Source organism: Gobio gobio (assembly GCF_949357685.1).
Source record: "Gobio gobio genome assembly, chromosome: 20".
In the NCBI taxonomy this organism is placed as follows: domain Eukaryota; kingdom Metazoa; phylum Chordata; class Actinopteri; order Cypriniformes; family Gobionidae; genus Gobio; species Gobio gobio.
The window spans coordinates 16,341,245-16,402,192 of record NC_137113.1 but is presented as its reverse complement, the minus strand read 5'-3'; the positions used below and the strand labels follow the sequence as shown (position 1 = coordinate 16,402,192).

At 39.3% G+C, this 60,948-nt stretch overlaps 3 protein-coding genes across 3 annotated transcripts; 1 reads left to right on the top strand and 2 right to left on the bottom strand.

Moving 5' to 3' along the window:
* The first annotated feature begins 4,501 nt into the window (after window positions 1-4,501).
* nog3 (noggin 3) lies at window positions 4,502-6,226 on the top strand. Its single transcript, XM_079801543.1, has one exon. It carries the CDS (start codon window positions 4,980-4,982, stop codon window positions 5,634-5,636), a length of 657 nt encoding a protein of 218 aa, XP_079657669.1. The 5' UTR covers window positions 4,502-4,979; the 3' UTR covers window positions 5,637-6,226.
* Window positions 6,227-16,975: 10,749 nt separating this feature from the next.
* LOC307143978 (ectonucleotide pyrophosphatase/phosphodiesterase family member 7-like) lies at window positions 16,976-20,470 on the bottom strand (the record flags this gene model as incomplete). The annotated part of the gene is made up of 6 exons (XM_079845887.1): window positions 16,976-17,036; window positions 17,126-17,249; window positions 17,684-17,927; window positions 18,024-18,656; window positions 18,864-19,009; window positions 20,224-20,470. 6 exons carry the CDS (start codon window positions 20,468-20,470, stop codon window positions 16,976-16,978), a joined length of 1,455 nt encoding a protein of 484 aa, XP_079702013.1.
* Window positions 20,471-23,513: 3,043 nt separating this feature from the next.
* Window positions 23,514-32,454, bottom strand: enpp7.2 (ectonucleotide pyrophosphatase/phosphodiesterase 7, tandem duplicate 2; the record flags this gene model as incomplete). Its single annotated transcript, XM_079845561.1, has 6 exons — window positions 23,514-23,574; window positions 23,671-23,794; window positions 24,105-24,348; window positions 28,758-29,390; window positions 31,574-31,719; window positions 32,208-32,454. The coding sequence occupies 6 exons, from the start codon at window positions 32,452-32,454 to the stop codon at window positions 23,514-23,516; spliced, it is 1,455 nt and encodes a 484-aa protein (XP_079701687.1).
* Window positions 32,455-60,948: the final 28,494 nt, after the last annotated feature.

Genomic DNA, 60,948 nt, shown 5'->3' with positions numbered 1-60,948 from the left:
TGCTTTTTTAAAGAATTGGTAACACTTTTCAATAAGGCGTTATAAGGCGAGCAATTCACTTGTTAGAGTATTGATTCATCTTAGAATTGTAAAAATACAACTGCTAATTATTTAGGTAAGTAATTATATTTAAGTACTGAGTAATATAAATTATCTTACTATACTTATGATCTTATGATGTGTTACCCTTTAATTTTAGGCTAATTTAAGTAACTTTTGTTATTTTTGTTTATGGTTTTTTTAAATGGAATTGTGGTTTATTTCAGAATTGCAGACCATTTGATTTTGTTTTTATTCTGAATTATTCAGTCAATATATAATCAGCAAATGACTTAGAGGTTGAATGAATAATATATATATATATATAGATATATATATATAGATATATATATATTTTTTTTTTTTTTTTTTTACAAATATAAATGTTTATAACATTCATATTTTCATGATTTTTTTTTGCTATAGATGTGTTTTATTTATTTTTTTATAAATTGATATGAAGCTTGGTTTGCAATGTTTACAATTTCAACAACCAGGCCATATGTGAATATGTAATTAATGTTATCTTACATAGGTTGAATACTTTTTTAAAAATACAAAAAAAAATATTTTTATAATAATAAAAACATGTATTATTTTATAACATTTATATTTTCAGGATTTTTAGTTATAGATGTGTAATTTTTTTAATAAATTGATATGAAGCTTGGTTTACAATGTTAACAATTAAAACAAATATGTAATTAAAAAAAGTTTTCTTAGGTTGAATACAGATTTAAAAATACAAAATATATATAATATATATATATATATATATATATATATATATATATATATATATATATATAATATATACTTTTTAAAAAGTGTGTAATTTTATTCTATTATTTTTTGTTATAGATGTCTTTAATTTTTTTATAAATTGATATGAAGCTTGGTTTACAATGTTAAGATTTTAAACAAATATGTAATTAAGAAATGTTATCTTACATAGGTTGTCTAAAGATAAAAAAAATATATATATATATATAATTTTTTTTAATTATTTAAAATTAAAAAAAATTATAATTTTATAACATTTATATTTTCATATTTTTTGTTAAATATGTGTTTATTTGTTTATAAATTGATATGAAGCTTGGCTTACAATGTTAGACCCTTTTCACATTTCCGGGTTTCTCAGAGCGGAAGTCGTCATAACTGGGTTACATTTTATAGCGGTGAATGAAAGGTATACATTAAATATATTTTTAAATATATTTTTGTGTCCCTGTCCCCATTTGCTCAAATAGCAAAAAAAACCTCCACAATAGTGATTTCACAACTTTCAAAAAGAGGGAAAAAATAGAGTGAGATTGATAACGGCAGTGAAAAGAGAGAAAGATGTAAATTTTTACCATCACTCCCATAGACGCTCACAGCAGCGGTAACTTGTTTTTTGTAATTTGATGCAAAAGTAATACAATACAAAGTATTAGTGTTATAAATGAACATACATTTAAAACAAATGAAAATACAAAAAAACTTTGCAGGATTTACAAAAATGATGAGCGTTAAAACCATAGACTGTAAAAAAAATATGGACGTAGTGTTCGTGACGTCACCCATAGGATTCTGATGAGCCGTTCTGAAGCGTAAAGTATGGACCAGATGGCCGTTGCCATCTTGGCAGCGCGTCACTCCCGGATAACAGAAAATGGGCAAAAAGGCGGGACGTGGGCGGAGCTGAAATGACACGATGACTAACAGACAGCAGGTAAATGGCTATCCACCTGTCACTTGAAGTGGCCACGCCCTTAATTATGCAGAACTTTAAGGCTTTATATAATGTAAACAAATGAGTTATAAAAAAATTCACCCCCCTCACAGTTATGAAGGGCAAAATTAGCCGTATAGACCAAAACCACAATTTGTACCAGGCTGTAAACATGTTTTTATCTGCTGTAAAGTTGGGCATTTTAATATGGGGCTCAATGAGATTCTGCTCCCTTCTGGAGCCTGTCTCTAGCGGCCAGTCGATGAATTGCAGTATATGTCACTTCCGTATTGGCTTCAAGAGAAACTGCGGGAGTTTGCTGCTTGGTTAAAACGCGTCATCACAGTCTGTGAGAGACAGACAGAGTGTGTATGTTTGTATTTAAAACTGAACTGAGCGCATGTTAGCTACAGTGAAACCGTAACTTTCAAATCGACCGTTCAAATTGCTCTCTTGTTAGATCATCAAAGGTCTTCACTGGGAACTAAACAAAAACAAATGACATTTTTATCTAGCTGGGTCATGAAAGAATCAGGAATATTTTGACCTCGACCTGGGAGGCCTTCTGATCAGTCATTAAGATTAAGTGAACTTCAGAGTCGGACTAGACATTGATGGTCATGGAGGCGCGACTGGCCTTTGCCCAGAGAAGTTATTTCACGAAAATCAAAGGACCGATATGCCTCCAGATGATTTGAAACACGTGGATCTCGTGGATGTGTGTGTATGTTGGAAACAAGCTCGAATCGGCGCGAAAAGTGCTATCAAGGAGATGATCTGATGATTAAGTCCCGGATGACGCAATGTTCTCAATTCACAGTTCAAATTGACAGCCTGTTTGAATATGGCCTCTAATCCACTGTGCTATTTGTCCCAACACACACTTCCATGGTAACCGCTGGAACACAGTTAAACAGTCATTGGTACAAGTTACAAGACAGAATGAAGGAATACACGAAAGTATAACAGCATACATCAACTGAGCTGCAGTTCACAGGTTAAGACACTTATTATGAGTGACATTTAATACTAAACAGTATGGCGTCTGTTCATCACAAATGCATTCATCAGTTTTATGTTCATATAGAGGACTCTGGAAAACAGCATAGCTCTTTATTTGGCTCTGAGAAATGTCTTTGTTCAGCGAGAGACCGCGTGCTGGTCCTGCGTTCTGTAATTCTAGCCGAAGGATAGGCCATTTTCAAGGGCCACGGATTCCTTCGTCACTACAGTTGGTTGGCAAGCTTATCTCAAAAACATCATTTCAGCCCACTTCCTTTCTTTTAAATAAGAACTCGCATTCTACTGGCGCCGGACACTTTCTGACACAGGAGCAATTCAGAAAATTGCTCCAAGGTCAATTTAAACGTTAAAGAGGAGCACAGGAATATCACAGGAGATGTGGAACTCTTCTAGGATATCTGAATGCAACCTTGTCATTCGAAGAGAAGCCAAAAAAGTCGGCAGACAGTGGCACCCATTGATTTGATTTTAGAAAGCAAGTAGCTGATAGAGGCTAGAAGCTATCAACTGATAGTGAATTAAACAGAGGAGAAATGTATATGTGTTAACGTCGTTTTATAAAACAAGATGAATAAGTATAAAATTCTTCTTTTAATACACTTTTTTTTGTCTGCATCTATTACAAAAATTACTTGAATGCATATAATGTGTCCTGAAGTCGTTTTTCAATTCTAAATTAAAAGAGATTTGACATTTGTTTGGTCGGCCTGTTGTAACTGTGGAAGTTGTTAAAAAGTCTAATTAAAAGGTGGAAATTCTTGAAAAAGAAAAAACCCTGAAGAGAAATACAAAGTTCTGTCATGAAACTCTATGGCGCAGGCTTAACTCAATCTGCTTGCAATCACATCATCTCTACAGGGCTACAGCTGATTGGTTCCTACTGTCTCAGTAGCCAATGAGCTCGCTGCTCAACCTTTAAATACTGGTCAGCATTTTCTGTAGCAGTTGCAACACGCTTTCAGAAGCCCTCCGCCTTCCCCAGCTCCACCTGTATATTTTTCATCATTTCTTATTGTTTATTTTTAAAATAAAACACAGAAGACGTTTAAATTAAATTATTATTCATTTTTTTATATTGTGATGGCTTGTGACAAGACCACAAAATACTGTCAAATGGAAGTATCATAATATTTGTGACAAAAATATTTGTATGTTGGTTATTTAACTTGAAAAAGAGGTTTAAAACTTGACTTTTTAATTGTGTGCACTCCAAGGTGCAAGGGAATTATTTTAATGCATTTACTTTATTGTAATTTTTTTTTTAAGTTTTTCAAAAATGTATAAAAGCAACAATGCCTACAAAGATAATATTTAGAAGGACGTGTTTGTTTGGAACTAGATTTAAAGCAAAAAGATCTCCTTTTTACTTTGTTAGTCATTCATTGACTGGCCTACTAATACAGATAAACAAGCATGTCTATGTAAGATATAGTTATACTTACAAAAAACTTAATACAAGTTTTATATAAGAACAATTATATAGGCCTAACTAAAAGAAATGATAATGAATGAATTTCCCACAGATCCTAAAGTCCTCGCTGCTGCCATTCATCTTTTGACATGTCACGCATGTTCGCGCGCACCGGCAGAGGGCGACCAACGATAGACAGCCCTCCGGACCCCCTTATACCCCACCCACCCCCATACCCCACTCCCGGTCCATCCCACCCTCCTCCCCTCCCTTAATAGAAGGAGGTGTCGTGGAGCTCTGGCAACAGACCCACAATTGAGAATGGGTCTTTGGGTTCTATCGCGACCCGCGAGAATAAATCAGACGAGCCAGGTGATTCTCAGTTCGGCGCACATCACCAGAAACCATGCGGATGCTCCTCAGACACCAGGACTCCGGATTCAGACGCGCGGAGCCCGCGAGCTCAAAGAGGAGACCGGCTCCGGCTGAAAACGCCTGATGCTGTCATGAGCCCTTCTGCTGATGGGAACCTGTGCGTAAAAGCGAAACGAGACGCGCGGCATGACCACAAAGTAGATACTGACACAGCGTCCTTGGACCTCCGATCACATTTACGCACGAAGTGGCATCGAGGGCAGTGCCGTTTGAACTGAGTGAACACTTTCTAGGGATATCACTCGTGGACAGGCACCGCGCGCGCTGGAGACTGCGCGCTCACGGCTCGCCAAAAACTCAAGCGAACAATCAAGCGCGCGGATTAAGCGAGCATCCGACACCCACAGCTGAAAGATGGATAGCGCGTCGTATTTTCTGGCTACATACGTGCTCATTTTCTCCCTCGGATTCAGGATAGAAGAAGGGATGTGCCAACATTACTACCTCCTCCGTCCCATTCCCAGTGACAGTCTGCCTATAGTGGAACTCAAGGAGGACCCGGATCCCATACTGGACCCTAAAGAGCAGGATCTGAACGAGACTGAACTCAAAGCCTTACTAGGCAGTAAATTCGATCAGAACTTCATGTCCATCAGCCCGCCAGAGGACGACCTGAACGAGTCGGAGCTCATGAGACAGCGTCCCACCGGCACCATGCCCAAAGAAATCAAAGCTATGGAGTTTGAGATCCAGCATGGGAAGAAACACAAGCCCAGTAAGAAACTCAGAAGAAGGCTTCAGCTGTGGCTGTGGACCTATGCCTTCTGTCCGGTGGTGCACACATGGCAGGACCTGGGGAGCCGTTTCTGGCCCCGCTATGTGAAGGTGGGCAGCTGCTACAATAAAAGGTCTTGTTCGGTTCCAGAAGGGATGGTTTGCAAACCTGCCAAATCCAGCCATTTTACGGTTTTGCGATGGAGGTGCCTGCAGAGGAAGGGTGGGCTCAAATGTGCCTGGATACCAGTTCAGTACCCCATTATATCAGAGTGCAAATGCTCCTGCCCGAACTGAAATAAGCTCCGTGCTCCTTCTCACATGCACTGTCCAGTGTAGGAATGTATATTTGATGTATATGTGGTGCCATTTTAGGTTACACTTTACATTGGTGTTCATGTTACTGTGTAATTTCATACAGAAGTACTGAGTGATGCTGATGAAACTTTAACATGTGATTATTTTGTGGAGCTGCTTGGCATTATAGTCAACATAGTAAATAATTATAGTAATATGTCTAACATGGACACTGTAATGTAAAGTGGTGCCTGATTCATTTGTAAAAAACAAAAAACAACAAAAAAAGGGTCAGTATTTGCCTATAATATCCAGTGTCTACTGTAACTTTGGTTGTAATGTAACTTTATACATATTTATGTCAAAGAACATTTCGCATTCAAAGTGCGTTTATTGAAGGAATTCCAAGCTTTTTCCATTATTCGGAAAAACAAAATACTTTATACTCCTCAGACAGGAGAATATAGATTACAGTCTCGGTGTGCTGTAAATATAAGGGGAATGGAAAATAACTGCTCATGTAAATTAAAATAAACTATTTATTCTTTATGTCCATGTAGTCAAAATGCATTTAAAATAAAACCACTAAAAATGTTCATGAACTGTTTTTTGCTTATTTCACTTACTGTACACTTAACATGCACTGCATGCAGTAATACTCACCAGTTGCTATTTATAAAGCTGATGTGACGCTAATTGAAGTGATATTATTTTAATTTGACTTATGAAGTCAGGTCTGGATCGTAATGGACAATTGGTGATTCGTATTCCTCGGAGGGAGTGGATCAGTTACTTTGTTTTTTTTCCTCCGAGACGCCATTCCGTCCTCAGACAGTCTGAAGGGTCTTTGTAAAAGGATTAAAAGTTAAAGACCTTCATTTTCAGATTCTTTCATTTAATCTGTGTGGCGCCTGAAACACATGCTGGATGGATGATCACATGTAAAAACATTATCTGCTCTGTCTGCTGCCTAAAGTCTATTGGCATGAAAAGAACAACTTGACCTCGCAAAGGAATGAAGATACTGAAGTTCCACTCTGTATCGATTCATTTTGCCACATGGCTTTGACTTTTTTGCCACTGTATTCAATAGCATTTACACTGCAGCATTTCATAAAAGAGAGACATTTTGCGTAGAGTAAAACTTGCATCATTTCAGATGAGCCAATGGCAGACACAACAGGGATCAAATGCATGCATAAACTACCGCATAACAGTTAATACACAGCTTTAAATCCATGAGAGTCCTGCTTTTGTTACATAGATTTTGACTTAATCCACCAGCATCACTTGGTTTTGCACAGTAAGGAGTTTTTTTTTTTTTTACGTGAAGGAACATGACGTCTTTCTCAGCTCAATACACAATAATAAAAACAGTGTCTGGTCTTCCAGCTTTCCAATAAACTCAGTAAGATTATGGACCCACCACTCCACTCCACTTAACAAGAAATGCTGCGTGCCAATGTTTTTCTTTCTTTCTTTCTACATGATGCATATTTTCACACAGTGATAACTGGGCAGCGTTATGTGCCATTTTCAACACCGGCTTAATGCACCTCAATCTGCAACCTTCAAACCTAAACACTCATAGATGCTCTGAATTATCCAATTTCATCGCTCTCGGGGCATCACATCCCTGGAGATATGACTGGAAACTTCATCTCGCATAGTAACATGCCACCCAAGTTCTGGAGTCCATCCAGTATCACTAACAATCAGGTGTGAGGAACAGTTGCCCCCTTACACGCTGCACCCTTCCCGTGATGAAAGCCAGTCTGGCCACCCAGGCGCTCTCTCTAACCATGACAGAGCGGAAAAAACCACCAGTCATTAAATGTTCAGATAGTTTTTTTGCACAGACACTCCCTTGAAGAGAAAAGCCTCTCATTGGCCGAAACCTCGTGCGTGTTTCCTGGCGACTGGACCAAATAGTTGGCGAGCAGAGGATGGAGGGAACCCAAACCAAAGGAACATGGAGACGTGAGTAGGTTTGTGGGCAATACCAATGGGCTGGAAACTCCTTACTGGAAGAGCTCCAATAGCACTCACAAATATATGACTGACAGATATTTACATAATGATTCAAAGTTTAAAGTTCATACAATCATCATCCTTTAACTGAGAAAAAAAGAAAAAGATTATTGATATGCAGTGTTTTGGCTAAATGTGAAAATGTATATGTAATGTATAAAGTATCACTTTAAAGCACATATTAATGCCTTATTCTGTATGACCATATTCTACATTCCTAATCCTACTCTATACCTATATTATCAATGAATTATACATTAATATTATTCATGATGAAAAGACCCGAATTACAGAAAATATGTTGAATATACAATATAGCAGGCATACGATCAGGCGTAACATTATGAACTTCCTAATATTGTGTTGGTCCCCCTTTTGCTGCCAAAACAGCCCTGACCCGTCGAGGCATGGACTCCACCAGACCCCTAAAGGTGTTCTGTCGTATCTGGCACTTAGATGTTTGCAGCAGATCCTTTAAGTCCTGTAAGTTGCGAGGTGGGGCCTCCATGGATCGGACTTGTTTGTTCAGCACAACCCACAGATGCTCAATTGGATTGAGAGCTGGGAAATTTGGAGGCCAAGTCAACACCTCAAACTCGTGCTCCTCAAACCATTCCTGAACCATTTTTGCTTTGTGGCAGGGTGCATTATCCTGCTGAAAGAGGCCACAGCCAGCAGGGAATACCGTTTCCATGAAAGGGTGTACATGGTCTGCAACAATGCTTAGGTAGGTGGAACGTGTCAAAGTAACATCCACATGGATGGCAGGACCCAAGGTTTCCCAGCAGAACATTGCCCAAAGCATCACACTGCCTCCGGTGGCTTGCCTTCTTCTAATAGTGCATCCTGGTGCCATGTGTTCCCTAGGTAAGCGATGCACACGCACCCGGCCATCCACGTGATGTAAAAGAAAACGTGATTCATCAGATCAGGCCACCTTCTTCCATTTCTGGTGGTCCAGTTCTGATGCTCACGTGCCCACTGTTGGCGCTTTCTGTGGTGGACAGGGGTCATCATGGGCACCCTGACTGGTCTGCCGCTATGCAGCCCCATACGCAACAAACTGTGATGCACTGTGTATTCTGACACATTTATATCAGAGCCAGCATTAACTTCTTGAGCAATTTGAACTACAGTAGCACGTCTGTTTGATCGGACCACACAGTCCAGCCTTCGCTCCCCATGTGCATCAATGAGCCTTGGCCCATGACCCTGTCACCGGTTCACCACTTTTCCTTCCTTGGACCACTTTTGATAGATACTGACCACTGCAGACCGGGAACACCCCACAAGAGCTGCAGTTTTTGAGATGCTCTGACCCAGTCGTCTAGCCATCACAATTTGTCCCTTGTCAAACTTGCTCAAATCTTTACGCTTGCCCGTTTTTCCTGCTTCTAACACATCAACTTTGAGAATTAAATGTTTACTTGCTGCCTAATAAATCCCACCCACTTACAGATGCCGTGATGAAGAGATAATCAGTGTTATTCACTTCACTGTCAGTCATAATGTTATGCCTGATCGGTGTATATATATATATATATTCCATCAAAGCACATCTGATGCTCTTTAGAACATTCCCAAATCATGTGTATAAAATATGCAATATGAAGCATTTTGGGTATTCGTCTCAGACATATGGACCCCCATCATTTCTACACATATATGTTTTTATTTTTGTCGCCTATGGTGCGGAGTTCCATTAGCTTTTTGTTTGTTTTCACGACATTTCCTTCTCTACTGTCAAAGCTGAACTAAACGAGCCTCCAAAAAACCCTGAATCAGCCTCCAACTGTGAAAGCACATCTAACTGAAGAATTGCGAAATGATGTTGTTTTCAACATTGCCATTGAAATGTGTCACTCAACTTGTCAACATTTCTCATATTTTACGAGAGGATGACATTCAAAAACAACATGCGGTAAAGCTCTCGTTTACAGTTATGCAAATGATGTCAGGAAGAGACATGACATGAATCAACATAACCCAGAGGCTGGTGTCTGTCACTTCTCTGCTACAAGAAAATTCACTTCATTTCACATTTGTATCTCTCTTAAAACCTATATATAGGTAAGGTTATGTAATAAAACACTGTTGTTAGACACCTTTGAAAACGGATAGATACCATCGAGGTATCTGAGTGTGCGAAAAAGGTCAGTGTGATCTCAAGTTCATAGCAGAGATCATAGCGATGGGGTCAGGGGGATGATTGCATGTCAGATGTTGGAAGATCAGAGCTATATTTGCAGACGTGCAGATTCAAGCTGACTTTGAAGTATAAGAGAGTCGGTACCAGATATGATTAAAGAATGTCTGCTCATTAATGAGAGGGGAACTTCAATGCACAATCACTTGGACCACAAATTGACCAAATCCAAAAAGATTAAAAAGCATGCAGTTGGAAGTTCACAATCGTCTTTGATTTGGATTGTTTTTCTGTTTCAATGTCTGGCAACCGGTTTGAATATTCCGGTTTCCTACGCTGCAAAAAGACAAAAATATCACTTCTTTAAATCTGACAGCTGCATTTTAATTCAGGGTTGACAGACAGAAATGCATTAAACCTATTCAGCCTTCAGTTGGAGCTCAAGATCTCTTCTCCCCCTCCAAAAACACTACACAAATAAGAGGGATGGCAAATACTTGACTCATCTGAGGTTTAATCAAACCGCAAGCTTCATCTCCCTTTTGTTCCTCCTTGCTTTTTTCCTTAAGAAATTGGCAGCATAGCCCTATAATTTCCCCCCAATCGCCAGGCCAATGTGGGCCCGGTGCCATCGTTCCACCCATTGCTGTCTATATTGTAAAGAACGGGCTCGTTTCCGTAGCACAGGCAGGATCTTTTCTTCTGTATTCATAACGCTTAGAACAAACATTTTTAATCCTGTACTGAAAGACAAATCTCTGTGTACGCATGCAGTTGCCACCCGTATGCTTCATTCTCAATATTTTCAGGTCCAGATCAGGTTCCTCCGTTCGAAATTTCACAGTGCCGTTGTCATGCAACAGATATTTAGAGGAGATTAGATGAATGTATGGAGGTTTATTTTGTAATGAGGTGGAACAGATCACCTTCAGTCCGTGTGGAAACAGTATTTTGTTTGTGTTCGAGCTCATTAACATCATGGAAGCTCATCAAGAGCTCAGCAACTAAGCCACCAGGGAAATCTGTGGCAAACAGAGCGACCAAGGCCCAAAATCTCAGCCTTCCCTGTCCAGAGCAATTACTCCGATAATTTAGGAGTTGGATTGAGAGGTGTTTTGGATGGCGGCACTGACAGGGGCCGAAGTCGGAACTATTTGTCCTGCATTGATCCTCTACGTAAAAGCGGAATCCATCACATATCGGCCTGTGGCTGTTTGAAGGAGGCTGGACTGGTGTTGAAAGTATTGGCAAAGCTGATCCATAATAAATGCACCCAGCAGACTGTGGCGCCACTCTTGCGTGTGCCTCTGCATACGAGCGTTGCTTTGTGTGTGTGTGTGTTGGGTGAGTTTGTGAGACAGCATGTGAGTGCATGTATTTGTGTCTGTATATGTAATGGAAACAACGTTTATAATTCCTCTTGAATGATAGCCCCACTATTTATTTCCAAATGCAGGCTCAGGACTGAAAAGTTATGGATCACAGCCTTTCTTAACATGAGGAGCGGTGTAACAGAAGACGTGAATAGTTGTAAAGAATACTGGCATTAAATGTCTGTGCTGCATTTTCCAAAGTAAACGAGTGGTGTTTTTGATGGATCGAGGCGGCAGGAGATTTGCTAATCCAGTTTTCGAAATTAATTCATCTTTTATTCTTTTTCTTGTGTTTTACCGCCAAACTAAACAAATATGTAGCAATGGTTTATCTAATTGTTTTAGAATCTGTCAGTCTGAACTATTACGAAGGCTTGACTCTTATTCAGTGAGTGTACTGACTTCATCCACTATGTATAGGCTATATAAAAGGCATGTAGAAAAACTGCACTTGCTTGTGACTTTCATGTCCGATTTTAAACAAAACTATCAAACATGTTTTTGTTTTTTTAGCAATATTCCTTTTCTTCTAAATCTAGCCTCTATCTAATCCAAAAGGGGACATCAGAATCTCTTGGGTCATTTGATCAGTGCCTTGAACCATAAGGCATGAAGACATTTCCAGCATCCTCTGTATGTATGCCAAGCACGATGCGCCCCCTAGTGGTCTATTTAAGAACACAAATTAATTAAATAAATCAATGGACAGGTCGGACACCGTACAACTATCTATCTAGCCTAGCTAGTCTAAAATTGCTTTATAAAACTTAGAACAAGTAGGCCTATTTGACTGAGAGGATTCAGCACCTTTCACATCCACAAACAGGTGATTATTATATTTATGGCGCTATCAAAGTATTTATTTATTTATTTTTAGCAAAAAATGGACAATACCACCGTGTTAACAAAAACATGTAACGTTAAGTTACTTCATTGACACACTTTCCCTTTTTTATTTAACCTGGAACACTGAATCGGGCAGAGATTAATCGTAGTATTTACTTCATTGCTGTAATTTATTTGACAAGATTCAAACTGCTGTCGCCGAAAGAGAAAACGGACAATAATAAGATATATAATGCCGCCAAAACCGCCACTTGTATCAACGCTAAAAATGCAGCGGTCTGCATAGCTAGAAGCGTGGAAAAAAATAAAATAAACAAAATTGTGAGATGTGATTCAATGACTCGAGACGTTCATTTGAGTCTCGTCACGTGTACATGAACAGTAAAAAGAACAGGACTGATAGGTGTCCTGTGAATTTAATGTAAACTGCAATTGCTTAGTGACGTCTGTGACTGTATCACTGAAGTCTGCCACTGTATCAGACTGTTCCCCTTCCTGGTAACTTCATATTCCAACTTGTTAAAGGGAAAGTTCACTCACAAGTGTTACCCGATGATTTACTCGGGTGTACATGACATTCTTCTTTCAGACGAATACAATCAGAGTTATATTAAAATATGTCCTGCTTTTCCAAGCTTTATAATGGCAGTGAATGGCAGCCCGAAATTTGAAGCCCATAAAAGAGTATCCATCCATTATAAAAGTAATGCACACGGCTCCGGGGGGTTAATAAAGGCCTTCTGAAGCGAATGACGGGTTTGTGTAAGAAAAATATCCATATTTAACACAATATTTATATAGCTTCCGGCGGACCGGCTTCTGTATTTAACTTGTGAAAAAAGCATAACTGGCGCGATGACCTCGGACGTAGCGTTAAAAAGCGTAACTGGCGCGACAATGATGTAGCGTAAGCATTTTGAAACGCAAGAGGCATTACACTTTCTTCGTAAGTTGATTATGGTAGGCGGTCCGCCGGAAGTTAGATATTTTACTTTATAACGTGTTAAATATGGATATTTTTCTTACAAAAACCCATTGATTCGCTTCAGAAGGCCTTTATTAATCCCCCAGAGCCGTGTGGATTACTTGTATAATGGATGGATGCACTTTTTTGGTTTTCAAATTTTGGGCTGCCATTATAAAGCTTGGAAAAGCAGGACATTTTTTTATATAACTCAGATTGTATTCGTCTAAAAGAAGAATGGCACCCGAGTAAATCATGGGGTAATTTTCAGATTTGGGGGAACTATCCCTATAAAAGTTTGTAATTGTACATTAAGTTAACTCTTTTGCCTTTTTGACCAAGTGATCATAGGCCTTTGAGCATATGGCTTAACTTGTAAATCAAAATGGAGAAAATCAAAATCTCTTCTCTGATGACGTGTTATTTGGTGCGAGGGCAGGACAACCTGTCACTTACATGAGATCACAGCAAAAGCAAACCATGATGGACAAAATAAAGTCCTGCCATATATTTTTTCTTGTTCGAGAAGCCGTTTCACTCCGATATACATCACAATAGAGAAGGAAAAAATGATCATAACTTTTGTTTCATTCCAACTTTAATTTGTGCTCTAGATATTCACACTCAGAGAGGTTTGGCTCCATTTTAGACATGACTCATTGTGCTCTGATTTGACCCTTATAATATACGTGAGAATCCATAATATTTTGATTCAACCTTACAGTTTTATAATAATGTCACCTAGAAAGACGTCATTTGTTTTTGCATTGCAAAAAGCATCTTGGACATAAGTGCCATATTGCACACCTCACTGCTCGCACAAATACATAAAACCAAACCATAGCTGACACAGACGAATGGCAGCTTTTGTGTTCGGCCGCTTTGTGAAAACGATTCTAAAGCGTCTATCCATCAAAGTACGAATGACAGATTTATGGCTTTACTGTTGAGACCATTTCCCTCTTTACATAGATATTACCTCCTAAATCTTGCAGCTATATTAGAGTTATTCAACCTGGCAGGCATGAAAGCATGAGGCAAGCATTGGAGGAGAGACCTGCACCCACATGCTGGCACGGGGAGAAGTTATCATGGATTAACGCCTTGTTTCAGCTCAAAGGAATGCCTCATCAGGACTGCCTGGGCGGGATTGTAGGAGCAGGCAAGTGAGGATATGGAGGTGTTGAGTCAGTGTTTCCATGGCGGCGCTGGAGAAGAAAGCACGGCGCGCTCTCTGTGCAGTGACACCTCATTGACAGGTATGTCAGAGAGGTGTGCTGGTGTCCGGAGCCAGGCGGCCGTACCACAGAGCTTGTCAGAGTAAATCTGTCGTCGCAAGCCCCTACGAGGTCTCACCAGAGTGCGAGGCGACACGGTTCTTGTCCGCCCCCGCGAGACAAGGCCGCCGCGGGAAGACATGGCGTTTGACCAAGACCACCAGTGCATCTTGGCCGGTCCTTGTGAAATATTTTAAATGGTTTCAAACCTCATCCACTGGGAGCTGCGGAGCGTTTTATTGGATGGACCACAATAAAAAGGCTCTATGTTTGAATTTCAATTTATATGAATGTTCAAATTAATATAAGACGACTATTTTTGGTATATTTTGCCTGTTGAGAGGAATAAAGGCCGCGCACCAAAACCAATACTCTAAGAACCTGAAATAGCCCTGGAGAAAATAGTCCACATGATCCTCTTGATACTCTGCTCTGCATTCCCCTCAGCTCAGCACGTTTGTTAAGCCTCAGATGTAAACATGCTTGTTTCCCGGCTCAGCCGTTCTTCTCGGCGCTGAACGTCGCAGACAAGTGCGTAGTCGGAGGGAGAAAGAGAAAATCCACTCGGAAGAATGCGGCTGTTTGACATGTGCTCTCACAGCTAATAATGGATGAGAGCAGAGAATATTAGAGTGGCCCGGTTAGGAGCTGACATGTTGTGATAGAATAAAAGTGCTATGTAGGTCTTCAGAGGGAAATTCCCAAGTGTTTACACTATGGCCATCCAAAACGACAGTCATGACAAGGTCTCGACGGGAAGCAGCAGTTAACACTAGTCTCCTATCCTGTTGTTACTGACGGATACAAAACTGGGCGACGTTTAAAAAAGGATGCAGTGAATGTCTATACTGACGGAAAGGAATATTACAGGTTCAATATGAGCCCAATCGAGAGCATTTGTGACATTAATTACCACAAAAAGTATTTTCTTTAAAAATGCAAATAAGATGAATGTGAAGCGCTTTTACAGTGTAATTAAATGGGGCCATTTGCATTAATTTACAATAAGGCCCCATTAGTTAATGCAAAAAGTAACAATGATCAATACATTTGTATTTATTAATACTTGTTAACGTACATTTAACTGTTCATTGTTAGTTCATGTTAGCTCAGGTCCGTTAAATAATATCAACAGATACAACTTTTGATGTTAATAATGTATTAGTGAATGTTGATTTAATGTATATTATATAGTCTTTAGTATTTTTCAGGGTAACTAATGTTGGAACCTTATTGTAAAGTATTACCAAAACTGAGCTGTAAAGTTCGAAAGTAGGGTTTCGTCGTAAAATTGCATTTCATACAGAAAAGGTTTATTTTTTTTATTTTGTTCTCTCTCTCTCTCTCTCTCTCTCACTAAAATCACGTTAACATGCTTATGGTTTGGTGCTATACTTTAAAATGATTTCAAAGTTAACAGGCCCCATTTCACTTCCATTGCAAGCTTCTTGCTTTAACCCAGATGTTTGAAAGAAAAGGAGGGACATGTCGACATGAATTTCTGTGGTAATCAACATTATGTCACAAGTGCTGTCAGCTGAGTTTAACTTGTAATATGCTTCAAACTAATTTGTCCACTGAGAGGCATCTCACCGACTGTAGTGCACTAAACGTCTGCACTCAAGACTATTTTGCTTTAAAAATGTCCTGGAAGAGCATAAAGGCTGATCTCTGCAGACAGAGTGTGTGTCCTGCAACAGTAGTAGAGCGATAGACAAGAGACGAAGAGACAGAGAAATGTTATTGCACTGGAAGATGGATGGGAGTCTGGCGCGCGTGCCAGGGGGAGACTCCACATTTCCAGACTGGCTCTGTTCTGGCGGGTGACTGAGTGTGTGTACGTGTGTGTGTGTGTATGTGTGAGTGTGTTTGGAGGGGGCTACACTGCAGCACACTGTTCAAACTGTTTATACATACCAGCCTGCTCTGAGTGCCTCTTTGTCATGAGCTGTTTACTTAAACTTATTTTGGGAAAATTCCACATGACTGGACGGGATTTCACCATAAATCATTGAATCTGCAGCTTTGTGTAATGATAACTTCTGTCAGTCATTTAGTCCTCATAAGCTCCTTTTCTGCTTTGTGTTTTTCCATAGGACCGACTGGCATTGTGCAGCCTATTGTGTGTGGTTAAAGGTATGTGTGTGTGTGTGGCATGCAAGAGGATTGGAAAATTTGAAAGACTCAGGAATTGAGTAAATAATATGTGATTGTCATCATTAACAGTAATTCTTTGGATGCAGTTGGTTCACATACTGTCACCGTTTTGAGTATGAAAAAAACTCACTATACTCCACTAGATGGCCTCAGTATATACTGTATAAAATATGCTGCATATTAATCGACATAAGGCAGTGGAGAATCACAAGTCAACATGCTTCTGTTTTGCAGTTTGCTAATTTAAAATACATTTTTAATGACAAATGACATTTTATCAGCATTTCAAATTGAACACGTTTTTAATTACAAATGATATCAGCATAACAGTATGAATAAAGGGTTAAAAAATGTACATGAATTTCTGAAATATGAATTCTTAAATATTTTTTTTCTTCATATTTCTATATTATTTCAAAGTTTCACAAAATTCTTAAACCTTACTTCCATGCTTAAATAAAAATAAATCCCTAGATGTTTAATGTGGTCTTAGACTTTTGGACCTCACTGTATTATTAAAAGACAAACAAGCAATTCCAGAATTCTTAGAACGACGTTTGCTTGGAGTCCGCTTTTTTCTGGTCCTCATCATCTGCTTCTTTTGCTCTGTTGGGGAGTGAAGGTAAATTAATACATTTGATTATCACAGTGAGTTAATGCTGAATATAACAATGACTTTATTCTCTGTTTCTTACCTCAGATTCCCTTTCCGTCTTTTGTATCCGTTGTAGGATGTAACAATGACAAACACGAGAAATAAAAATCCAGCTACAGCAGCAAGACCGGTGAACACGTTCTGAAGACTCGACTTGGGAGCAACTACAAGAGAAAAAAACAACAATTTGATTTATGACCTGTAAGTTATGTAATTTGAGATAAGATGCTGATAGAGCTGGTCCATGTGTTAATAGTTCATATAGTGAAGGACAGGGTAAGTCCTTGCAGGTTTTTATCCATTTGCTGACAGGAGCGATACATAACATTTGTGTAAGCATACATAACATTTTATCATGATACCTTATCAAAATACCTGATGACTATCATGATAAGTAAGTTGTCTTATCAACTTAACTGTCCAGATAGTTAAGGACACAACAGAGATTGTGTTTGACATTATATGCGGTTGATTATTTATATTGTCAATAATTTAAGGATCGTATTTTAAGAAATGTCTCAAAATAACCAAAATATTTATTGTCCCTGATATGTGAATTTATATTATAAGATTTGTAAGCAAGCTTTTTTTTTGTCACCTCCAGAATCACATGTCTCTCCGTTGGATATCAGCATGTGTCGGGTGTTATCCAGTGACCCGTCATTGATTTCTGGTTTTATATCCAGTAAGTGGCACATTAGAGGGTAAACGTTGACGGTCTCAAATGGTCCAACCAACATGTTTTTATGGAAATCTGGTCCCACTGCCCGGAAGAAAGGCTTCATGTCCATGACTTCATTGTCATAGCCATGTTCCCCATTATTGGTCTGGAATGAGTAGAACTGGAAGAATGTTTAGAACACAAGATCACATATAATGTTATGTTTTCCATATATTTATTGCTTATTGTGTCTATTATTGGTGTTCTTCATGCTCACCCCATTGATGACATATCCTGGGTCTGCATAGAGAACGATGGGTAGGATACGAGGATGTTTGGCGTAATGCAGTCGAGCAGGCATGTCTTCTTTCTTATAAACGTGAAGGTTTGGATGACCTCCCTTCAAGGCTTGATAAACCTTTTCAAGCATCCCTTCTTTGGGCAACAGCATCCCAAAAGGTCCATAATCCACCATGTGGAATTTCAGATCTCCTAAGGAGAATCCTGGGATGTCAGTGAGTATGATCTCTTTTACTTGCTCTCCTTTGAACACGGTGCTCATTCCATGGTCAGCTGTGGTGATAATATTAAGATGGTCACTGAGCCCGTGCTTCTCAGCAGTTTCCCGTATGTAGCCCACAGTTCGGTCCACTTTCTTGACCGCCTCACGTCGCTCAGGTGAATCAGGTCCATGCTTGTGGCCGGTCTCATCTGGGTCGCCAAAATACAAAGTGACAAAGTCTAAGTCTTGGTCTTTAAACCATTCCCTCATGACCTTGTCCACTTTCTCTCTCCATGACGTCTCATTTGTGTGGTCATAAAACCTTGGTTCCACCTCCCTCACTTGTACTGTTTCTGTATGGTATTTGGCAGCAGTGCCAGGGAAGTGTAAGGATCCTGTTTTAAGCCCCTAAGAAAGGACACATTTACAAGTCACTTATTTAATGCCAATGTAGCTAATAAGTGATATAGTGTTTTTTTCACTTGCTAAGTTTAAGATTAGTAATGAATTATTAAAAGTTGATGTCACAAAGAACATTTAGCATATTGGAGGTCACAAGTCACTTTGTTGTTGGAGGTCTAAATTATGAACTTTTGAAATTATGAAGAGATGTACCTGTCTTTGAGCCGTGATCCAAATGGGTAGACTGCCATTGTCCCAGTAGTCATCCACAAACTGCGTCATGTAGTATTGTTTCTTCTCCTGTGTGGTTGTGTTGAACCAATTGTTGTGAATCACACCGTGGTTTTCAATGTACCTTCCTTGAAAAAAAAAGCATAGTTTTCAGTGTCACTCATTTTGTAAGTGTTCTGCTGAGACTTCCCCAGGACTTTACATTTGATTTCATGCATTTGGCAGACACAGATATTCAAAGCAACTTAACTTTACATTCAAGGTATATAGGCCTATACTTTATCAGTTCATAAATTCTCTGGGAATCAAACCCATGGACTTGGTATTGCTAGTATTATTCTTGTCCTTGGCCATGTCATGGCCATCCATTGTTCTTATTCATAATCTATATCCATATATGAATATATGTATATATTTGGAGATGCACTTGAAACGGATCATTGCATTAGAGAAAATGGTAACACTTTACAATAAGCTCTCATTTGTTTACATTAGTTAATGTATTAACTAACATGAACTAACAATGAGCAGTACATTTTCTACAGTATTTATTAGTCTTTGTTAATGTTAGTTAAAAAAAATACAGTCATTCATTGTTTGTTCATTTTAGTTCGAAGTGCATTAACTAATGTTAACAATACAATTTATGATTTTAATAATGTATTATTAAATGTTGCAATTAACATTAACTAAGATCAATAAATGCCATAGATGTATAGTTAATTCTTAGTTCATGTTAACTAAATTAGTTAATGAATGAAACCTTAAGTGTTACCGAGCAAGTATATTATATATATTTTGTGATATAGTATATAGTGATTTTTATGAAAGCATGCACACTACTGTTCAAAACGTTGTGGTCTCTTATGCTAACCAGGATCACATACAAAAATACAATAGTAATATGTTTTTTCTATTTAAAATATATATTTTTTCTATATTAATATATTTTAAAATGCAATTCATTCCTATGATGGCAAAGCTGAATTTTCAATACTCAATATACAATAGTTACAAAAAAAACTAATACAATAGTTTTCAGTGTCACATGATCATTCTAATATGCTGATTTGGTGCTCAAGAAACATTTCTTCTTATTATCAATGTTTAATATTTTAGAAAATAGTGTAATCAAGTTCAAAAGAACAGCATTTATTTGAAAATTTTGTTTTGTAACAATGTTAAACTCTTTCTCTTTTGATCAATTTAATGCATCCATGCAGAATAAAAGTATTAATTTCTTTCAAAAAACGAAAAAGTATATTACTGACCCCAGTTTTAGGGACACTATATGATTTTTCTATTTAATTTAATTAGAAATGTTTTGTATTTTTCTCCTTACCAGATAACAGGGTGAAGTGTGTTGGACTAGTGATGGTCAGGAAAGGTGGAGTGACATATGCCGCTTTGACTCCTTCTTTAGCCATTTTGTCCAGGTTTGGGGTGTCCACATCTCGGTCGTAGTCCCACCTGAACCCATCAAAGCTGATTAGCAGTAGTTTGTTTCTTCTTGTGATGCAGCGATCTCTGGCTGGAGCAGAGAGAGACGCAGGGAATATAAGCAGCAAAATACTTAGTGCCAATAACATGACAGCTATTCCACTACTCTGTTTTACACAGAACCAGATTTGATGAAGCAATCTTTCTTTTCTCTGGATTGTCTGATGGTTGTTCCTGATCTAATAGCCTCAGCTTTTGACTGATCCTTTTGTTTGTGTTCTTTGCCATCCCATTCTGCACACTAAAGTTCACATTATAGATGTTTATGAGATAAATTACATGCTCATGCTATCTTATGTTATCTTATCGAGTGGCTTATCAGGAGTTATGGTACGAAAGCAATGCTTTTCTATGTGACTAGGAACCTTTCTATGATTTACAACTCGCTGCTTGTATAAAATGAAACATGGGGTTTTATATCAAGGCTATGTTGTGTGAAGGTAAAGATAAGTGTCTAACCAGACATTACACCTGGATTGCCTAACTGAGTTATTTGTCTACGCTTGTGCAATTGGGTTGTGGAAAAAACCCTGAAGCGTTTGGACTTTATCAGTCAGACAGTGATTCAGACAGTTGAGCTACAGTATAGTATGCAAGCTGCGTAAGGGCTGTTTCTTTGCAAAAACTCGCACATAAGTTTGGAAGAAGAGTACTGTGATCCTCCAGTTGTTGACTAATTTCTGCTCTTAACCAACTTGGGAATCATCCCTGCTGAAATGACAAGCAGAACTTGCTTTGTTTTGCTCCCACTAGTGCAATTTCCTTGGCTAACCAGTTTCATCAGCTAGACTAGCTTGGACATTCATGCTGGTCTTTTCAGCATACAGGGTATCCTGCATTCTAGATCTTTAACCACAAGGTTATGTTATGTAAGTTATGTATGATCATTGAGAACAAAAGGTATTTTCATTGTTTGTAACCACACAATAGTTATGCATATTCTTCAGGGTTATTCAATTCTGAAATGATGGACATTTGAAATTGTCCAAAAAATATGTGGCCTAAAGAAATGCCAATGCATTTGAGTAGTTTCATGTTCCTAATCTAATTTAGTGTAATCCTCTAAATTGTGGTTCAGATTTTCACAACAGTCAGAAGGAATTTTGCCCTTCTTTATAAAAGTGGTGTGCTCTCTTGAGGTTATTGTGAAGCATTTTAATCATAGTTGAGGTCAAGACTGTTGAGGCCATTCTCTTTGGTCATTGTCCTGTTTCATTCACTTAACTTCTGTTGAGTTTCAATTGTTGAGTAAGTCCCTGATCATAGTAAAACCTAATTTGTTCTATTCATGTGTTATCCGTTATATTCATACCAATTTAAACAAGAGAATATAATTTAAGTTATGTTATGCAAGTAATGCAGCTTTTGTTTGTTGATGTCTACAGATAATTCTGGCATAAAAATGATACATGGCTCTTTGAAATGAGGTTTGAGTATAAATATTTTATTTACTGATAGTATTGCATTCCTGTGTCCTTTCATTGTGCTGTTGCAAATGCGGGTGTGCATATACTTAGATATTCACAATAATACTATGCAGAACTTTGTTGGTTTCATTTATAAGATCTTCAGTCCCCCAATTCTATTAATTAGTATTATGCAGAACAGTACACATCCATATTCGTATACACCTGCCAGATGTAGACTAGAAGACCTGGGGCCCGTTCTTCGTACGTTGCTTATTACATCTGAGATGATTTGACAGATCCCAGATCTTTTAATCGTGATAACTGATCTCAGGCTAATTTGGTTCTTCAAACGAATTTGCGGATTGGATTAAAATATCTGGATTAAATGATCTAAGATCACTGCGCGTTCTTGTGTTCCCTGAAGAGGGCAGATGCATCGATACTCGAAACCACGATCAGCAATGCAGTGATTGGCTGGCGTCAAGACAGCAACGTAATGACATCATATAATTAAAAAAGCCACCTGGCAAAAAACTTGACAAATTATACGATAAAAACCCCATGAATTTCTGGACCTTTATAAGGAAACAGCCAAACCACCAAACCAACATAAAAGTTATAATAGATAAATGTCATGATAAATGTTTTTTTTTTAACATGATTACCAATTATTTATATTTATATTCAGATTTTATACTGTATTTGTACACCCTTTACATTTTTATTTAAATGTTGTAATTTAATTTTTAATTCAATTTGGAGCAGATTTGTAACGTGACAGTATTAAAGTTTCTTAAGGGTCAAGATCAAATGATCTGCATCTCTTGCGCTGCATCAAGCCACTCCCATAATATCTGTCATCACTTAAATTAATGCACGGCTCAGAGTAGCTGTACAACATGTGTGTAAATCTCCAATAAAATTATAAAGTAATTATTACATCACAAATAAATCGCTCAATCAAGTGGCTGTGTCTATATTATTATATACAACATTATAATATTATATACATTCTCATATAACTTACATAAACAATATAACATTTTTATATTATTATTTAAAATTATTATTATTCCCCCTGGTTCACTAATGAACTCTTGTAATAAAGTAGCAGTGGCTGGGACAGATTTTAAGTATCACCTCAAGATGCAATCTAATCTTGTTTACGTGAAATAAGCCTGCTCATGAGCAGGTTTAAGCTTACGGACCTGTTACTATGACAGCAAGTCCAGGATGAGCTTCGAAGAACCAAACAATCCGAGATCATGTCAAATCGTCAACAATCAAATCCAGCTAACTGAGTTAGCGAGGTACGAAGAACGGGCCCCTGGTCTGAACACCACAGGCATGCTTTCCGTCTGCTTGTGTTATTGGTATTTTCATGGTCTTGACCCAGGCTTTCAATAACTGAAACGCATGTGCTTATATTATGCGGCCACTTCCATATGACCCCGAAATGCATTTCATTTCATAATGCAGTTTATGATTTTCATAATGCACTTTCCCACCACCACCTACCAAGTTCAGTCAAATGCTAGCTGTTTAAGGCATGGTAATGTATTATGATGACTATGGAAAACAAATGTACATAAAGCTCAGTGGACATAATAACAGGCTTATTTTGTGCTCTTCCATTAGTGATAAAGATATCCACTATACATAATGATCCACTGCCTTTAATATGATATTAGAAGCCTGAACATTTAATCTTATAAACATCATCTTAGAATGATGTTTGCTTGGAGTCGGCTTTCATCTCTTCCTTATCTCCTTTTTCTTTCGCTCTGTTAGGGAGTAAAAGGAAAGAAATGCATCAGATTTTCACTAAACAGAAAGAAACTGTTCCTAAAAATAAGTCTTCATGTATCTCTGTGCCATACTTAGCATTAATTTTGCATCTATTATATCCGTTGTAGGATGTAACAACCACAAACACAAGCAATAAAAATCCAGCAACAGCAGCGAGACCAATGAACACGTTCTGAATACTTGACTTGGGAGCAACTGCAAGATATAAGATAAAAAAAAACGTATTGTTAGTTAATTTGATTGACCTGACCATTTATGATTAAATTAATTGGTTTATACTGTATGTTAATATAGTTAATAAATAATAAAGGTTGAAGAACGGCGCCTTCTGTATATCTGGTCAAGATAACTCTCAAGGTTCATTGACGGTCATCATATATTGCATTTGATAATTTAGACAAAATGCTGGTTTGAATATTTGCCAAAAAGTTTAAATATTTACCTGTCAACAAACCATTTATATTTTCTTTATTTGGAAACAGTTGTGAATTTTATTTTGCCCTACCTCCAGAATCACATGACTCTCCATTGGATATCAGCATATGTCGGGTGTTATCCAGTGACCCGTCATTGATTTCTGGTTTTATACCGAGTAAGTGGCACATTAGAGGGTAAACGTTGACGGTCTCAAATGGTCCAACCAACAAGTTATTATGGAAATCTGGTCCCACTGCCCGGAAGAAAGGCTTCATGTCCATGACTTCATTGTCATAGCCATGTTCCCCTTTATTGGTCTGAAGTGGGTAAAACTGGAAGAATGTTTAGAACATAAGACCACATACTGTATAATGTAATGTTTTCAATGTACAGGGAGTGCAGAATTATTAGGCACGTTGATTTTCTGATCATATTTTTTTTCCAGGCACATTTGACCAATTCCAAACCACAGTAATCCTAATAACTACTATTGATTTAGTATTTAATAATGTATAAGTGATAATAATAAGTATTTAATAATGTACATAATAATGATATAACATAATGTATAAGTATTTAATAATGTATAAGTGGGCAGACTCCACACTCCAGGAAAGGTTTCTAAACACAGACTGGAGTATGTTTGCTTCTCAAGCCACCAGTGGCGCTCACACGGACATTGACTCCTACACCTCCTCAGTATTGGATCATATCAATACCACCATCGACAGTGTTACAACCCAGAAACAGATCACCACATACCCAAATCAGAAGCCTTGGATGAACAGGGAAGTACGACTCCTGCTGAAGTCACGCAATACTGCCTTCAGATCAGGAGATGCACAAGCCTACAGCGCATCCAGGGCAAACCTGAAGAGGGGCATCAAAAAGGCCAAGCACTGCTACAAGCTTAAGATTGAGGGTCACTTTTCCAACTCTGACCCTCGACGCATGTGGCAGGGCATCCAGGCCATCAGTGACTACAAACCCCCCCACTCCACCCCCGCAGCCACTGATGTCAACTTCCTGAATGAGCTAAATTACTTTTATGCTCGTTTTGAAAGAGACAACAGAGAAACTGCCACCAAGCTCAAACCCTCAGCTGACCACCCACCAATCACACTCTCCACCACAGATGTCTGCAAGGCACTGAGCCGGATCAGCGCGCACAAGGCTGCTGGACCAGACAACATCCCTGGACGTGTGCTCAGGGCATGTGCGGAGCAGCTCGCTGGGGTTTTTACAGACATTTTCAACCTGTCTCTCGCCCAAGCAGCTGTACCATCATGCTTTAAACGCACTTCCATTGTGCCAGTGCCGAAACACTCCAGCCCGAGGTGCCCTAATGACTACCGCCCTGTAGCACTCACACCCATCATTATGAAGTGCTTTGAGCGGCTGGTCCTGGAACACCTAAAAGACTCTATACCATCCACATTGGACTCACACCAGTTTGCCTACCGCAGCAATAGGAGCACAGAGGATGCCGTTTCCATGGCACTGCACTCTGTGCTCACCCATCTGGACAGTAAAAACACTTATGCACGCATGCTGTTTGTTGACTTCAGCTCAGCATTCAACACTGTCATCCCATCCAAGTTAATTGCCAAACTTGGAGACCTGGGCATCAACACTTCAATGTGTAACTGGATTTTGGACTTCCTAACTGACAGACCCCAGAATGTTCGATCAGGATCCACCTGCTCCACATCCATCACACTCAACACTGGTGTACCACAGGGCTGTGTGCTAAGTCCGTTTCTCTACTCCCTCTTCACCTCCGACTGCAAGCCTGTGTATGGAACTAATTCCATCGTCAAGTTTGCGGACGACACTACGGTGATTGGTCTCATCAGCAACAACGATGAGACTGCCTACAGGGAAGAGATCCAGCACCTGGCCACATGGTGCGCTGATAATAACCTGCTCCTCAACACCACCAAAACGAAGGAGCTCATCGTGGACTTCAGGAAGGAGTCAAGAGGCACACACGACACCATCCACATCAATGGAATGGCTGTTGAGCGTGTCTCCAGTTTCAAGTTCCTGGGGATCCACATCTCGGCGGACATGTCGTGGACGACCAACACCTCCAGCCTGGTCAAGAAGGCTCACCAGCGCCTCTTCTTCCTGAGGACACTGAGGAAGAATCAGCTCTCCTCGGCCATCCTGGTGAACTTCTACCGCTGCGCAATAGAAAGCATCCTGACCAACTGTGTGGCAGTGTGGTATGGGAGCTGCTCTGTTGCGGAGCGCAAGGCACTGCAGCGGGTGGTGAAAACTGCCCAGCGCATCACAGGGACTCCACTGCCTGCCATCGAACACATCCAGAGGAAACGCTGCCTGCATCGAGCTCGCAGCATCCTCAAGGACTCCTCTCACCCAGCCCACAGACTGTTTTCTCTCCTGCCCTCCGGCAGGCGTTTCAGGATCCTCCGGACCAGGACCAGCAGACTAAAGAACAGTTTTTTCCCCAGAGCTGTCTCTTTATTGAACTCAAACCCCCGTTGATCCACTTCCCTCATAAACTGATAACTCTCCTACCTCACATCTGCCTTCACTTTGTTATTTGCACTACTGACTGTTTATTACAGTAACAACTGTTTACTTATGCATTCTGCACCACCATACCGTAACTGGATAATGCTCATCTGCACTGCCGACTGTATTTACAGTAACAATGTTTACATTTGCATTTTGCACCGTACTTCTAACTGGAATATGCAACCACTTTCCACTGCACTTTACACTTTCTTTCGGATAGCTCTGTCCATAATTTATTGTACTAACTTAATCCACTGCTATATTCCTCATATTAGCCTAACATATTATTGTATACCTCTAACTGTAAATTCTGTTCAAGTAATAACCGTCTGTATATTTATTCATAGTACATAGTCACCTGTAAATTCTGTTTATAGTAATAGCCATCTGTATATTTATTCATAGTACATATTCACCTGTAAATTCTGTTTATAGTAATAGCCATCTGTATATTTATTCACTGTATATATTCATCTGTAAATTCAGTTCTACTTATAGTAATAACCATCTCTCTACTTATACATATTTATATATATTCAGAATATAAATATGTATAAGTTACATATTTACATATTTACATATCTACTTATACATATTTATATATATTCAGAACATTTTTATGTCCTGCACTTACGCAACCATTGTATATATCCTGCACTTGCTGCTATTGCACTTCTGGTTAGACCTAAACTGCATTTCGTTGCCTTGTACTTGTACTTGTGTAATGACAATAAAGTTGAATCTAATCTAATATAATTGTTCATGAAGGCTGGAAATGAAAATCACCTTATTTTCAGGTGTGCAGAATTATTAGGCATGTTTTCTTTTACAGATAAATTGAGCCAAAAAAGAGATTTAACTCAGACTGAAAAGTCAAAAAGTATTAAATGCCCATGAAAAGGATGCAATACTAATGCAATACTAGACATTGCAGTTAAGGCGTGACCATTGGACAGTGAAATGCTCGTTGGGTCAGCAGGGTCAGACAAAAACATGTGGCGGAGAAAAGACACCTGTTAACTGCAAAAGAATTAAGAATTAAGGTGAAGAATTAAGGGTGAAACCATCAGGAACCCTTTAGTCTCCAGCGCCACCATTTTCCAGAGCTGCAACCTACCTGGAGTCTCCAGAAGTGCAAGGTGTCAGGATCTCAGAGACTTCAGTTAGGTAAAGAATCCTAAAAAATGACCCCCACTAGATAAGAATCACAAGCTGAAGTGTTGTAAAATACATGAAGCCTGCTTTTTTATAGGCTTTATAGGTTTTATAGGTTGAGAATGACTCTTGAAGGACCAGCACCACATCCTCTAGTACCACTGTTTGAAGAATTCATCTTCCAGAATCTGGCAGTACGTTTTGGGAGTTCATTTTAGTCCATCCTGAAGTCCGTTTTGCAGAGATGGACTAAAAATGAACTCCCAAAACGTACTGCCAGATTCTGGAAGATGAATTCTTCAAACAGTGGTACTAGAGGATGTGGTGCTGGTCCTTCAAGAGTCACTCTCAACCTATCTGTCCATAAAGCCTATAAAAAAACCTTCTTCATGTATTTTACAACACTTCAGCTTGTGATTCTTATCTAGTGGGGGTCCTTTTTTAGGATTCTTTACCTAACTGAAGTCTCTGAGATCCTGACACCTTGCACTTCTGGAGACTCCAGGTAGGTTGCAGCTTTGGAAAATGGTGGCGCTGGAGACTAAAGGGTTCCTGATGGTTTCACCCTTAATTCTTCACCTTAATTCTTAATTCTTTTGCAGTTAACAGGTGTCTTTTCTTCACCACCTGTTTTTGTCTGACCCTGCTGACCCAACGAGCATTTCACTGTCCAATGGTCACGCCTTAACTGCAATGTCTAGTATTGCATTAGTATTGCATCCTTCTCATGGGCATTTAATACTTTTTGACTTTTCAGTCTGAGTTAAATCTCTTTTTTGGCTCAATTTATCTGTAAAAGAAAACATGCCTAATAACTCTGCACACCTGAATATAAGGTGATTTTCATTTCCAGCCTTCATGAACAATTATATATCACTTATACATTATTAAATACTAAATCAATAGTAGTTATTAGGATTACTGTGGTTTGGAATTGGTCAAATGTGCCTGGAAAAAAAATATGATCAGAAAATCAACGTGCCTAATAATTCTGCACTCCCTGTATATTTGTGTCCATTATAGGTGTTTACTTCATGCTCACCCCATTGATGACATATCCTGGGTCTGCATAGAGAATGATGGGTAGGATACGAGGATGTTTGGCGTAATGCAGTCGAGCAGGCATGTCTTCCTTCTTATAAACGTGAAGGTTTGGATGACCTCCCTTCAAGGCTTGATAAACCTTTTCAAGCATCCCTTCTTTGGGCAACAGCATCCCAGAAGGTCCATAATCCAACAGGTGAAACTGCAGATCTTTGTAAGAGAATCCTGGGATGTCAGTGAGGACTATCTCTTTTACTTGCTCTCCTTTGAACACGGTGCTCATTCCATGGTCAGCTGTGATGATAATATTAAGATGGTCACTGAGCCCGTGCTTCTCAGCAGTTTCCCGTATGTAGCCCACAGTTCGGTCCACTTTCTTGACCGCCTCACGTCGCTCAGGTGAATCAGGTCCATGCTTGTGGCCGGCCTCATCTGGGTCGCCAAAATACAAAGTGACAAAGTCTAAGTCTTGGTCTTTAAACCATTCCCTCATGACCTTGTCCACATTCTCTCTCCATGACGTCTCATTGGTATAGTCAAAGGTTCTCGGTTCCACCTCCCTCACCTGAACTGTTTCTTTCTGGTACGTGGCAGCAGTGCCCGGAAAGTGTAAGGATCCTGTTTTAAGACCCTAAAAATGACACACAAATAAATAGTTTGCTTTACTTATGCAGTGTAAATGTAACAATTAGGATGTTGAAGATTTTGCATCCGAAAGCTTAGATAGCTTGGCAGCGTTTGCACACAAAGGTGCCTCACAAAACTGATTTTGGACAGGCTCCTGTGGCAGCATAATGGTTTAATGAGCTACAACAAAATAGAGAGATCTTTTTTAATATTTAAGCAAATATTTGATCGCTAAAATTGTAATTTCTTGCTAGAAATGACATCAAAAGTTGGCAAAAAATTTACATTTACACCCAAACTGACAACCAACTTTCATATGCCATGTTTATTTTTCTTAAGTGCTCAAGATGGTGGGATATCATAGGCAGTGAAGAATATATCTATGCTACCTTCAAAAATCAACCAGATGATGGTATCTCGGTAGATACGATGTTACATGAGCATTGGATTTGGACGTGCTTTGATGCCTTCCTACCTGGGCAGCATTTTTCAGCTTTCGGATACAGCCTTAGTGTCCAACAAAGTACAGTAGCCTCTGTTTCATGTGTAATATTGAATCATTACAATTAAAAACATTATTACGCCTTTTCCAAAAGTTTATGCTCGTCAGATATCTCAACTTTCTCTTAAAGGGACAGTTCACCCAAAAATGAAAACTAGCCCATGATTTACTTACCCTCAAGCCATCCTACGTGTATATGACATTCTTCTTTCAGACGAATACAATCAGTTATATTTAAAAAGTCCCAGCTATTCCAAGCTTTATAATGGCAGTGAATTCATCCCAAAGGTGTTCTATCGGATTGAAGTCAGGACTCTGTGCAGGCCAGTCAAGTTCCTCCACACCAAACTCGCTCATCCATGTCTTTATGGACTTTGCTTTGTCATGTTGGAACAGGAAGGGGCCATCCCCAAACTGTTCCCATAAACTCCAAGATGTCTTGGTATGCTGAAGCAATAAAAGTTCCTTTTACTGGAACTAAGGGGCCAAGCCCAACCCCTGAAAAACAACCCCACACCATAATCCCCCTGCACCAAACTTTACACTTGGCACAATGCAGTCAGGCAAGTACCGTTCTCCTGGCAACAGCCAAACCCAGACTCATCCATCGGATTGCCAGAGAGAAAAGCGTGATTCGTCACTCCAGAGAACACGTCTCCACTGCTCTAGAGCAGTATTTTTCCAACCTGTCCTGGAGGCACCCCAGCCTTGCACATTTTGTATGTCTCCCTTATCAGACACACCCAATTTAGTTATTGCAGTCTCTACTAACGAGCTGATGAGTTGAATCAGGTGTGATAAATGAGGGAGACACACAAAATGTGCAGGGCTTGGGTGCCTCCAGGACAGGTTTGAAAACCACTGCTCTAGAGTCCAGTGGTGATGTGATATACACCACTGCATCCGATGCTTTGTATTGCACTTGGGGATGTAAGGCTTGGATGCAGCTGCTCGGCCATGGAAACCCATTCCATGAACCTCTCTACACACTGTTCTTGAGCTAATCTGAAGGCCACACTAAGTTTGGAGGTCTGTAGTTAGTGACTCTGCAGAAAGTTGGTGACTTCTGCGCACTGAATGCCTCAGCATGCGCTGACCCCTCTCTGTGATTTTTACATGGCCTACCACGTCGTGGCTGAGTTGTTGTTATTCCCAATTGCTTCCATTTTGTTATAATACCACTAACAGTTGACCGTGGAATATTTAGTAGTGAGGAAATTTCACAAATGGACTTATTGCACAGGTGGCAACCTACCACGGTACCACGAATTCACTGAGCTCCTGAGAGCGACCCATTCTTTCACAAATGTTTGTAGAAGCGTCTGCATGCATAGGTGCTTGATTTTATACACCTGTGGCCATGGAAGTGATTGGAACACCTGAATTCAATGATTTGGAGGGGTGTCCCAATACTTTTGGCAATATAGTGTATTTTTTAAAAATGTTGGTAACCAAACAGTTGATGGACCCCATTGACTTCCACAGTATTTCCCCCCCCCCCCCCCATATTATGGAAGTCAATGGGGTCAATCATCTGTTTGGTTACACATATTCTTCTTTGTGTTCAGCAGAAGAAAGAAATCCATACAGGTTTGGAACAACTGGAGGGTGAATGAAAGATGACAGAATTTTCATTTGTGTGAGAACTATCCCTTTAATTAATTTGTCTATGGTTTGAGGTGTACCTGTCTTTGAGCCGTGATCCAGATGGGTAGACTGCCGTTATCCCAGTATTCATCAACAAACTGTGTCATGTAGTATTCTTTCCTTTGTCGTGTGGTTGTGTTGAACCACACGTTATGAATCACACCATGGTTCTCAATGTACCTTCCTGAGGGAAATAACCGATCATTGATCATTTGATTGAATCAATTCTATATGTATTGTTATGCATTGCTGTCACTGAACAAATGTCATCCGTTCTCATCAATATTTCAGGAAACAAACAACTTATCAAAATAATAATAAAAAACTCATTTATTTCACACATTTCCATAAAAACCTCACTACTAATAACTACTTCATACTTTTTGTAATTTCACATTAGAGCACACACATTTTGATAAAAATATCACCTCTATTATTATATAATTTATGTAATATTCAGTGGTGTAATTACTAATATACCACAAATATCAACACTATCGGCTGCAATAGATATTATGTAACAATTTTATTGATGTAAAGAAGAATGCACTATTATTGGTATAAAACTTGCAGTTTTGGGGTCACCATAAATTATCTAAAGTAAATGTTTTAAATAGAAAATTTATTTCAAATTACAGTGGCATTTTTAATGAATTGTATTTTTCTCCTTACCAGATAACAGGGTGAAGTGTGTAGGACTAGTTATGGTCAGGTAAGGTGGAGTGACATATGCTGCTTTGACTCCTTCTTTAGTCATTTTGTCCAGGTTCGGGGTGTCCACATCTCGGTCGTAGTCCCACCTGAACCCATCAAAAATGGTCAGCAGTAGTTTGTTTCTGCCTGTGGTGCAGCGATCTCTGGCTGGAGCAGAGAGAGACGCAGAGAATATAAGCATCAAAATACTTAGTGCCAATAACATGACAGCTATTCCACTATGTTTTACACAGAAACAGTCTTTCTTTTTTTCCTGATGGTTATGGATTTTCAGCTCTCGCCTCTTGACTTATTATTTTGCCTCGGTGCTTTGCCATCAGTTTCTGCAGACTTATCATCGTCATTGAGGTTTATTGGATGGATTGCATGTTTGTGTTATCTTGCGTTATCTTAGTCTTATCAGAAGTTATAGGGCAACAACAATTACTCAACTCTTTTCCTTAGAATTATAGTTCACTGCTTATAATAATAAATTAAATGTATAGGAGATGAAGTCTGTTTTGTGCCAATATAATAATCTAGACAGGCATCTCTATCTACAGTATGCTTGTGAAACCTTAAAGATTTGGGCTTAAAGATTAAGTGAAATGTAATATCACTTAATCTTTTTTCGTTAATCTTTTGATAGTCATTCAGACGGGGCTTCAAAAGGTGACCTATAGTGTTCACGCTGCATGAGGCAGTTTCTCTAGAAAAATTCAACTTCTTTCCCGTAATTCCCATAACTCCGCCTCCAAAAATGAATACTTGAACAAATTGTCGTTATAAAACAGGTTAAAAAGTAAATAAAATCCACTATAGGTAGGTAGGACATATTATTGAGAAATGTTACTCTTTTTTGTACTATTGATAGATGTTTTGTTTTATTTTATTTATTTTTTGCTTTCCCTTTTCTTGAAGAGTTTCTAGAGAGCCTGGATTTTCCATCTGTCCTACCTTACCTTACATAGTGATTTTACCTAATAAGAAGCTTCATGGTAGCTTTAACAGTCTACCACATTTGTGTTATACCTCACGCTACACAAACTTGTCCACCAGAGGGAGTTGAGCCTTTGACTAAGAAATACTCCAACTCAGAACTGGCTCTTTGTTGAGATGCAGTAGTCACATTTAAGGTCCCTTCCCTCTTGCAGCGACACCTCTCTTCTCACATGAGATCACAGCAATAGCAAACCACAACGAGCCAATGATTTATCTATGGACAAAATCAAGTCAATTTTTCTTTTTCAAAAAGCTGTTTCACTCAGATATACAGTGGTACGCACCAACAGGGAAGAAAAGACTATCGAAACTTCCATTTCATGCCCACTTTAAAATTTATATTTATGAACATTGACGCTTTAATTTAGTTTTAACATGGATGAAAGAACACAACTCAGGTCTCTTCCTTTTCAACCAATCAACTAATTTTCTCATGCTAGAGAGCTTTTTATTGGACACAAATTTGAGTCCTCAGACTGCAATCATTTTTGCTATGTTGGAAACTATTATATTTACATCCGGTCACCCTGGAGAACACTGAACAATTAAATAAGCTATTCCAATTTAAACTTAACTGTTTGTTTGGCTATTTGATATTAATTTCAGATTTAAAGGAAGCTTTAAAGGAACACTGGGTGCAAATCAGCCAAGACATGGATCTCTGGGACTAGGAGGGCCTTGAAGTCTGATATAGCTAGAGCCATGGGACCTCTGGGAAGACAACAAAAGCATTAAAAATGGGTCTTTCACTAAACACTGTCTTCCCAGAGGCCATGTCAGGTGAAGGTAATCATTTGGAATGTATACTGTATATGAGAATGACTCTCTATGATGACTGGTGGTTGAGTTTCCTATACAACCACATGATGGCGTCAGACACCTTTTTCTGTCCTGATTACACTAAAGTCCTACTGGAATCCTGACTGTATTTCTTTCATGAAAGAACCCAACAGGACAGAATAATCCTACAGGTCTATGTGCTTTCTTCCTGTGACCTGTAGGTTTGTCCACGTACTCATCATGTATGATTGGGGGAACTTTTCACATGAATTTAGGATTCCTGCATATATATATATATACCTGTTGGAAAATATATATCTCTCTATGGTTTGTGCAAGTCTTTTTAACATCTTACTACTAGAATGTTTTTATTACAAATTTGTATTAATATACAAACCTGCATGACTGTATAGTCTTGCACTCCACCTTTAGGACAGTGGTAGGCCAATTAAACCTGCTAAAAATCAATATTTAGTGCAACTGGTCTGACATAAAATGACATTATCAGGAAATTGACATGCGCCCCTCAGACACTGACATTTGTTTTTACTGTGGTGTAAAAATTTGTCAACAAAACTGATCCTCAATAATAATTATTCAGTTAATTCTGTTCAGATATTTGCTCATGTAATGTTTTACATGAATAGCTTTGTTACATATATATTTAAAAAGGAACAACGAATTTACACATTCACCACAAACACTTCAAAACAGCTTCATTTTAAATTTATTTAAAAAAAAGAAGTACAAAAGGCCCTTGTCTTGGGAACGAATATTGCCTAGAATTAAATTCTGATTGAATAAAATTTTTGACGTTCCTTGCATCTGAGCTCCACCCACTTAATGGTCCTGTCTCCTTCAAAATACTCATCTTAAGCCCTGTTCGCACGGGATTAGTATTATCTGGGGACCTCGTGTGATTCAGAAATTACTCCCCCACATCTGAATTTTGTGTGGCGCATTCGCACGGGATAAGCAAGCCTGTGATTTTACTCGAATTTACTGACTAATCTCCCGGAATATGACAAGACTTGTAAATGTTTTTTCGTTATAGATATAGCTGTATAAAATTATAAATCGATATCATTTTGATTGTTTTATAGTAATACAAATAATTTTGTTCAGTTAGAGAACAGACGCTTTAATTAAAAACTGAACTGAGCAATAATAACAATATACGACGGAAGATTCTGTTTCAAGTAAAAGCGCCCATTTAAGCGAGTTTGTCATTGTCATTGTCCTTTTCTGTTTTTGTGTTTTTCATTAAGAATAATATTAAACACACCATTCAAGCAATTTACTCCCAAATTGGTGCTCATTCTAAAGTGAAAGTATAATCCGCACGGCCGCACGGAATTCATAACGGTGCTCATTTTATGCAGCCTAGCTCCATTCTTCGTGAAAGATAAAGATAATGCGCACCGGAAACAAAAACCTTGCAAAAATTATATACGATCCGCCTAATCCCGGCCAAATCACAGAGATGCCGATTCGCACGGGACTAATATTATCACAGGACCTCGGTGTTTGGCGAAATACGGTAGGTAATTTGCGGGTGAATTTTTACTTTACATATTACAGACATGGCCGATTCGCATGGGATTAAGATCACAGACATTCTCTGCAATTATTACAAATCACCAGGGGTCTCATTTATAAAACATTGCATAGATTTCATCCTAAAAGTGAACGTACGCACAAAAGCTAGATTTTGCGTACGCACAAAAAAATTCAGATTTATAAAACCACGTGTACGCCAGAACCTGCGCAAAAATCCCTTTATATATCACAGCCAGCAGAAGATTGTGCGTACGTGCATCTCCACATTTCGTCTCCTCCCTGAAATCACCATATATGGAGCTTACAACGCCTAGTTTTACTATGTATAACCTCATCTGCATATCATTTGCATGCATATTACCATCCACGTGACACCATATTGAACACTGTCAAAGGTACAAGACATTGAAAAATATTAGATACGGACTATAAATGCCATTTGTGCCTTACCCAGTACACTGCTGACAATCATCCAATATCCTTTTTATGTTTTAGAATAAATGTATCAAAATATCCATAAAAACTAAATTGTATAAAATACTTCTCAGATATTCTTTTAAAATAAAGTTTATTCATTCATTTCCATGGGCCAAGTGTTATTTTAATTCAAAATATTTAGTTAATTTTAAACCCTTCAACTCAAATTCATGCAGTTTCAATCTAACTTCAGTTCACGACCTCACCATCTGTGTCGCCAATTCCCTTTGTCTCCAGAATGTGCGTACGCACGGCTCAAAGTTTGCTTAAAGGTGCGCACATTCTCCCGTCAAGTTTGTTTTTTTTATAGATCACAACCTTTGCGTGGGAACTGGCGTACGTACGTTTCCAGCCCTGTTTTGTGCATACGCACGCTTTATAAATGAGACCCCAGAGGTCCCCAGATAATACTAATCCCGTGAGAATAGGTCTGTGGATTGTCTTAGATTGGTCATAAGCCAATCAACTGTTTCATTTAATTTATATGTGGGTGTGGTCTTTGAAACCGCAGAGGCCTTGAGTTACGCAATCCTACGCAAATAACTAAACGCGAGCATCGCGCGGCATGCGTGATTGTGTAATTGCCAGATGAATTGAACGGTTAACGAGGGCTGATTTACATCAAATAATCATTGTGAGTTTTCTAATTCGACTTTTACAGTAGGCTACTTCTTAATGACTTGACTGTCTGGTTCATGTTTCCTAAGTAAGCAAATTGTTATTTGCAATTAACAGGGTTTTTAGTAATAATATAACAACCGTCCTGTACCACCAGTGGTGTTCTTAAATTCATGACCCAGTTTTATACCTGCACTTAAAGGGTTACTTCAGCAATTTAGCATCAGTAGAAACCCGGTAGTATATTCAAATTATGGTACTTTCCCCCCTCATGTCCCCCTGAGACAAGAGAATTATGCCCTTTATTTCTGGAAAATAAAGTGTGATGACGCAAATATCGTCATTTTGTGTCATTGGAGGATTTTTTGGCCAGAGGCTAAAAACTACAGCCAGCAGTAGGAGCTAGTTCCGCATGTTATCAACCTACCCACAGCGGAGGGATCTCACTCACAGAATGTAAATGCGCAAGGCCGCTCGGATCGGGCATTAATAACTGTGCGGTGCGGAGCAAAGTGAGTGTTTCAACTTTTCAATGAATTCCTATGAAAGTTAAGCTTCCATATGCAATCTGAAAACGCGCCAGACTGGACACGGGCTGAGAATGAATGCCACGCTTCCCTCAGCTCTGCTCAGCTCTTTACGACTCCTGCTGCGTTTTTCTCGTGACTTTCGTTCAGCTCACTCACACTTTATTGAAAAGACACGTTCAGTTTTTAATTGTAGTGTTTATTCTCTAACTGAACAAAATTATTGTATTATTATGAAGATCAAAACGACGGTGGGGGGAGTGTAGGAAGTGGCCTCGTAGGGCAGCGAAGCAAGTGCATTCTGGGAGGTGTTGTCTTTCATCCACATGAGGCAAAAATAAATGTTGTCTTTTCTCAGTCTAGAAGGCACCAAATTCAAAAATAATTTCACATTTCTACTACATAAATGACCCAGTTTAAATACACATTCATATTCCCAGCGCTGAAGTGCCCCTTTAATGTTGTCAACCAAATTTTATTTAGAATTTTTACAGTAACAATGTAATTAATGTTCTATTTATTAAAAACCAAGTCAAAAATCTCTTAGTGTTAAGTGTTTTAAGCATTTTTACATTTATTCCAAAATAATAACTAAAGGCAGTAACAATTTAAGCAATGTATTTTATTTGTGAACTGATGTTCAGCTGTTCTTTCTTAGTCAACTTCTGTTCGGATCATCAGTCATCAAGCTCGGTAAACACTGGCCACAGTGTTATGTCTTCAGTTTCAAGTTTGATTTTGAAGTGACTTAAAGTGGTGATATCTAAGTATTTGAGGTGTTTACTTGCTTTTTAATTCGTCTTCCCATCAGCACCATCATTTGGTTCATTCAGACCATGGGCGTCGGAAACAAGAAAAATGTGGGTGGGTCCTCTCCCAGAAATTTTTACTGCAACATTTCTGTATGCTGGTGCCTTTTAATCAAATTGCTTTTGTAGCCTAAAATGGTTATCACATACCTGGCAAGGTTTCCCAAAAATTCACGCAGAAACAAAAGACTATAAGTTGTTTTGAAAAAAAGCCAAGCAGTTCAGATAACCGCTAGCGTTATAACAACACAGTGTAAGTTAGGGTGACCATATTTTGATTACTGAAAACCAGGACACTCAGCCCGGCAATGAAATACTCAAATGATACTCGAAGTTTACTCAAAGATGCCTCATTAATTTCAATACACTTAAAGTATGCCCCCTCTGTATGGATAGAAAATTGTTATATTAGGGCCAGGACAGGACTTGAAAACAGGACATGGCCTGGGAAAACAGGACGTTTGGTCACCCTAGTGTAAGTGTAACTAATTAAATGCTGCAACAAAGACTACGTGATACATTTAAAAGCAACAGGTGAACAAATGATGAACATTGTTTAGTGACAGTATGTGAGCACACAGCCAGACCCACCTGAGCAGCTGATATGCTAAGATGCTGTGTTTACTGTGCTGTGTTGCGGGTGCGAGTAGGCGTGGGTAGTAAAAACACGGAATGGAGTTTCTCCGGGAGCTCGGCTATTTCCGGAAAGAAGCGGTACAGCTGTATCTGTCTTTTATAAAACTGATAAAGCTAAAAACTCTTCGGAGATATGAAGGATGCAATACTCTATACTGTAGTTACACAAGATGGGAATTGGCAGAAACTCTGTGTGTTATGTCCCCTTTTACGAATCGGCTGCAGGGTGGAGTTTGCCTTGAAATGGTTTGACGCATTTGGACATGGGCGTGGCTTCTGACGTCAAAATTGGTTGTGGGTGGGGTTTGATGTCCACCGCAGGCTACAGCGAGACGCTTCTCAACGCGCATGAAAAAAGAGGCGGGAATTATTGCCCAAACGAATTGTATCCAATCATAGTTCAATGAAGGCATTGCCTCCTCTCACGTGACTTTCCTCCATTCATTCTCAATTACCCCCCACCAAACCCACCAACCGCATGCTTTTTCATAATCGCAATAAGCCAAATGGATTTTAACGCAATTTCATGTTAATTGCAATTAATCATGCAGCATATTATTTTGTAATATGGATTCTTTTCTCATCCATTTAAGGTACTGCCTACCTTGTCTCCTCTTAGGAAACACCCCTGCAAAGGCATGAATTCTCAAGTCTCACTGAAACAGATTTTTTTTATTTTTTTAAATGTAATGGACTTTATACAGATCATACATGTTAAAAATACCTAAGACATGTTTAGAAATGTAGTCTAAAAGAACAACAAGATGTTTTGAACATTTGAACATCATTGTATGACACGCACAACCTCTTGGTTTACATTCGCTTGTGTTATTGGTAATTTCATGGTCTTGACCCAGGCTTTCAATAACTGAAACGCATGTGCTTGTTTTATATTACGACCTCCATGTGACACACGTTCATGACCTCAAAACTCATCTCATTTCATAATGCAGTTTATGATGCACTTTCCCAGCCCCCCACCAACCTGCTTGCTAGGTTAAAGACAAGTCAAATGCTAGCTGTTTGAGGGCATGGTAATGTGTTATGATGACTATTGGAAACAACTGGTGGTAAATGGCAAGGACAATTTCCAGATCTATAGCAGTGATTACAACTAACTTGAGCATTTGAATGTGATGGCCAGTAAAACAAGCATTTTATTTTAGCAGTTATGGCGATATTCAGTCATGTCAAACATTCTCGATTGATCTGAGTGTGTGTGTGTTTGTCTAGATTGTTGGTAACCACAGATATCCATTTGCTTTATTTTTGAAGTCAAGTGTAGACTAATGTGAATCAATTGAATATGTACAACAGTTAGTTCTGGTCCTACTCCTAGAATTTGTTTGGCCATCAAGACTGGATTAACCATATCGGCATGTGTCCAAACGTATTATTATAAAAAAAATGTAAATGTTCATTGGTGACGCAAATATAGACTAGCAATATTTGTATTAAGTGAGTTATTCAGGATTAAAGAGATGCATTGCTATTTTTTGCCTGAACAACAGTTAACAAGTTAAAGGGATAGTTCACTCAAAAATTAAAATTCTGTCATCCTTTACACTCCCTCGAGTTGTTCCAAACCTGTATAGGTTTTTTTCTTCTGCTGAACAAAAAAAAAAGATATTTTAAAGAATGTCAAACCAAACAGTTGATGGACCCCATTGACTTCCATAGTATTTTTTCCAATGGGGTCCCTCAACTGTTTGGTTTGACATTCTTCAAAATATCATCTTTTGTGTTCACCAGAATAAAGAAACGTATAATGTACTCGAGGGAGAGTAAATGATGATAGTATTTTCATTTTTGGGCGAACTATCGCTTTAACTTGTTAACTGTTGTTCAGGAAAATCATAGTAGTATTGGTGTTTAGCAGCACTCTTGCTTTCTTTAGTACATAGTTTGGAATTACTGCCCTCTTTGACCTTTTATGAAATAGGAAATGGTAGAATCGCATATCGATGCTAATGACGTCTGTTCGTATATCACTCGGAGAGTATTTTATCTCGGAGGCTGGTCAGTAGTGTTTTATGATGCGACCTTATTGAAGTCAATCAAATCATCTGACAGCTAGTTGCTCAGATGGGGTTTGCTTTTGGCCTTGGGACAGGTTCAAGGTGAACACCTAATCTCTTGGAAGATAAGCTATTACTGTCATCAGGGCTCATTTTTCTCATTTACATTCACCTACATACATGAACAGAAAGCAAAAACTGTGTGCATTAAAGAGACCTTTTTCCTTATTCTGTTTAGAGTTGACATGGAATGAAAATTCACCCTATTTCTTAAATGCATATTATACATTGTATTTTTTATTTTGAACATCATTTTTAAACACATTTTCTTAATTCTCGCTGATGATTTACAGTACTATACAGGTTTTCTCCAATCATGTAAGCCCAAGGTATACTTTTTCTATGCTTACGCTACTGTATACATATTTACTAGAACGTTTCATTATTGTCCAGTCTGGCTATTTCTCTCCAGAAGTTATGACTGATACTTGTACTCTTTAAACTACAGGTATCTCTTAAACCCCTCACACAAGTGCTTGTCAATGCAGTTTAACAGCACAGTACACATGGTTACAAACGTCAAGCTGTACGCATTAATTGTGCTGATGATGGAATTCATGTAATGCGCATTATACGCATACCCTAGTGTACACATAAAAACCAAAGTAAACTATGGCCTTTTATCTACCTCTGTTTTTGAGTGCATCGCCCTCATCTTAAAAATCCAATCAACCGATTGAAGAACCTTTAACATCTTCACATTGCACACATGTTCCTTCATAGTGGAAAGCTTTAGGCTACAACCTGTCTGAGAGTTGCCACCATGGCGAGTGATGATAAATGCATTCCAGTGCTGGAAATTTAAGAAATCATTTAATCTAGAAATCAGAAAAGGCCGCAAATATAAGTGCAAAATATGTTTTCCAACTATTAAAATGTTATCGACGTTGACGGTTTCAATGTCGAACCTGAGAAAGCATCTATGATGAATGTTAACCTGAAGCGCCACCTACTGTCAAACCAAAAATTATTCAGACACCAGATATAATTTTTTACTAGTGCGTGCAGGATATTATAATTCATTTATCTAAGTGAGGATAGAAAAGTAAATAGTAAACGGTGACATATTATACCTAAAAATGCTTCATACAGTGGACTACCAGTAAAATGTATAAGTTGGGACCAAAATGATTCAAACACTTTGACCTGACCTGCTTAAGTGTTTTTTCTTTAATTGCTAATTCAACCTTTTAAACCACAGACTGAACAAAATTAAGCATTGCTAATTGGTTGACCTTGGTATTATCTAATTGTGTATTTAAATTTAACAGCTGACAGCTGATTGGTTGATTGTAATCCATTACATACCTTTCTATCAAAGTTATTTGACATTATCCAGATGAATTTGTTCTGACACACCCTGATTTATTGTCAAATTTTATTACCATTTTATAAACTATAGCGAATAAACTGTGATAATGTGAGAAAATGTTGAAGGTGTCTGAATACATTTTGGTTTGACTGTAGTGGACAAATCTCTCTATTAGTTTGTCCTGTTATGACTTGCAAAATAGAGCTACACAACGATTGGTCATTGAGTCTAAACAATAATTTAGGTGGAAACTTTATACTGGGGGGTCTGTTTGGGTTGCCAGTGAGTATGAAACTAAAATCTATTCTTGCTTCTGTTAAAGAGAAATCAATATTAGGCCTTATATTATATAATGTTTTCCCAATCCCTTCTCTCTCTCAAACACACACACACACACACACACACACAGTGGTAAAAATAATAGTATGCATATTTGTACTATTTTTTTATCAGTAAGAAGAAAAACATTATGTTTGTACAGTATAATGATCTAGAATGTGTTTTCTCTTAAAGGGGTGGTAAAACACATTCTTTCGAAGGCTTGATTGTATTTGTGGGGTGCACTGTACCATGTGTTCATGCTTCGTTTTTAAAAAATTGCATTATTTTTCATATATTTTACCTTTATTCTACACTGCTCTGTCCCTCCTTGTAAAAACGGTCTGATGGTTTCCGGGTTGTTTGAAGCCAGTCCCTCAAAAATACGCAATGGGCTCAGATTGGTTAGCTGGCCCAGTGTGTTGTGATTCACTAACCGCCTAGTGCACGTTTGTCGGAAACGTCACGCCCCTTACCTTTACCGGAAGACTGTGCTTTGGGTATAGTATTAGAAACAATGGCGTCAATAAAACCATACCAATTTGAGCCCGAATCAGACCCAGAAAATTTTAGTAAAGATGATCGAGCAGAACCTGTTCAGTCCTCAAGAGTAAAGACTGCGGATCTATAGTGATCATTACTGAATGGCACTGTTACTTTTGTATTTGTAGAACGATTATAGCCAAATATCTGTCGCAAGAACTATTAACCCAAAACGAACACTAAACATTGGCTTTACTAGTAGCCAAATTAAACACAGAACCATGTTTAGCATGCCTGTAGATACATAATACATAAAAGCTCTAATCAAAGAGTAATTTACACTAATGCCAAGTTCGCTGTTGAGATTTAAAAAAAAGTTTGTAACGGTAGGTGTTTGTCGGATAACGTTAAAGGGTTAGTTCACCCAAAAATAAAATTCATTAATTACTTACCCTCATGTCGTTCGACACCTGTAAGACCTCCGTTCATCTTCGGAACAGAAATGAAGATATTTTAGTTGAAATCTGATGGCTCTGAAAGGCCTCCATTGGCACAATGGCACGGTTCACTCTCAAGACCCTTAAAAGGTACTAAAGACGTCATTACAAAGTCCATCTCACTACAGTGGTTCTAAAATAACTTTATGAATCGGCGATAATAGTTTTTGTGCGCAAAAAAACCCTAAATAACGACTTACATAGTGATGACGATTTCAAAACAAGGCATCATGAAGCTTCGAAGCGTTATGAATCAGGGAGCCGATTCATGATTCGGATCGCGTGTCAAACTGCTGAAATTTGGCGATTCAAACTGCTGAATCGACTCGCTGATTCATAACGCTTCGAAGATTGTGGAAGCTTTCCTCCGTGAAATGTGCAGCGGGAGCCACGTGCGCCCTTTGTGCATTCTCACAGGCAGCGTTTGTCTCACGCAGCTGAACCGCGGCTGTATTGCAAATACAGACGAATATTGTCCATTATGTCACATTTTCTGGTCTTCTCCTCCGACCCCTGTTTGTCTCGTGCTTTGATTTATGATGGGCAGCATATATCTGCTGCAAATGCGACCTGTTCCCCTCTGTCTCATACACACATGCATATAACATGTTGTATGTTAAACGCACTGCAACGCACCCCCGTCCCTTGGAAGGCTGAACAAAGTGAACCTACAATCCGGATTAAAATAACAGCGTTTCGTCGGCATTGCGGCAACAACACTCCAGCCTACTAACTATACCACCACAACAACGCTTCCACATGGCGATACAAAATGGCCTCGCCCCCCCCCCCCCCCTTATTTAATATTCTCAGTGGAGGGGTTTTATGTACATATTAGGGCTGGTGATGTCAGAGACCCTGGAGGAATGTCTAGTAGTCCCTACAGGCCGTTTGCTGTAGTCCTTAGAAATTGATTTCTTTAAAAGCAAATATCTCCCTTTGCTTTAAACTTTGAACGTTGTAACTTTGCAGATGTTGTTTATGCTCAAACAGCAACATTACACACTAGCTAAAGTTAGAATAGTGAAATCGTGGTTTACCACCCCTTTAAATATAACTAAATATAACCATCTCTGTTTTTTTAGAGGTTAATCCTGCCTGGTTTAAATGTTTGATAATGATTAACATTTGAAAACATTGGTTAAAAATTTAGAAAAGTAATCAAATGTAATCAGTTACATTACTTTGATAAAGTAATTGAGATGGTTACACTACTTATTACATTTTAAATGGTGTAATATGTAACCTAATACATCTCAAAAGTAACCTTCCCAACACTGTCGCTCGGAGCATCAAAGTCGCAGCAAACTTCATTTTAGTACATGCTCATTGAGCGTATGGTTTAAATTCGCAGCGTTTATTTGGTCTGAACAGGCGGCGTGTCTGGTAGTTGGCCAAGGGGGTGGAGGTCTCCATGTGGCACTGTGCAAGCAGGATTAGGACTAAGCCTGGGTAAAGCTCTGGTTAGGTTTAGTCTTAAGCCTGCACCGGGCACTTCAAATAACACGTCCTAAGCCCTCAAATACTAGACTGCGGCCTGTGTCAAGCATCCTCATCTATCATATTACAAGTTTGAAAGGCACCTTGTAACACTTGTTCTGAGCCTTTTAATAGTTTTCCTTTTTTATGGGTTTACCTCAGTGAAGATTCAGTCCAAACTAATGAAGAAGGCGAACCTGAATTGAAAGGGTAAAGGGGTGGGGGTTAACGCTTGTTAAATACCACTGACTGAAGACACTGTTTTACAGTACGTCGTTAAAGTTGCACTCGCTGATAGCTGCGTGATGCCATTCACTATATAGCGCTGGGGGAAATGAATGCACGGCAGAAGTGTGAATTGATATTGTTTGTGCGAAACCTATGAAAACAAGTTGTTAAGTGGTTGTATCAGTCAACCGCGGTTTGTAATCAAGCGAGAGAAGAGGCTTCCTGCGGAGATGTGTCATCTTGTCTTTTAGTAACTCATCAGCGACAAAACGGTGCCTGGGAAGACAAGTAATAGTGAAATATAATGGATAATGTTGTACATTTTATTGTGCAAGGTTTGTTTTCCTGTCGTTTTTGGTCATTTGTGCTCGTATCACTGAGGGCGTATGGCTGGCGAGGCAGCTGTGAGACATTATCGCAGCCCTGCGTCACGCTCATTTGTGACAAATGCGTTCTGAGCCACACCACTTTGCATTCAACTCTTATTGCTTAATTAGTTTTAACAGCAAATGTTGTTACACAGCAGCAGTCACATACGGATCTAATACTGAGATCTCTCTCATTAATTAAGTGTGTTAATTGTGAGTATAACAGATGAGTGCAGTATGGCTGGCTTCCTCTCCTGCCTCCCATTCACGCTGTTTATCACAGGGACATAAGCTGTCATCGGCTTTTCAAACTCCACCAAAGCCGCAGCTGGCTAATTACCTGCCACTCAGGTTGAACTCTTTCTCAAGAAACTGTGTTTAAAGATGGAAAAATGCACGTTAATCCGGCTTTGTGTGGAGTTTAGTTCAGCTTTAGGGCAGAGGAGGACATCATTTTCTCCGGACCCAGAGGTTTGATTCTCATTTTAACTGGATTGTTTTGTGGCCAGTAGCCCATTTCGGTAACGTTCAGTTTTGTATGTCTCCATGCCCGGCACCATCCCTGTGCCCCCCCTAACCCATCCCCCCCGAACCGTGATTTCAACCGAGGGGGACACACAAAACCCATCCTCACCCCAACACCAACTTCCCCTCCCCCCAAAAAACGTGATTTCGCTGGCACTCCTGAGAAATACAAATGCCCCCCTAAATCGTGTCCTGCCACCGAGTCTGAATGTCTCTGAGATTTTGTAATGCTAAGATCAGAATGTCCAGAACCATATCATTTCCCAATGGTTTTATTTTGAAATTTCATGAAAACTGTAACGTTTTTTTTTTTTTTAAATGTTGTGAATTCCTGTCAATTATTTAATTGAATGATTTTAGTTGTATTATGGTGTATGAACTTTTGTTGTTTTTATTTTCTAAAGTGATTTTATTAAAAAAAAAATTGCCATAAACAAAGCATTGGGTATTGATATGACACTAACTAACTAACTAACTAACTAACTAACTAACTAACTAACTAACTAACTAACTAACTAACTAACTAACTAACTAACTAACTAACTAACTAACTAACAGAACTAAATACATGCATGCATACATAAAAATAATAGTTTTATTCATAAAGTGAATATATATTTAAAAAAAAGGTTTCACCTGGTATTTATTTCTATTATATTATGCTGTAAGAACTTAAATGGTTTTAATTTAATTCTTTCTTTATTTTTGCCATAATGATGCTGATTATTGAAATAAATAAGCTAGTTTTATGTATTAATAATTAAACAAACATAGACTTGCCTTAGAGGAGGCTTGAATGAGCAAAATAAGACATTCAAGAAACTGAAAACAATTTTTCAGCATTTTCAGTGAACGCAATCAACTATCTATCAATCCAAAAATGTACATAATTTCCTAGAAGGTACTGTGATCCATTGCTTTGTTTAATCCGTTCTCACACAGGCCTTTTTTCCCCTGCAGGGAACATTGTGTACTTGGTGTGAGTAAATTGTGTGGCTGTATAATCTATTGCTTTGTGTGTGTGTGTTTGTACCTGGACTGGTGCAGTGAGGCATGAGGGCAGGGTCTGAGATTGCCGTGCCACCTTAGCGCCCTCCACTGACTGCTGGCAGGCCATTGGAACAGCGGCCCCTTGTGTGCTGACAGTGATATATGGGTAATTTAAAAAGTCGTTCTTTTCAAAGCAGCCAGCTGCTGAGAGGGCATCCAACCACAGCCCATTCCCATGCAGTTTGTAAAAAAAAAAAAAAAAAAAAAACTAATTTAAATGTACTTTACAGATCAAGGCAAATCAGATCTACATTAATGTGGCTGCATCTTCTTTGTGTTTCTGCCGTGGGCTTATGCATAAAACACACAAATAACCCAACTATACTGATTATCTCTCACATTAACAAGATCGAGTAGAGAAGTTTGAGTTATGTGGTCATTTAAATGCCGAACAAAATGGGGAAAAGTTGGACTGTGGGACATTAAAACTCAAAGCAAGTAATAATGCTACAACGGATCAATGTTATGAACTCTGTGCTAGCACAATTCGCAATAAATTAGGGCCCAGAATTGATTTCAGTTACACATGCTGCATTTCATGTATTTTTTTTCTACAATATTAATGTACCTCACAGCTTTATTGGCTGAGTGCTGGTAATGAGAAGCCCACACTGTAATGCTGAGACTTTCTGAGGTTTGTTAACCGGTCACAGGGCCATGTTCTCGTCAGGAAATCACACTTCTGTTTACAGGTCTCTGGAATAGGGCAGGCTCTTGTCATAAGTGGTTAAAGAAGAGGGACTTCAGGCAATTACAAAAGTGTTATATTTGCTGGATATTGTGCTGAGCTGAGAAAAAGTTTGAAATTACAGTGGCTAGACTCTGTATTGTGTGCTGACCAAGATGGAAGACAAAGTGAGAAGAGGAACATGCAATTTAGGAAAAGTATAGCCAGTGTTCAACTTCTTTTTGCAAGTAAATTCTAGCTTCCATTTTGAAAGAAGACAGTGGTAGTTTTCATCTTGAACATAATGTTCACATTTATTGAAGGACATTCTTCAGACAGGTAGGAAAAACAAGATTTTATTTCACATCTGACTCAAATAGGGCTACATTTCGTAATTTGCAGTCTGAAGCAGAGGTTCCATTTATAACGCTTTTAGAAATCTGTCCTCCTAGTTTTTAGGAAATACTTATGCTATTTTAATTATTTGGGTTTTATTGACCAAAGTGAGGAGAAAAATTACAACCGATAGTGTCAGAACTGGACTTTCACTGAATGAATATAAAAGCAGCAATCCTGCTACGGCTAGTGCTCACATACCTGCCTGTCAGCAAATCAGTTTGCTGAATGTCATTGTCACCTAATTAATATTTATGAACTAAGCTGATAAAATTTATAATGTGCTCTCTCTCTGTACTGTTCAAATGTTCCTGTGCTTTTGAATGGCTAAAATACTTTAAATTATATTTTTGGACATTTGTACAACAGCTTGTCACTCGGGCAGTACCCTCAAACGTACACCTTTGTCTCATCTCTACCCCTACTGTAAATGGAATATAATAATAATGTTAGATACTCTCTAGATATTCTGTACAGTTGCAAATGTAAACCAGTTGTTTCCAGCCTTTTTGACTTAAAGGCCCTTCAATAGCTGTTGCTATCCAAAGTTTTGCGACAAGTTTTTCCATTGGTTAGTACAGTTATGCCATCCCTTTTTGCAAAGTCACATGATTTTTTTGATGCGCATCGAGGAATTTATTCGGTAAATGTGTTTCCATTGCAGTTTATGCACATGTTTTCTTATCAGATAGAGAATTTATCAGACTTAAGCGAGCGCATATGTTTTTTTATGCTCTTTTTGTAGAATTTATGCGCATCTTGGTGTTTTCATCCTGCAGTTTTTGACGTGATATCCCAAAATGTGCATAATAATAGGTGGATGGTAACATATAGCTGTTGTCAAACACAAAATTTAATATACAAGATATTTCCTTTGGTTTTTCTGCTATAATTATGACAACAATGCTTGTTTTCAAATGTTTTATTAACAGAAACTGTGAGTGTTGATATTTTTTATCAATTAAACATGATATATTTTGTGATTCTATAAGATTCAAGATTTTGAATGTTTTTCAGTAAAAGTAATAAGTCATCATGTGGCCCTTTGGAAGATTGCTGAGGCCCCCTGGTTGAGAAGCACTGATATAAACTATTGCTTGCTGCATTATCTTGATATATGTATTGGGTTGTTAGGGTTGCCTAACGACACCATTTCAACTAAAAACAGAAAACATTTGATGCATTTTGGCCATTCATTTACACAACAACAGGGGCCTGAAAACGCAAACTTGAAAACAGGATTCAAGGTGCAAGTTTTTGAAAATGATACTGTTATTGTCTCCGTGTAAACTACAAAAATGTGAATTTGTGAAAAACTTTCATGTTTTGCACATGCATATTACGTGTTCAGTCTATAGGCGCATAGCCTAGTTTTTCTTTACAAAGTGACATCGCCAACTACTGGCCCGGCATGCATAATTAGGGATGTAACGATACATTGTATATCGACATATCGCGATATATAAAAATTGAATGATGTATATCGTGATGTAAACGATATCATTTGCGATAGAGTTAGTTTTATCCAAGGCTAAGCTTACTGTATTCATAAGATATAATTCACTTAAAAATGTAAATTCTGTCATCATGTACTGACTCTCATGTTGTTTCAAACCTATACGATTTTCATTTAACTTCAAAATACAAAAGAATATTTTTTTCAAGAAACCAGAGAAAGATTTCTGTACCTCCATTTAAAGTCCATTCCTCTCGAACTTAAAAGATCCAAGAAATGTCATAAAGGCATCGTAAAAAGAATCAATCGAGTGGTCTAATCCAAATCCAAGTCTTATGAAGAGACACAATTGATGGGGTTATATGAACAGATTCACAATGATGCGCATACTGTTGTAAACACGGATGTTCAAATGTGCTCCTTATAGTGAAAGCGCAAACATAATTTAAATCACCATATCACATTTAGTTTTAGTAGTATGACTATTCAAAGCGTTTTAGATGGTTTATTCTTATATGTATAGTGCATTAATTGCAGGAGAGGCGGAACATAGCGAGCACTGGGAGAGTCTGTGTGTGTGTATGTGTGCACGCACACGAGTACTGCATGAGAAAAAAAAAAGTTTACGGAGTTTCAGTGACATTACTATGTTAAACTGCTATATATAATGTTGAATACACTCACCTAAAGGATTATTAGGAACACCATACTAATACTGTGTTTGACCCCCTTTCGCCTTCAGAACTGCCTTAATTCTACGTGGCATTGATTCAACAAGGCTCTTAAAGCATTCTTTAGAAATGTTGGCCCATATTGATAGTATAGCATCTTGCAGTTGATGGAGATTTGTGGGATGCACATCCAGGGCACGAAGCTCCCGTTCCACCACATCCCAAAGATGCTCTATTGGGTTGTGATCTGGTGACTGTGGGGCCATTTTAGTACAGTGAACTCATTGTCATGTTCAAGAAACCAATTTGAAATGATTCGAGCTTTGTGACATGGTGCATTATGCTGCTGGAAGTAGCCATCAGAGGATGGGTACATGGTGGTCATAAAGGGATGGACATGGTCAGAAACAATGCTCAGGTAGGCCGTGGCATTTAAATGATGCCCAATTGGCACTAAGGGGCCTAAAGTGTGCCAAGAAAACATCCTCCACACCATTACATCACCACCACCAGCCTGCACAGTGGTAACAAGGCATGATGGATCCATGTTCTCATTCTGTTTACGCCAAATTCTGACTCTACCATCTGAATGTCTCAACAGAAATCGAGACTCATCAGACCAGGCAACATTTTTCCAGTCTTCAACTGTCCAATTTTGGTGAGTTTGTGCAAATTGTAGCCTCTTTTTCCTATTTGTAGTGGAGATGAGTGGTACCCGGTGGGGTCTTCTGCTGTTGTAGCCCATCCGCCTCAAGGTTGTGCGTGTTGTGGCTTCACAAATGCTTTGCTGCATACCTCGGTTGTAATGAGTGGTTTTTTAAGTCAAAGTTGCTCTTCTATCAGCTTGAATCAGTCGGCCCATTCTCCTCTGACCTCTAGCATCAACAAGGCATTTTCGCCCCACAGGACTGCCGCATACTGGATGTTTTTCCCTTTTCACACCATTCTTTGTAAACCCTAGAAATGGTTGTGCGTGAAAATCCCAGTAACTGAGCAGATTGTGAAATACTCAGACCAGCCCGTCTGGCACCAACAACCATGCCACGCTCAAAATTGCTTAAATCACCTTTCTTTCCCATTCTGACATTCAGTTTGGAGTTCAGGAGATTGTCTTGACCAGGACCACACCCCTAAATGCATTGAAGCAACTGCCATGTGATTGGTTGATTAGATAATTGCATTAATGAGAAATTGAACAGGTTCCCAATATAGTTCCCAATAATCCTTTAGGTAAGTGTATAATGTATAGTAATGCAATGGGTAATATTCGTGTGTCCTGATAATAAACAAAAACAATAATATTATTTAAATAATAATAAAAAAGTAATAATAAAAAAATCTCCTTTTATTTTGACTTAAAATATTGCAATAAATATAGTTTAGTATCGCGATAGTATTGTATCGTGACAGGAGTGTATTGTTAAACCCCTATGCATAATACAGCGTTTTTAGTCGTTTTTATGGATCTGTGTGAATGGGGATCGTTCTGACAACGTCTTTACATGAAAAACACAAAGGAAAACCCTTTCCATTTTTAGTACATCGTTGTCGTTTAAACATATCCTTAGAATGATAGTGTAATGAGGTGTAATGTGCATCTATGAGCTTATAGCGACTACAGACCTTTGTTTATACCACCTGCATACTCCAGGATCCAGTGCTTAAATGGTTTGGCCTGGTGATGGCAAAAATGTTCTCACTTTAAATCTTTGCATATTTACTGCGTCTAAATTTGGTTTTCGACAGCTGGCCCACAAGTGGACTGGACACTGCGTAAACTCCCCATGGCCAGTCCATCCCTGCCACTGATATGTTGTCTGATACACTGATGGCGAGATGCCATGAATGGACATGAGCAGAGTACTTTCTTTCCACACTGACTGCTACTCTTATGTCTCGTATGTCATGCTGATGCTTTAGTCATTTCTGTGGCAACTGATGTAGTTATAAGCCAACTCAATGTGTAAGCTGCAGTGTTAAATGCTTTAAATGCCCTGCATTATGCAAGAATGCAAGATGGCGCCGCCGTGCTCGGTCGCCGTTCAGGTCGCTCCGCTAAGACTTTGCTTTTATTTATTATTCTACTCTCTTTTACTCTCTATTTTTTCCAACGGATCATCTGCTTTGATCTGTTACGACAGCAAAACACTTCTGGAAATTGGTTACCGCTACACTGACCTGTTTCAGGACACTTTCTCCAATCTTCCATCTGAGATTCGCCGGGACGCCGAGTTGAACAATGGCCACTCGAGTCGACGGCGAAGATTCAAAAAACACCGCGGGAAACGCGCTGGGATCCGCAACAGACTGAGAAAAAGAGCATTCAGTCCTCCTCTCCCGAGCATTTTGCTCGCAAATGTCCAATCCTTGGAGAATAAGATGGACGATCTTAGAGCCAGGATAAGTTTTCAACGGGACATGAGAGACTGCAACATCTATTGTCTGTCCGAAACATGGCTCACGCCAGCGGTCCCGGATACAGCCGTGACGCCGTCCGAGAACTTCTCTGTTTTTCGGATGGACAGAACAGCCGAGGCCGGGAAATCTAAAGGCGGTGGAGTGTGTTTCATGATAAACAAGAAATGGTGCGATCCTAGGAACATCTCCATTCTTTCGCGATCCTGCTCGCCTCACTTGGAACATTTAACTCTCATGTGCCGGCCTTTCTACCTGCCGAGGGAGTTTTCCTCGGTCATCGCTACTGCCGTTTATATTCCACCACAAGCAGACACGGGGCTGGCTTTATCTGCCCTCCATGATGTGACCAGCGGCTTCATAAACAAACACCCCGACGCTGCTTTCATCGTCGCGGGTGATTTTAACAAAGCAAACCTAAAGAAAGTATTGCCAAACTTTCACCAGCATGTCTCCTGTCCCACACGAGGAGCAAACACACTGGATCATTGCTACTCTCCGTTTAAGAACGCCTACAAAGCTCGTTCACAGCCAGCTTTTGGCAAATCGGACCATGCCGCCATTTTCCTCACACCGGAATATAAACAAAGGCTCGTTCAAGAGCCCCCGGTGAGGAGGGAAGTCAAACGCTGGTCATCCCATTCAGAGATCACGCTACAGGCAGCTCTTGATGACGTCGACTGGGACATGTTCCGCGCGAGTTCTGAAGACGTCAGCGAGTTCACAGAAGTGGCGCTCTGCTTTATTAACACACTGACAGAGCAAGCCACACAAACAATAACTATAACGTCCTTCCCTAATCAGAAACCGTGGGTGGACAGTTCAATTCGCACTGCAGTAAACTCGCGCACCACCGCTTACAATGCCGGTCTCCAAACGGGGGATATGAGGGAGTACAAAGCTTCTTGTTACGCCCTCCGGCGCGCCGTTAAAGCCGCAAAACTCCGCTATAAAGACCGAGTGGAATCTCATTTCCAACTCAACGACTCCCGGCGGATGTGGCAGGGACTGAGAACCATCTGTGCTTTTGGAACTAAATCCTCTGCAGAGGTGAGAGCTGATCCGTTGCTGGTGAACGAGTTAAACTCTTTCTACGCTCGCTTTGATGGTAATCGCGGCAGCGCGACTCCGGCGAGTGACGCGTCAGAGAGAGTCCCTCAGAGCAGCAACAGTCACGTGATCTCTGTCTCGGAGGACGAGGTTCGGAGGGCACTCAAACGTGTGGATGTCAGGAAAGCTGCTGGGCCGGATGGTATTTCAGGTCGTGTTCTGCGGTCCTGTGCTGATCAGCTCGCAGGGCTCTTTACATCCATATTCAACGAGTCCCTTGCTACATCTGTTGTCCCCACCTCCTTCAAACGATCCTCCATCATCCCTGTACCTAAGATCAGTAAACCCTCTTGCCTAAATGACTATCGTCCAGTGGCTCTCACATCTTTAGTCATGAAGGTCTTTGAGAGACTCATTAAAAACAACATTTGCTCCTCCATTCCTGACACTTTGGACCCTCTTCAGTTTGCCTATCGTCCCAATAGATCGACTGAAGATGCCATTTCTCACGTCCTTCACTCCTGCCTCACTCACATCGACAGCAAAAGTGGGAACTATGTCAGGCTGCTATTTATTGACTATAGCTCAGCCTTTAACACCATAGTTCCCATTAAGCTAACACACAAACTCCTGGATCTAGGCCTGAATTCTTCTCTCTGCCTCTGGATTGAAGATTTCCTCACTGGCAGACCCCAGGCGGTGAAAGTAGGCCAGTTCACCTCCACCTCCATCACCCTGAGTGTTGGAGCTCCACAGGGCTGTGTGCTGAGTCCCCTGCTCTACTCTCTCTACACCCATGACTGTTTGTCCACACACAGCTCCACCTCGATCATCAAGTTTGCTGATGATACTGTTGTCCTGGGTCTCATCTCCAACAACAATGAGACGGCATACTTGGACGAAGTGGAGCAACTGACATCATGGTGCCAGGACAACTGTCTCTCTCTGAATGTTAACAAGACCAAAGAACTGATTGTGGACTTCAGGAAGAGACAGCATCGGTCATACTCCCCTCTCATGATCAGCGGGACACCGGTAGAGAGAGTGAGCAGCTTCAAATACCTGGGTGTGAACATCTCCGAGGATCTGACCTGGACTACACACATCCAGACACAGGTGAAAAAAGCCAGGCAAAGACTGTACCACCTGCGCCAGCTGAGGAAATTCAGGGTTTCACCAGCCATCCTGAAAACTTTCTATCGAGGGGCGATAGAAAGTGTCCTGACTCAGTGCATCACAGCGTGGTACGGGAACAGCACCAGTCACGACTGCAAAGCCCTGCAAAGAGTGGTGCGCTTATCCGAGCGCATCTCAGGCTCAGCTCTCCCGTCTCTGCAGGACATCTACACCAAACGCTGCAGAGGTAGAGCTACTAAAATCATCAGAGACATTAATCACCCTGCAAACTCTCACTTCACCCTGCTGCCATCTGGTAAGCGCTTCCGTAGCCTGATGGCAAAGACTGAAAGACTCAGGAGGAGTTTCTTCCCCCAGGCCATCAGACTCCTGAACTCAGTCACGTGACTCACTTCACCCCCGCACACACATAAACATCCAGTCTTTTAACATTAACACACACATACATTAACACACACATTAACACACACATAAACATACAGTCTTTTAACATTAACACACACATACATTAACACACACATTAACACACACATAAACATACAGTCTTTTAACATTAACATCCACATACTGCAATTGCACTGCACTTTACGTCCCTATTGTTACTGCGTAACAACCTGTAATAAACCTTGCACATTATACTTCTTTATATATACATATTATATATTTTATGTTAACCACTTATTTTTAAGTCTACAGTTTATCTCACTTATCATATCCACATATTTTTTATATTTTTATTTTTATCTTATTTCCTATTTTTATCTTTTACTTGATTTATTTATAATTCTACTTATGTTAATACTTTTATTCTAATTTTATTCTATTTCTATTTAATTTCTTGTAACTGTTATTTGCACTGTCCATGGAGCGGACCTGTTTACATTTCACTGCCAGTTGTATATTGTGTATATAACTGTGTATGTGACAAATAAAACTCTTGAATCTTGAATCTTGAATCTTGAATCATTATGGGAATTATGTTGTACCTCAATAACGAATCGAATAACAGTGGTTCTCTGTTAGTTTTCCTTCAAGATACAGATTGTAGGACATGAAGAGCCGGGCCAACACAGTACCAGAATTGTTTATTTTACAAAAGAGCCAAAATATCCTTAAAATCAAGAGAACATACTATCTACAAGCAGACCTTTAAAGAAGTCAACAGTCACATGAGATCGCTGCAATAGCTAAAGACAATGATCCAATGTTCCAATCACAGACAAAATTAAGTTCCACCCTACATTTTTCTCGCTTGAGGAGCCATTTCATACCAACTTTAAAGGGTTAGTTCACCCAAAAATGAAAATTCTGTCATTAATTACTCACCCTCATGTCGTTCCAAACCTGTAAGACCTTCGTTCATCTTAGGAACACAAATGAAGATATTTTTGCTAAAATCCGCCAGTCACGTAGTAAACACAGTGCCGCTCTTCCGGGTTCTACGGCAGAACGCTATCTTACTATTGGCCGATGCTGTTCACGTGAGCACAACGACGCTAGGGGTGTTGAAATTAATCCTTTCAATGATGCAGACAAGGGCGATTTGGTATTGGGTCAGTTATAGACCATAACCAATTATAATGTACTGATTCTTTTCTGACGTCATTTGTCCTGACAGGTCGACATTTGTCGACCTGCTTTGTCGCGGTAGCATACGATGGCAGTGGGAGGCGAGACGCAAGTGCGAGTAATTAAAATGCTCCAACTACTTTAAAAGCCGACTTTTTATGAACAACCTGGTAAGCACGACCTGGAGAAGACACGCGCTGTGTGTAAATCAAAGCGATCTGATTTATCGAAACGATTTAATTTACACTTGGACACATAAATGTATCTCCGCTAAACGGATATAAATGCAATCTTCATTTCCCACACAAAATGCATATTTAATGGAGTTCACGTCACCGAAAACAACAGATATGAGCTCCGTTTTATTGATCATCAGCTAATTTCAAAATCAAAGACCGCAATAGGAGCGAGCGCGGCAACAGCACTGGTAAGATCATTCAGTTTCTTTACTTTTAATGAAGATGATCGTGTTGAGCACCTGTGACTTACTTTCGGTTTAATTTGTGGTTGTTTGTGCGTTGGCTTGATGAAGAGATACGCAACTGCTTGTCTGCGGCGACGCGTGCTGCATAGCGCTGTCATATCTGGCTATAACATGTCATATAGCCCATAACACTCGCAAGCTTATTCTTTAGCGTTGTTGGGAGGAGTAAAATTTACATATGTGGTTTCAACAACCAGATGCATTTAGACTTTAGTTTTGACTGTAATGAGCCCAGACCACCTGCTGAAGTGGCTTTTAGTATATTGTGTATTTGTTCTAAATGCTCCTGTTGTCTTCTGTGCCCAGACTACATACATTCAAGAAGTGTGTTTTCTTTGAGCAGGTAAAATTAAAGGTTCAGTTCATATAACTGATTGACAAAATTGTATACACGAGGATGCAGTGCATCGTCGATGCATTGTGATATCGAATTGAACCGAATCGTTGGCATGATAATTGTAATCGAAACGAATCGTGAGACTAGTGTAGGTTCACACCCATGCGTGTGATGCCGACAAAGGAGCTGGCTTATCAGTGTCCAATACTGAGCTGGCGTTCTAACATAGGACCCGGAAGCGCTGCACTGTTTAGTACGTGAACAGCGTATGAGACTAACATAGTAGAGAAGAAATTGTTGAACAGAGTTTTTTTTTTTCACACATAAAGTATTCTTGTCACTTCATAACATTAAGGTTGAACCACTGTACTGTAGTCACATGGACCATTTTAATGATGTCTTTTACTACCTTTCTGGGCCTTGAAAGGGGTAATAACGTTGCTGTCTATAGGGGGTCAGAAAGCTCTCAGATTTCATAAAAAATAACTTAATTTGTGTTTCGAAGATGAACAAAGGTCTTAAGGGGTTTGAAAAGATATGATGGTGAGTAATTAATGGCAGAATTTTCATTTTTTGGGTGAACTAACCCTTATGCTTTTAAAAAAAGCTCACAGTGAACACACCCTTCTCCAGGCTAATGGTGTTGCAGACACCCATATTTGGAAATAAAGGTTGTTTCGATTTTTGATGTCCTTCAGCAGAAGATATAGGGTTTGGTACGTTTTCTCTTCCAGTTTAAGCATCATTATTTATCTTCTCCTAAACTGTCTCCATTTCTTATCCATTCTGCATTCCGCTATTGCACATTGCACTTGGAGGAAGAGTGTATTTGCAGATCTTGTACATGAGTAAATGATTGTTTGACTCTTGAAAAGGCTACATAGGTTTTTGGCTAATTAGGCATTGTCTCAGTGTGAGAGCGGCAGATAACTGTCATCAGTTACATATTGCCTGGTCTCAGTCTCCTTTTTTTACACTGAGCTAATTAAAGCCTAATTTAAAGGTTTGCTTGCTTTCTGTCAGTCCTCCGTTGGCCATAATATGTTTTTCTGACAGAAGAATATAGCCATCAGCGTTATGTTCCAGGCTTAATTAAGCAGGCGGTATAGACGCGGCGCAGCTTCTGCGCTGGTTCGATTTGACCTCGAGTTCCTCGCGATAGATTAGCCTTTCGTAGCTATAGAGTATTTGCATCGCTGGGAGGTGTGAACTCCCCCCGCTATTAATGAAGAGGTGGTGTGTTCAAACAGGTCATGTCAAGTTCTCCGGATTTGGGATAACAACAGCGGCCAATTAACGTCTGGAACGTGATTCGTCCGATCTGAAACGATGGCGCCAGGGCCATCAGAATTCCCTGTTGTTTGTGAGGCGATAGAGAAGCGGAGTGGGGCTCTAATCAGCAGCTGAGTGACAGCACTCCCAAAAGCAATTCCTGCACTGTAATCCCCCTTTGTGGACAGTGTTGGAGATAAGTTGGCCGGGTTAATGCACCGTGCTCTTCTCTGCAGACCCATGCTGACAGGACCCTGACAGGTAGACACAGACACAGGTGCTTGTTTATGCTAATGGCGTGTCGGACTGGCCAGATAGAGATGTCGTGGGTATCTGGGAGGGCTAAGCGCGCGCACACACAAACACCCTCCAGCTGCTTTTTTTACTTCTCAGGTGGCTGAACGGAAATCGTTTGATGGGAACGGTTAAGGATAGGGACTTTTTGAGGAAGGAGGGAGGAGCCAGATGTTTTGTAAACGTGTACTTGTGTGATTATGAATGTGTTTAGAGAGGGTAATGGATAGGGGTGATCCTCGGTTCCTGTGGTTGTCCCTTAGGTCGACAGCTCGACGGGGAGCCGGGTATAGAGGGTCATTACTCATATCTGCACACACAGGGAGGAGCCGGAGAGGGTGGAAGCCATGAATCAAGGGCGAGCAGCCATCACACAGAGATTGATGAAAAGCCAACGCATGGTTAAGCCTGATTTCATTTACAAGCACAATTTTACCAGCGGTGGGAGGGGCATATGTGCGTATGTGCTTATGTGTGTGCGGAAGGGGACAAACAATACACCCCTGGGCTGAGATTTCATAAAACAAATACTTGTAATGAATAATGGTGTGGTGACTTTGATTGAATGTGAGCAAGGTGGGGGTTGATCAACAATGCAAAAAAGGTAGCGAGGAAAAGGCCTCCTCTTCGTACTTGCAGTCGAGGTCACGTCCTCTTCAATGCATGTTTATGGCTCAGGGTGAAACATGACGTGAATCGATTATCATACACACTCTAATTATTCTCATGTTTTAATGCATAGGTAAAGGAGCAAGCGGCAGGCGAAATGCAAATGCAATTCCAATAAGGTCGGTAAAAAGTGCTCTCAGTCATTATCATGTCAATGCGTCTGCGGCTCGGCGGGTATGGTCACTTTTGGAATTCTACGTGGCTGTTGAAAGATGAAACAAGGGTTTTTTCACTTTTAAATTCATTATGCTGCATGGTGGTGTTTTGCTGCCTCATCCCTGTGGTCTTTGACTTTATGCTGACACCTGTTGGCATGAATAGCTGACCCTAAAAGGAAAATTGTCATCATTTATTCACCTTCATGTCAAATGCATCTATTTACAGCGTGTTTTTGTAGCAGTGAGTAATGTAGCCAATCACAGATATTGTTGTGATCTCTCGAATGCGATGTCCAATCAGAGGTTTTTAAGTTAGTCAGAATCCCACCTCTCATCACGGCAGATTGTTATTCAGTGCTGAGTTAATGCAGGCTCTCGAACCGATGTGAAGACACAATGTAAGTAATACATTTATTGTTGACAACTTCATTTTTATAACGGAAATTTGTGAGATTGCGATGAACTGACAAAGCAACAGCATTTTAGTGATTGTAGTAATCCATTGAATAAAACTATTGATTTTCATGCTACTAAGAGTTGCATGCTGCAAAGTTTCGGAAGTGACATCTCAATATAAATGCTGGATTCACTCTGCATGAGACAGAAATATCCTCCTGGATATTGAATGGCCCAGAATGTTTTGCCTCTGTAGAGGACATTATATTTTAGCGAATTTATCTGACAACATGCACAGTTTAAAGTCTGGATATTCTTATGAAATATGACATTCTTATGAAAAGATTCCCATTTATTACTCTCATAATTACACGTCTTTTTATGTTACATATTGTCTCAAAAACACATTAATATGCAAATTAGATAGTGTATAGATGCATTGCACAGAATGGGGATGGCATTTATGACCATGTTTACATGCATATTGCATAAAGTAAAATGGTATATCAAATTATTCTGTTATATCTTTCATAACATAGTTGAGAATCATCTTTATACAAAGTTTATATAAAAAAAGCTTGAAGAATCCCAGATGCCATTGTTTTTGCCTGTTCATGTCTTTTCATGTCATTCAAAAAACAATGTAATGACTTAAAAAAATCTAAATTCACAAATCCTTTTTTTCTGGTTCTCAGGAAGATGACATTTTAAAATACCAGTAACACATTAAAGCAATGTAAAGGCAGACTAATAGATTCATAGACAGAAATTAGTAGCAAAATATTTTTGAAATTCCAATTATCGGTAAAAGTGATGACTTGTAAATAATCTTAAATATCTCACTGTTATAGTAGAGCCGTTGCTTAGCCTACATCTGCACTTTACTAGAGCACCCATGGTCATTTCAGAAGGACCCTCAGGGATTTGATTCTGTAACCGGGCATGCGTCAACATGTGATCGTCAAAGAGTGGATCTCTGAGCTGAGTGAGTGGAGGCGGGGC

Excerpts from the sequence above, each read along its gene's own strand:
- nog3 (XM_079801543.1), top strand. The coding sequence starts at position 4,980 with ATGGATAGCGCGTCGTATTTTCTGGCTACATACGTGCTCATTTTCTCC.